The sequence below is a fragment of the Scyliorhinus canicula genome, chromosome 18, assembly GCF_902713615.1.
Source record: "Scyliorhinus canicula chromosome 18, sScyCan1.1, whole genome shotgun sequence".
Taxonomy (NCBI): domain Eukaryota; kingdom Metazoa; phylum Chordata; class Chondrichthyes; order Carcharhiniformes; family Scyliorhinidae; genus Scyliorhinus; species Scyliorhinus canicula.
Genome location: NC_052163.1, coordinates 63,197,303 through 63,269,391, shown reverse-complemented (window position 1 = coordinate 63,269,391; position 72,089 = coordinate 63,197,303).

Genomic DNA, 72,089 nt, shown 5'->3' with positions numbered 1-72,089 from the left:
CAAGGTGCCAGGATTGATGATTTACTAAGAACTCGAAGATTCTGCACGAAAAAAAATCTGAACAACTAAAGATAACTTGAAGGAAAAGGAAGAAAACGTAAGTTTACTACTAATAATAATAAACTTTGCTGGCTACTGGCACCTGATGCTCAATGCGTGGTAAAACTTCGAAGCCTGGGATAGAAGGCATCAAGGCCCTCAACAGCTTCGGATTACCGATAACATAGATGAGAATTGGAAGGTGTTTAAGCAACAGTTTAAACTCTCTGTTGCAGACCTTGGTCTGCAGGTACAGCCCAATGAGAGGCTGTGCCTGCAGACCTGCTGATGTGAGAAATTTGTGGCTGACACACTTTTCAAAGCTACCGGCAATGAGGAACCACTCCAGCTGGATGAGGACGGACAGTTCCACGTAAACATGGTGACAACAAGTCAAAAATAATTAGAGACAAAACTGCCAAGGACATTATTCTGCAGAACACACTCACGAAGGGTGGCCCAAAGGGTCCTGCTCAGGTTTTTACAATATTTGAGCAGAACTAAGTGATGTGAATGGGTTTTTGCTGCAGAATCAATGGATTGTGATTCCACAGGCACTATGGTCAATGATCCTCGTGAAGTTACATGAAGAGCACTTGGTGATGGAAAAATGCAAGAGGAGAGCCAGGGAAGCAGTCGATTGGCCTGGGATCAACCCGGACATTGAGTTGATAGTGGGGAACTGTGAAACATGCCAAAGATTTCAGAGCAGGCAGAGAAAGGAACCTATGTAGATGGGCGAGACAGTCACAACTCCGTGGCAGAAGGTTGGCATGGATTTTTTCCTTTAAAGTACCTTCTGGTGTTAAGGGTAAGATCCTGGCATGGATAGAGGATTGACTGACTGGCAGAAGGCAAAGAGTGGGGATAAAGGGGTCTTTTTCAGGATGATAGCCGGTGACTAGTGGTATGCCTCAGGGGTCTGTGCTGCGACCACAACCTTTTACAATATACAGTACCTTCTGGAAGAACGTACTGAAGGCACTGTTGCTAAGTTTGCAGATAATACAAAGATCTGTAGAGGGACAGGTAGTATTGAGGAAGCAAGGGGGCTGCAGAAGGACTTGGACAAGCTAGGAGAGTGGGCAATGAAGTGGCAAATGAAATACAATGTGGAAAAGTGTGAGGTTATCTACTGTGGAAGGAGGAATCCAGGCATAGACTATTTTCTAAATGGGGAAATACTTCGGAAAGCAGAAGCACAAAGGGACTTGGGAGTTCCTGTTCACGATTCTCTTAAGGTTAACGTGCAGGTTTAGTCGGCAGTTAGGAAGGCAAATGCAGTGTTAGCATTCATGTCAAGAGGGCTAGAATACAAGACCAGGGATGTACTTCTGAGGATGTATAAAGCTCTGGCCAGACCCCATTTGGAGTATTGTGAGCAGTTTTGGGCCCCATATCTAAGGAAGGATGTGCTGGTCGTGGAAAGGGTCCAGAGGAGGTTCACAAGAATGATCCCTGGAATGAAGAACTTGTCGTATAAGGAACGTTTGAGGACTCTGAGTCTGTACTCTTTGGTGTTTAGAAAGATGAGAGGGGATCTTATTGAAACTTACAGGATACAGTGAGGCCTGGATAGAGTGGACGTGGATAGGATGTTTCCACTTGTAGGAAAAAATAGAACCAGAGGACACCATCTCAGATTAAAGGGACGATCCTTTAAAACAGAGGTAAGGAAGAATATTTTCAGCCAGAGGGTGGTGAATCTGTGGAACTCTTTGCCGTAGAAGGCTGTGGAGGCCAATTTACAGAGTGTCTTTAAGACAGAGATAGATACGTTCTTGATTAATAAGGGGATCAGGAGTTATGGGGAGAAGGAAGGAGAATGGGGATGAGAAAATATCCGCCATAATTTAATGGCAGAGCAGACTCGATGGGCCAAGTGGCCTAATTCTGCTCCTATGTCTTATGGTCATCGACTATTTCTCTAACTACCCGGAGATAGCGGAGTTGTCGAATTCTACGGCAAGATGTGTTATCAAGCATGTCAAGGAGCTGCTTGGGGAGGGCCCAGCACAACAGGAGACTGCCCCAGAGGAGCAGGAGGCAGCCAGTGATGTTGGAGAGCCAGCCGCCCTACAGGCCGAGGAGGAGGTGGGACAGAGGCATTGCTTCAGGCCTTCTGTACGCCGATAGCGCCTGATGCTCCAGAACCGGCCGGACTGATTTTGCTGCCGCTGACTGCAGCTGAGGAGGGAGACTGTGCTGGATCATGGTGCATCTGGAGCCGTGGGGAAATGGGGGAGCTTACCTGCTCCCAGTGGCCGTCAAGGTGACAGTCGGCCTGAACCTCTTTGCAACGGGGTCCTTCCAGAAGCCAACTGGGGATCTGTCTGGGATGTCGCTGACCTCGGTGCATAGGGGAATCTGCGGCATTATGGAGTCCTGTATTCCCGAGCGGCACAATGCATCCAACTGGATAAGGACTGGGCCCACCAGGTTTCCCACATAGTGCGATTCACAGGGATGCCTCAGGTCCAGGGGTGATTGATGGGACGCATGTCGCCCTACGAGCACCACCGCATGAGGGGGTGCCCTTCACGAACCAAAAGGATTCCACTCCCTCAATGTGCAGTTGGTGTGCAACCACTGGCTGCACATCGTGCACTTCTGCTCCCAATACCCGGGCAGCGTGCATGACGCCTTCATCCTGGGGCACTCGATGGTGCCTGACATATTCGAGTGTTCCCCTGGGTGAGGCGTTGGCTCCTGGGTGTCCAGAATATCTGCTGTAGTTGTAGTTGATGACGTCTATCCAGAAGCCACAGACCAACGTGGGGAACCATTATAACGATGCTCATGCTGTGAACAGGGCCGTGATTGAGTGGTGCATCAGCGTGCTCCAGATGCGGTTCAGGTGCATGGACCGTTTTGGAGGTTTCCTCCAGTAAAGCCCCAGGAGGGTCCGCCACATTGTGGTGGCCTGTTGAGTCCTCCACAATATCATGCAGCAGAAGGGCGACATGGTGGAGGAGGAACATCTGGCCTCGTCCAATGAGGAGGATGCATAGGCAGGGCATGTGGCCCAGTCAGCCACAGGAGGCTGTACAACATGTGCCCAGGGCCGGTGCATACGGGAGAATCTGATTGTCTCCACATTCACCGACTAGGGGGCTTAGCCACCAGCAGCTCGGATGTCCCATACCACCCCCATACAACACCCCCCCACCACACCTGCACCCCCCGCCCACCCTGGGTTTGCAGTATCAGCGGGACTGGTCAATGGGATGGAGGATGATGACAACCCGCTCCATGATGAACACTGGAGGCACGATAGCACAGTGGTTAGCACTGTTGCTTCACAGCTCCAGGGTCCCAGGTTCGATTCCTGGCTTTGGTCACTGTCTGTGTGGAGTCTGCACGTTCTCCCTGTGTCTGCGTGAGTTTCCTCTGGGTAATCCAGTTTCCTCCCACAGTCCAAAGATATGCAGATTACATGGATTGGCCATGCTCAATTGCCCTTAGTGTCCAATAATGATAGGTGGGGTTGCTGGGTGATGCGACCATCAATTCACACGAAACCAGGAGTAGAAGTAATCTGTGGCTTTAATCAACTAGAACAGTGCCTGCCTGCGACTGGTCTGCTAGTTGGAGACACCTACAGGGCGACTGCTCTTTATACCTCCCCTCAAGGGGTGGAGTCAGGGGCGGAGCCCACACAGGCCCCAGAATGCTACATTATAGGCAGTGTCATACAATGGCCCATAGGTGAAGCCCACATGGACAACAGCATAATACAGATAATCATATGGTGAATTATTACAGCAATACATTCACCTCCTGTTAAAAAAATGAAGTCCGGCGGGGATGATGGGTTCATAAGTTCAGCCTGTCCGGTGCACGGATTGTGCGCTGTGAACGCTGAAGCTCTGGTGTCGCCGCTGGCCAGGGCGTCAAACTCGTCCGTGCTGGCATTGGTAGTGAATTCGCCGGTGCGGGTACAGCGTGGACTCCGGAAACGTGTCTTCTGGAGCTTCATTCCTGTGGGTTGGTGAAGGGGGAATGGGTGCGGGAGGGGGTGCGGGTGCCATGTAGGGGCGGGGGCTGTTGTTGAAAACTCACCATTATTCTTAGAAGGCCGCCTATACCAAAAAGGGCCGACATTCGAAATGGTGAACAGGGATTCTTACTCCCTAACTCCTATGCAGGCTTCGGTGGGTGCTGTTCAAGGCAAACTATATTTTCAATCCCCCAGTTATCCCCCAGTATAACCCATACCTTCACAGAAGATTTCATCTACTTGCCACTTAGTAGCATCAATCCTGGGTCCCGCATTGCTAAGTAAGTAAAGTAGACTTTTGAATAACCACTGTTTCAGGTTAAAACTTTTAAGTTATTTTATTATTATATATTTTTTTCTTTTAAAAGGTGCAATCACTGTCTTTACATAAAAGTAAAAAGATCTTGCTTCTGGATGCTTCTGGTTGGTTTAAGGGACATTCAGGCCCAACTTGACAATCAATCTTCTTTTTAAAATCTGGTCTTCTTTAGATGTATTCGCTGGTGAGCTCGGTTGCTATGTCCTATCTTTCCCATGTACCGAGCTGTGAGAGCTGGCTCTGCTGGCTGTCTCTGAGCTGACTCTGAGCTGACTCTGCCTCCTCTTTACATTCTGGTCTTACTTAGACGTATTTGCTGTTTTAGCTCGGCTGCTTTGCTCTGTCCCTTTCCCATGACCGAGCTGGCTGTAAGCTGACTCTGCTTGCTTCTCTTGTTCCTCCTCTGCCTCTCGGCCTCTCTGCTTCTCTGCCCCTTTCTCAGGGTTTATATATTTTTCTAACAGTTATTAAGTTTTTATAACTTTATTGTAAAGTAACTTTTATTTCACTTGGATTGTAAAAGGCACCTTTAGTCTAAATTTCTCTAACACGACTATGTATTCATTTTGGGCATAACCTCAGCCCATAGATCTGATTACATTCTTCCTTTGTGATGTTGAAAATGCTTTGATTTCAAAGGGGTGTTACTTTTAATTCCTGTCATTTCTATAGTTTTATTATCGAATTGTGTCCCCAGCTAATAATTTTCACTTTGATTTGGGTCTAATTTGTGTTCTTGTAGACAGGTTGTCTCCAGTTTTCTTTAATTTACCTGATTTCAGCAGAGCTTCACATCTATATATTTGTCTCCCTCGTCATTTTTTTCTATCTGCTGATTTTATTTCAATGAAGGTGTGAATCATTGCTTTTAGCGTAATGCTAAAAATCCACTTGGTTATAACTTGAAAGGTTTACATTTATCACCTAACTCAACTGAAACCCTCATCCATGCTTTTCCAGATGCTTACTAAGGTGGTTAATTTCAATGAAGGTGTGAGCCATTGTTTTTAGCTTCACACAAAATTCCTGTTTGTTTGCTAAGCCTGTTTGGGAGAAGGAATCTGCATTTTATAATCTTGCTCTTTGCAGCTGCTGTTAACCCTTCGTGGGATCTTTCCCTGTATCCTCTCATGTTTCTCTCAGACCAGGTATTGCCAGACTTCCATGTTTCAAATGACACATCTTTCCATATTTTCAATTACAGGGCGCTGGTCAGGGTAGGTTGTGCGAGGTAAGATGGGGTGGCGGTGGTAGTGGAACCTGCGGGTGCCAGGTCCCAGAGGGGGACCACATCCTGTTGGCCGTCAGGGTGTTCGATGTATGCGTACTGGGAGTTGGAGTGTAGGAGCTGGACCCTCTCGACCAGGGGGTCGGACTTATGGCTGCTGACGTGCTTGCAGAGCAGGACAGGCCCCGGTGTCTTCAGCCAGGGTGGAAGCGAGGCCCCTGAGGTGGATTTCCTGGGGAAAACAAATAGGCGGTCATGAGGGGTCTCGTTTGTGACCGTACAAAGTAGGGACCTAATAGAGTGAAGTGCGTTGGGGAGGACCTTCTGCCATTGGGAGACCGGGAGATTCCTAGACCATAGGGCCAGGAAGGCGGTCTTCCAGACCGTCGCGTTCTCCCTCTCCACCTGCCCGTTTCCCCTGGGGTTATAACTGGTAGTCCTGCTCGAGGCGATACCTTTGCTGAGCAGGTACTGACGCAGTTCATCGCTCATGAACGATGAGCCCTGGTCACTGTGGACGTATGTGGGGAAACTAAACAGGGTGAAGACACTATGTAGGGCTTTAATGACGGTGGCCGCGGTCATGTCGGCGCAGGAGATTGAAAAGGGGAAGCTGGAGAACTCGTCGATGGCGTTGAGGAAATATGTCTTGCGGTTGTTGGAGGGGAGGGGCCCTTTGAAATCGATACTAAGGCGCTCAAAGGGCCGGGATGCCTTTACCAGATGGGCCTTATCCAGTCGATAGAAGTGCGGCTTGCACTCCGCGTAGATCGCGGCTTTGGCAATATCTGCCTTGATGCAGCTGAAGGCCTGGCGGGCCTCAGCCACCAGTGGGAAGGTGGTGGCCTTGATTAGTGGGCGGGCTTTGCCCGCATAGTTGGGGACCCACTGGGCGTAATATGAAAAGAAGCCGAGGCACCTTTTCAGGGCCTTGGGGCAGTGGGGAAGGGGGAGTTGCAGGAGGGGGTGCAAACAGTCGGGGTGGGGTCCTAACACCCCATTTTCCATGACGTAGCCGAGGATGGCTACTCTGGTCATGCGGAAAATGCTTTGCTCCTTGTTGTAAGTGAGGTTAAGGGCTTGGGCGGTTTGGACAAATCTCTGGAGGTTGGTATCGTGGTCCTGCTGATCATGGCCGCAGATGGTGACGTTGTCCAAGTACGGAAATGTGGCCCGCAGCCCGTACTGGTCCGCCATTCGGTCCATCGTTCTTTGGAAAACCGAGACCCCGTTTGTGACGCCAAAGGGGATCTGGAGGAAGTGGAAGAGGCGGCCGTCTGCCTCAAACGCCGTGTAGTGGCGGTCGTCCGGGCGGATTGGGAGCTGGTGGTGCGCAGACTTCAGACCCACCGTGGAGAACACTCAGTAGTGTGTGATCTGGTTAACCATGTCTGCGATCCGGGGAAGGGGGTACGCATCAAGGTGCGTGTACCGGTTTATGGTTTGGCTGTAATCTACAACCATCCGGTTCTTTTCCCCATTCCTGATGACCACCACCTGAGCTCTCCAGGGGCTATTACTGGCCTCGATGATTCCCTCCCGCAAGAGTCGCTGGACCTCGGACCTGATAAAAGTCCTGTCCTGGATGCTGTACTGCCTGCTTCTCGTGGCGACATACGGTGAGTGGGGGTAGGGACCCCCCGAACTTCAGGGTGAGGCTCCTGAGGTTGCATTGGAAATCCAGTCCCAATAGAAGAGGAGTGCAGAGATCGGGGAGTATGTATAATTTAAAATTGGCGTACTCAGCGTCCTGTGTTGCGAGGGTTGCGGTAGTGCACCCTCAGACCTGCACCGAGTGCGACCGGAGGCGAGGGAAATGGTTTGATGCACCGGGAATATTGGGAGCGAACAGCGTCTTACCATGTCCGGATGAATGAAGCTGTCTGTGCTCCTGGAGTTGAAGAGGCTCCCGGACGGTCATTATAGAGCTCCGGGGGCGGCACGGTGGCGCAGTGGGTTATCCCTGCTGCCTCACGGCGCCGAGGTCCCAGGTACGATCCCGGCTCTGGGTCACTGTCCATGTGGAGTTTGCACATTCTCCCCGTGTTTGCGTGGGTTTCGCCCCCACAACCCAAAGATGTGCAGGCTAGGTGGATTGGCCATGCTAAATTGCCCCTTAATTGGAAAAAATGAATTGGGCACTCTAAATTTAAAAAAACCAAAAACAAATCATAGAGCTCCGGAGGTGTTTGGATCGCGACTGGTCAAGGGTGACCACGCTGAATTGCGGGTAGCCGGTGTGGTCGAAGGTGCTGGGGTGGTCCCAAGATGGAAGCCCCCATCGGTCGCATGTGTCGGGTGGTGAGGAACATAGAACATAGAACGATACAGCGCAGTACAGGCCCTTCGGCCCTCGATGTTGCACCGACATGGAAAAAAATTAAAGGCCATCTAACCTGCACTATGCCCTTATCATCCATATGCTTATCCAATAAATTTTTTAATGCCCTCAATGTTGGCGAGTTCACTACTGTTGCAGGTAGGGCATTCCACGGCCTCACCACTCTTTGCGTAAAAAACCCACCTCTGACCTCTGTCCTATATCTATTACCCCTCAATTTAAGGCTATGTCCCCTCGTGCTAGCCACCTCCATCCGCGGGAGAAGGCTCTCGCTGTCCACCCTATCTAACCCTCTGATCATTTTGTATGCCTCTATTAAGTCACCTCTTAACCTTCTTCTCTCTATTTTTTTTTTATAAATGTTTTTTTATTGAGTTTTCATATTTTATATATGACAAATTACAAGTTATTAGAGAGAGAGAAAAAAAAAGGAAAACACAAAAATTTAACATGAATATTTACAGGTAAGCATCTTCATAACAATAATTGTGGCCGCCCCCTTTAGCCAGCATACATATTTTACCTTCCCCAATATGGCCGAGGCACATGTTTATAGGCATTTATTTATAGTTTGGTTTTGGGCCTTGGCTTGCCATCAAACCCCCATACCGAGCCCGTATCCCCCCCCCCCCCCCCCCCCCCCCCTCCCCCCGGCTACCTTCCCCCGATTCCCGTCCATTTTCCCCTGGTTCTTGGCCACCCGACTATTCTTCCTCATGTACGTTGGCCACAAACAGGTCCCGGAACAGTTGCATGAATGGCTCCCACGTTCTGTGGAAGCCGTCGTCCGACCCTCGGATGGCGAATTTGATTTTCTCCATTTGGAGAGATTCCGAGAGGTCGGACAGCCAGTCTGCAGCCAAACAGGATTCTACGACGGGCAATCAGGGAGGCAAAGGCAAGGGCGTCCGCCCTCCTCCCCAGGAATAGATCTGGCTGGTCTGAAACCCCGAAGACCGCCACTATCGGGCATGGCTCCACCCTCACCCCCACCACTTTGGACATAGCCTCGAAGAAGGCTGTCCAGTACTCCACAAGTCTGGGGCAAGACCAGAACATGTGGGCGTGGTTGGCCGGGCCTCTCTGGCACCGCTCACATTTGTCCTCCACCTCCGGGAAGAACCTACTCATACGGTTTCTCGTTAAGTGGGCTCTATGTACCACTTTTAGTTGCGTCAGGCTGAGCCTTGCGCACGTGGAGGTGGAGTTGACCCTATGCAGTGCTTCGCTCCAGAGTCCCCACCCTATCTCCATCCCCAGGTCGTCCTCCCATTTCCTTCTTGTTGCGTCCAGTACGGTGTCGCCCCTATCTACCAGTCGGTCATACATGTCACTACAGTTCCCTTTCTCTAGGATACTTGCGTCCAGTAGGTCTTCCAATAGTGTCTGTCGTGGCGGTTGTGGGTACGTCCTTGTCTCCTTTCGTAGGAAGTTTTTGAGCTGCAGGTACCGTAGCTCGTTCCCCCCAGCTAGCTGAAATTTCTCTGTCAGTTCGTCCAGTGTTGCGATCCTGTCGTCCGTGTATAGGTCCCTGACTGTCAGTGTCCCCCCGTCCTGCCTCCACCTTTTGAAGGTGGCGTCGGTCAGTGCTGGTTTGAACCTATGGTTGTTGCAGATGGGAGCCTTGTCCGACATTTTGTACAGGCCAAATTGCTGCCGCAGTTGGTTCCAGGATTGGAGGGTGGCTGTCACCACTGGGCTGGTGGAGTGTTTTTTGGGTGGGGATGGGAGTGCTGCCGTGGCGAGGGCCCGGAGGGAGGTTCCCATGCAGGAGGCCTCCTCCGCACGCACCCACTCGGCTTCTGGCTCCTGGATCCATCCCCTTACTCGCTCGGCTGTTGCCGCCCAGTGGTAGAATTGTAGATTCGGGAGGGCTAGCCCCCCCCCTGGATTTTGTTTTTTGTATGACCTTCTTTGGGGTCCTAGCATTTTTACCCCCCCATACGAACGCCATGATATGTTTGTCCAGCGCATTGAAAAAGGCCTTGGGGATGTAGATCGGAATGGATCTAAACAGGAAAAGGAACCTGGGCAGTACGTTCATTTTGATCGTCTGGACTCTCCCCGCGAGGGAGAGCGGGAGTGTGTTCCATCTTTGCAGGTCCTTTTTAACTTCCTCCGTCAGGCTGGTGAGGTTCCATTTGTGGATCCCTTTCCAGTCATGGGCTATTTGGATCCCCAGGTAGCGGAATTTATTTCGGGCTTGATTGAACGGCAGCCCCTTTAGTGCTGCCCCCCCCCCCCCCCCCCCCCCTTGCGGGTGTACTGGGAAGATCTCACTTTTGCTCATGTTGAGTTTGTAGCCCGAGAAGGCTCCAAACTCTTGTAGCCCGAGAAGGCTCCAAACTCTTTCAGGAGCGCTATGATTCCGTCCATGCTGCTTTGTGGGTCCGAGATATAGAGGAGCAGATCATCCGCATAGAGTGAGACTCTGTGCTCTCTACCTCCCCTTCGGATCCCCCTCCAATTTTTTGCTGCCCTGAGCGCGATTGCTAGCGGTTCGATTGCTAGTGCGAACAGCAGCGGGGACAGTGGGCATCCTTGTCTGGTGCCCCTGTGCAGCTGGAAGTATTGGGAGTTGGTATTGTTGGTCCGTACACTCGCCATGGGAGCGTTGTATAGGAGCTTTACCCAAGCGGTGAACCCTGTTCCAAGCCCGAACCGCTCCAGTACCTCTATGAGGTATTTCCATTCGACTCTGTCGAAGGCCTTTTCTGCGTCCAGGGAGACGATCACCTCTTGTGTTCTCTCCCCGGAGGGGGTCATTATCACGTTCAGCAGGCGCCTGATGTTCGCGGTAAGCTGTCTACCTTTGACGAAGCCCGTCTGGTCCTCTGTGACCACCTCAGGTACACAGTCTTCTAGCCTTTTGGCTAGGATTTTGGCCAGTATTTTGGCGTCTGCGTTCAGCAGAGATATGGGTCTGTATGACCCACATTCCATTGGGTCTTTGTCTTTCTTAGGTATCAGCGAGATTGAGGCCTGTGCTAACGTGGGTGGCAGTGTGCCCCTAGCTAGCGAGTCTGTGAACATCTCCCGCAGGTGCGGGGCCAGCGCTGTCGCGAATTTTTTGTAGAAGTCCGCCGGGAATCCGTCTGGTCCCGGCGCCTTCCCCGTCTGCATGGAGCTAATGCTCTCCATGATCTCTCCCAGTGCTAGTGGTGCTTCCAGATCCCGTTTTCTGCCCTCTCCCACGACTGGTATGTCCAGTCCATCAAGAAACCGGTTCATCCCAGCCTTCCCCGTTGGGGGCTCCGAGGTGTATAGCTCTTGGTAGAAGGCCTTGAAGGTTTCGTTAATCCTCTCTGGTTCTGTTTCCCACGTGCCTCTGGTACCTCTGATTTGCGCAATTTCCCTGCTGGCTGCCTGCTTTCTCAGCTGGTGTGCCAACAGGCGGCTGGCTTTGTCTCCGTGTTCGTACAGGGCCCCGCGTGCCTGGCGGAGTTGGTGTACTGCTTTCCTGGTGGAGAGCAGGTCAAAGTTCCTTTGTAATTCTTTTCTCTCCGCCAGGAGCTCTACGGTCGGGGCCTCGGAGTATTTACGGTCTACCTCCAGTATGGAGTCGACCAGCTTCTGCCTAGCCACCCTTTCCTCCCTATCTCTTTGCGCTTTGTAGGCAATGATTTCCCCTCTTAGTACGGCCTTAAGCGCTTCCCAGAACGTGGAGGATGAGACCTCCCCGTTTTGGTTGTTCTCCGTGTATTCCGCTATGGCCCGCGCTATCTTTTCGCTGAAGGCCTTGTCAGCTAGTAATGCACCGTCCAGCCTCCATGTGGGGCGCTGGGCCCTTCCCGTCTCCAGCCGCACGTCCATGTAGTGTGGGGCATGGTCTGATATCACAATTGCGGAGTATTCCACCTTGTCTATCCCTGGAAGCACCGTTTTCCCCACCACAAAGAAGTCAATTCTGGTGTACACATTGTGTACTGGGGAGAAGAAAGAGAATTCTTTCTCCCCCGGGTGGGCGAATCTCCAGGGGTCCACTGCTCCCATCTGCTCCATATCGTGACTGAGTTCCCTTGCCATGTTTGAGGTTTTCCCCGTTCTGGGGTTTGATCTGTCCGTCTTTGGGTCCTGTACACAGTTGAAGTCCCCCCCCATGATTAGTCGGTGCGTCGCTATGTCCGGGATTTCTGCCATGGTCTTTTGGATGAAGCTCGTGTCGTCCCAGTTGGGCGCGTACACGTTAACTAGAACTACCGGCGCCCCATCCAGGGCCCCGCTGACCATGACATACCGTCCCCCTGGGTCCGTAACCGTCTTTGTCGCCCTAAACATTGTCCTCTTGCCAATCAGGATCGCCACTCCCCTGGCCCTTGTCCCATAGCAGGAATGGTAGGTTTGTCCCACCCAGCCCTTTCTTACCCGCAGTTGGTCCTGCTCCCTCAGGTGCGTCTCTTGGAGGAAGACTATGTCGGCCCTCATGTTTCTAAGGTGGGTGAGGACTCTAGATCTCTTCACTGGGCCGTTAAGTCCCCTTACGTTCCAGGTGACTATTCTGGTGGGGGGCTTCTGCCCCCTTGCTCCTGTGGGGTTAACCATATTTGTCCGGTGGACGCGCCCCTGCCCTCTGGGGTTTCCCTTTGTTAGGGGGCCGTCCAGGATGTCCACTATCACTGCTCTCCCCATGCGGTCGGGTCCCTGCGCTCCGGGGTTCCCCCTTGTCCCGGGGACACCCGCCATGGCCGTCCACTGTGTGGCCGCCACGCGGGTAGTCCCCTGCACTCCGGGGGGCCCCTTCACCCACAGACCGTACTGGGTGGGTGCTTGCAGCGGTTCCCTGTTTCGAGCCCTTGTCTGTGGCACTTTGTGGCCCTATTCCCTTTCTGGCCTCTTTTGTCCCTTCGTCCCTGCATTTCCCCTCCCTGGTCTCTCGCCCCCCCCAATGCCCCCCCCCCCCCCCCCCGCTCTATCCCTTTTCCCCCCTCCCCTGTATACCCCTCCATTGCCCCTCTCTCCCCCATTCCTGTCCCCATTTGCTCTCCCACCTTTGATGGGTGATCCCCCCCCTCCCCTGCCTGGCGCCTTCCCCCCTGTTGGGGGTGCGCTGCGGCCCTGCTCTGTTGCGCGCCCCCGTCGCTAGCTTTCCTGCTAGCACAGTGGCTCCCCTCTCGGAGGTTGCTGTCCCGCTTCTCCTCTCCCCTCTCCAGTACTCCCGTTCCCTCGTGCCGGGGCCTGGCCTCCCACCTGGAGCGGGCCCTTGGGCATTGGGTTGTTTTTCGTTCTGGGTGTTCCTGCCAGGGGGGAGGGGGCTGGCTTTGCCTCGCCCCTCCCCCCCCCCCCCCCCCCCCCCCCGTCGGCATGACGTTTCTCCTTGCCATGGGCCCCTCGTCCCTACTTCCCATGGCGTTTTTCCAGCCCGTGCTCCTCGACGAATCTATTCGCCTCGGCAGGGGCTGTAAAGAAATATTCCTTGTTTTGGTATGTGACCCAGAGTTTTGCTGGGTACAGCATACCAAAACGTACTTTGTTCTTGTAGAGAGCTGCTTTCGCTCTGTTGAACTCCGCCCGTCTCTTAGCTATGTCCGCTCCTAGATCCTCGTAGATTCGGATGGCGTGCCCGTTCCATTTGCAGGCTCTATTCTCCTTGGCCCAGCGCAGGATTGTCTCCCTATCCCGGTACCGGTGCAGTTTGGCTATAACTGCTCTCGGTTTTTCCCCTTCCTTGGGCTTCGGGCGCTGTGACCGATGAGCTCTGTCCATTTCCGGTGGGGTGGGAAAAGTTTCCCGCCCCACTAAGGAGCCCAGCATCGCAGCCACGAATGTTGTGGGATTTCTACCCTCGATCCCCTCTGGCAGGCCCACTATCCTAATATTTTGCCTTCTCGAGCTGTTCTCCTGGTCGTCTACCCTGCCCTTCAGGCTCCCCTGTGTTGCACTCAGTTTCGCCATTTCCCTCTCCAGGGACATGACCCGGTCGCTCACGTCAGTCGCTGCCTTCTCCAGCTCTTTAATGGTTGCCCCCTGGGCTTCCAGTATCTTCCCTTGGGCATCCACTTTCTTCTCCAATCTGGTCAGAGCCTGCTGCACCCCTGACATGGCCCTGGTCACTGCTGCCTGTGCTGCGGCCTCTGCATCTGCTTTTAACTCTGCCTTGATTGCCTGCAGCTGCTCCCTCACCACCTCGGCAAAGGCTTCCTTCCAATTCACGCCCCCCTCTAACCCCAGGGGAGAGGTTGCCCGCCCGTCCAGCTCTTTTGGATGCGGCGATACATCCTTCCCGCCGCTTCGCGTTTTGACTCGTTCGCCCAAGCTGGCTTGCCCTTTGCCCCGTCTACTTCCGGTGCCCCCTTTCTCTTGGCTCCCTTCTGCCATTTTTTTCTCCCCCTTCCCCTTCATCTTTTCTTCTCTCCTTGTTCTTCTTTTCCCCCTTTTCCGCACCCTATTTTTATTTTATTTATTATTATATATATATATATTTTTTTTTAATAAAATTTTTATTTCCCCCCTTCTTTCCTTTACCCCTTTATTTTACCCCTTTTCTCTTTACCAGTTTTCTTTTGTTTTTTTTTTAAAAAGAACAGAAATATAAGTCTCTTTTTTCTTTTGTTTTCTCTCCCCACTCACCCAGGAGAGAGAGAGAGAGAGTCCCTTTGTCCTTGCCACGTGGTGGTCACTGCAGTTGGGGGGGGGAGGGGCGAGTGGGCCGGTGGTCGCTGTCGGTAAGGGGGGGGGGGTGTCCCCGCTGCTGGTTGGGGGGGGGTCCCCGCTGCTGGTTGGGGAGGGGGGGTCCCCGCTGCTGGTTGGGGGGGGGGTGTCCCCGCTGCTGGTGGGGGGGGGGTCCCCGCTGCTGGTTGGGGGGGGGTCCCCGCTGCTGGTTGGGGGGGGGTCCCCGCTGCTGGTTGGGGGGGGTCCCCGCTGCTGGTTGGGGGGGGGGTCCCCGCTGCTGGTTGGGGGGGGTCCCCGCTGCTGGTTGGGGGGGGGGTCCCCGCTGCTGGTTGGGGGGGGGTCCCCGCTGCTGGTTGGGGGGGGGTCCCCGCTGCTGGTTGGGGGGGGTCCCCGCTGCTGGTTTGGGGGGGTCCCCGCTGCTGGTTGGGGGGGGGGAGAAAAGAGGGCCCGCCGCTGCCGCCGCTCCTGGCCCGCGTGGGGGGGGGGGAGGGAGAGGGGTTGGACCTGCCCCACTGGGCCCCCCTGTCGCCGCCGCTGCCTCTCCTCCGCCGCCGCTCCTCTGCCGCCGCTGCCGCTCCTCCTCCGCTGCCGCTGCCGCTTCTCCTCCTCCGCCGTCCGGCCTGTCGGGGGGGTTCCTTGTCTGGCGCTTGCGGGAGCCCCTCTCCCTGCGACCTCCTCGCTCGCCGCCCGGAAGTCGAATGACCTTCTTCTCTCTAACGAAAACAACCTCAAGTCCATCAGCCTTTCCTCATAAGATTTTCCCTCCATACCAGGCAACATCCTGGTAAATCTCCTCTGCACCCGTTCCAAAACTTCCACGTCCTTCCTATAATGTGGTGACCAGAACTGCACGCAATACTCCAAATGTGGCCGTACTAGAGTTTTGTACAACTGCAACATGACCTCATGGCTCCGGAACTCAATCCCTCTACCAATAAAGGCCAACACACCATAGGCCTTCTTCACAACCCTATCAACCTGGGTGGCAACTTTCAGGGATCTATGTACATGGACACCGAGATCCCTCTGCTCATCCACACTACCAAGAATTTTACCATTAGCCAAATATTCCGCATTCCTGTTATTCTTTCCAAAGTGAATCACCTCACACTTCTCCACATTAAACTCCATTTGCCACCTCTCAGCCCAGGTCTGCAGCTTATCTATGTCCCTCTGTAACCTGCAACATCCTTCCGCACTGTCTACAACTCCACCGACTTTAGTGTCGTCTGCAAATTTACTCACCCATCCTTCTGCGCCCTCCTCTAGGTCATTTATAAAAATGACAAACAGCAACGGCCCCAGAACAGATCCTTGTGGTACGCCACTCGTAACTGAACTCCATTCTGAACATTTCCCATCAACTACCACTCTCTGTCTTCTTTCAACTAGCCAATTTCTGATCCACATCTCTAAATCACCCTCAATCCCCAGCCTCCGTATTTTCTGCAATAGCCGACCGTGGGGAACCTTATCAAACGCTTTACTGAAATCCATATACACCACATCAACTGCTCTACCCTCGTCTACCTGTTCAGTCACCTTCTCAAAGAACTCGATAAGGTTTGTGAGGCATGACCTACCCTTCACAAAACCATGCTGACTATCCCTAATCATATTATTCCTATCTAGATGATTACAAATCGTATCTTTTATAATCCTCTCCAAGACCTTACCCACCACAGACGTTAGGCTCACCGGCCTATAGTTACCGGGGTTATCTCTACTCCCCTTCTTGAACAAAGGGACCACATTTGCTATCCTCCAGTCCTCTGGCACTATTCCTGTAGCCAATGATGACCTAAAAATCAAAGCCAAAGGTTCAGCAATCTCTTCCCTGGCTTCCCAGAGAATCCTAGGATAAATCCCATCCGGGCCCGGGGACTTATCTATTTTCACCTTGTCCAGAATTGCCAACACTTCTTCCCTATGCACCTCAATGCCATCTATTCTAATAGCCTGGGCCTCAGCATTCTCCTCCACAATATTATCTTTTTCTTGAGTGAATACTGACGAAAAGTATTCATTTAGTATCTCGCTTATCTCCTCAGCCTCCACACACAACTTCCCACCACTGTCCTTGACTGGCCCTACTCTTACCCTAGTCATTCTTTTATTCCTGACATACCTATAGAAAGCTTTTGGGTTTTCCTTGATCCTACCTGCCAAAGACTTCTCGTGTCCCCTCCTTGCTCGTCTCAGCTCTCTCTTTAGATCCTTCCTCGCTTCCTTGTAACTATCAAGCGCCCCAACTGAAACTTCATGCCTCATCTTCACATGTACTCGAACTATATCTTTTCCAGTCAATATTTGGAAAGTTAAAGTCTCCCATAACAACTACCCTGTTACTTTCGCTCTTTTCCAGAATCATCTTTGCCATCCTTTCCTCTACATCCCTAGAACTATTAGGTGGCCTATAGAAAACTCCCAACAGGGTGACCTCTCCTTTCCTGTTTCTAACCTCAGCCCATACTACCTCAGAAGAAGAGTCCCCATCTAGCATCCTTTCCGCCACCGTAATACTGTCCTTGACTAGCAGCGCCACACCTCCCCCTCTTTTGCCCCCTTCTCTGAGCTTACTAAAACACCTAAACCCCGGAACCTGCAACAACCATTCCTGTCCCTGCTCTATCCATGTCTCTGAAATGGCCGTCCAGGATGGTGGTGGGCCGCGTGGGCGAGGATGGCCAAGGTGGCGGCTCCCGTGGGTCGCACGTGTTGTGTGGGCTTGGAGATGGCTCCCCCACGGACACCACGAGGCCGATGATGCATCCGGGGGGGCGGACCCGGTAGACACGCTGCCACACTGCGGGATCTGCGGGCTTGAATCTGAGGGTCAGGCCTGCGATTTAGAGTTTTTCGACCTGGCAAGTCCTTTTTACCCGCAGTCACTGCAGTTCGCGTTCTGGGCCGGGCAGCGTTGCCTGGGGTGTGGAAGCTGGCCGCAGAAATAACAGGGTAGCCCCCCATGGTGGGCGGGCAGTCGCGCAGCAGAGGCCTGGGGTATTCTTTGGTCGGGGGTCCACGAGGGGGTCGCGTGATCGGACAGGAACGTGTTAAAGCTTTGGAACGTTACTTCCAGAGAGGAGGCTAATTTTACCGCCTCTTCCAGGTCTAGGGCACCTTTTTCGAGTAGGCGCTGCCTCACGTAGTTGGACCTGACTCCAGCCATGTGGTGTCCCGGATGGTGATGTCCATATGTTGAGTGGCCGTAACGGCCTGGTAACTGCAGCTTCGTGCAAGGACTTTGAGGTCGCGTAGGTACTCGTCCAGCGATTCCCCGGGACTCTGGCGGCGAGTGGTGAGGAGGAGCCGCGCGTATACCTCGTTCACGGGCCTTACATAGAGCCGCTCTAGCATTGCGAGGGCATCTGCGTCGGTGGAGGCTTCCTCGAGTTGAACAGAGATTCGATGGCTTACCCGTGCGTGGAGGAGACTCAGCTTATGTTTGTCGGAGGTGAAAGGTGAGGAGGAGGTGGTGAGGTAGGCCTTGAAACAGCAGAGACAGTGCAAAAAAATCTCTTTCGCCTCCGCGGCCTGCGGATCGAGTTCTAGCCGGTCAGGTTTGAGGGCCGATTCCATAGTGGTGTTGTAGTTGATTAAATTGATGCGACCATCAATTCACACAAAACCAGGAGTAGAAGTAAACTGTGGCTTTCATCAACTAGAACAGTGCCTGCCGGCGACTGATCTAATAGTGGAAGCCGCCTACAGGGCGACTGCTCTTTATACCTCCCCTCAAGTGGTGGAGTCGGGGCGGAGCCCACACAGGCCCCAGCATGCTACATTGTAGGCAGTACCATACAATGGCCCACAGGTGGAGCCCACATGGGCAACAGCATAATACAGATAATCATATGGTGAATTGTTACAGCAATACATTCACCTGGGTTACAGGGTGGACTTAAGTCGGGTGTTCATTCCAAGGGCTGGGACAGACTTGATGGGCCAAATGGCCTCCTTCTGCACTGTAAATTCTATGATCTATGGTGCTCATCATCGTTTGACGAGGTATGACCCTGTTCTCAGTAACACTTCCTACGAGATCTCTGCATGCGTCCTGGCCTTCCCATCTCACGGTCTGATTGAACCCCTGGAGTGGCGGGGTGGGAGTGGATCTGGGTTTGTAACGGGGTCCGGAGCAGTGTGTGATGGTGGGTCACTCAACAGGTAGGCCCTACCACATGGCGGCCCCGCATATCCGGCTCTGTTACCTGCTGCCTTGAGGATGATCCGGGGGGGTGGCCTCCGACTGCCTCGGGGGCCCTGGCCCATGTCCACCTCCAACACCTGTGCCCCACACCATCAGCCTCCCCCATATCCCTCCCCCCCCCCCCCCCCCCCCCCAATCAGCTAATCCCTGTCGTCGGGCTGCCCTCCGACTGCCCCGTCCCCTAGGGGGTTCCTAGGTGTACTGCAGCATGTGTGTGGTGCACGCCAGATAGCGTCCCAGGAGCCTCTTCACTAAAAGCCCGGACAAGGTGAGTGTCTCTGGAATGGTGGAGGGTGTCGGTGACAGCTGTGACAAGATGTCGGTGTCGTCCCCGGACATGTGCTCTGGGGTGTCGCTGGTTGCAGCAGAGGGTGCGGGGTCACAAGACAGTCCCACCTCGTCACCAGGTGAGCCTTGGGGTTGTGGCAGGGGGTTGAGGGACCCCAGGTGGACCCGCCTCGTTGCCAGGTGATCCTGCAAGACTTATGACAATAATTAGATCGCGGGTGGGGGTGGTGACAAGGTGATACACATGCCGTAGGGATTACAGTTTACTGGGGGCTCACTTGCATCTCTGATGCCGACCTCCGCCTCTGTGACTACCTGCTCTCCAACCCCGCCAACAAGATCCAACACCTTCTGTTCTGTTACGGTGAGGGACCACAGGTCTGGTGGGCCCCCTCCAGTGTTCTTCCACTGCCTGCGGTTGTGGGCCACCTTCTCCTGGAGTACCTGATAATGGACAGTGTGAGACACTCGGACGCGGGCAGTATAGAGACTCCGTGGCCTGTGTGTGCGGGGCATCCAGCCATGGCGGGCGGTAAGGCTGTTGGCATGTGGTGCAGGGTGGGATGTGAGCAGACTGCCGACCGGTGGCGTTCAATTGCCCTCTAGGGGGGTGGGGGGAGGAGGATGGGCTACGGGTGTGCAGGACGGGGGCTGATACCAGTTATATGGTGCTGGTGCCTCACCCCCTGTTAGCCTAGGGAGTTCCCTATCCTCACCCAGCTCTGCCTACCGGTCTGCCTAGGGGGAGCCGCATTGGGGGGCATGGGGAGGATGATTGGGTGTGGGGAGCGTGGGGCAGGGGTTGATGCGAGGGGCGCGGTGGTGGAGGTGACTCACCCTTGCCACCCTGAGAATGTTGTGCAGCTTCTTCCTAAACCGCTGCCCGGTCCTGGCGTTGGGTCCCATGGTGCTCACGGCCTCCGCCACCTGCGCCCAGGCCCGGTTGACATCTGCAGGTGGCTGCCTTCTTTCCACCCTAGGCAACAGGGTGTCCAGCCTCTCCTCCACAGCATCTAGCAGTGTCTCCAGCTCTGATTGGTAAATCTCGGGGCCGCACTCCGGAGTGGCACTTCTTGGCTGGAATGAGAGTGTGTGGGGAGTGGAGTGCTTACATACAGCTCCAGCTTGTCAGGCTCTCCAGTGCCAATCCCGACTGCAGCCAATCCGATGCCTGTTCAGTTGGAATCACTCCAGCTACACATGATGCCGGTGCTGGCCCATTAGCATGTCCTGAATTGCTTCGGGATCGGCACCGTTAACCGGGCCATATATCACCCACAATTCAGTCCCGGCATCAGCACTTCATCTCTCATATGGAGAATCCCGACCAAGATTCCAGGACTACTTCACAAACTAGTCTACAACTGGCCTTCATCTTTCTTCCTTTAAACAATAAAATGGGGGTGAAGAAAGCAGATGCAATGGGCTGTGCACCAGCTGCAACAGCTTAATCAGTGTTTCACCCTATGGAATTAGTTATGTTCCATTAGCCGGGTCAATCTGTATGTTAAAAAATAGTTTGCACACAATTAATGGTCATGCACACTGTTGCATCTCAATCCCACCGCTGTCCTGACTTAAACGGGGAAAATGTAGGCTGAGAGATCATGTGATGACTTAGCTACTTAAAAGGCCATATGACGGGAGTGGAGCATTGTCACCGGAGCACGGGCAGAGTGGAAACGTGTAAGAGCTGTTCAGAGTACTGAACAAACTACTGCTGTTGTAAGTCCTTGATCTTCAGTCATTCAAACCCAACAAGTCCACATGGAGTTCCGAAGAAATTTCTTTGTTCAGAATATTGTTAGCGCATGAGGTGATTTTCCACAGGGCCCATTGCATCTTGTCAGGGAAAATTGGATATAAATGGAAGATAGATGGCAATGGGAGAGAGGGAGTGGGACATGGGGTTCGTTTTGAATTACTGCGACAAGTAGCACAAATCAATGAGCTGAATGGCCTTTTTATGTGCTGTAAATTTCAATGGTGCTGTAAAACAGTAAAATGTCTGTCAGCAACAGTTTGATTATTGCGCTATTAATCTCGCAGGGCTGAAATAAGAAAATAAATGAAAATGAAACAATTTGAACACTTTGGGCCTGTACTGCCTTGCTTTTTCCCATTCTAATTGTTGAGGGAAGAAATATTTGTATTTATGAAACCCCTTATCGTGTCTCAGGAACACCCCAGGGCACTTAAGTCAGTGAATTATATTGAAGAACGGTGTCTGTTGCATAGGTAAACACAACAATTGCTTTTCTCCACAGCATGTTTCATTCAACAGCTAAAATAAGATCAACAACAAGATCATCTGTTCTTTTGATGTGTCGATTTAGAGAGAGATGTTGACCAAGCGAATTCCCGACTCGTCCTCCAGCTGTGCCATGGGATATTATGATTCCAGACAAGACGCCAACAGTTTCTAGGATACTTGACATAAAATGAAATGAAATGAAAATCGCTTATACCCCAATATTTTTATTGAATTTGTAAGACTGTGAGGAAAGGATGCCTCATTCCAGGAATGATTCTAGGGCTATGGTATATCGAAACAAATTTTATTACTAACACAGTATTAACAACTCTAGCATCATTAAGAAAATAGCTTACAATTGCCCATTAAACGATGCTTAACAATCACAATTAAATACTTAAACTAACTGCTGTCTTTTATCTCCACTCAAGCAAAACCCATCTCAGGTCATAAACCACATGTAAATACAGTTAGCCAACCCAGGAATGCTTGCTGTAAAGAGATGTCTTGGAAAACCACTTTGTGAGGGAGACATTTTGAGACTGCATGAAAGAGAGAGACCTGACACTGTCAGGATAATGCAGAATCTCACTAAGCTATACACAATGTCCCTATTTATCTACTCCCCAGGGGACCCTCTTAATATTAACAAAATTCCATTAGCCAACTTCAACAAACAATATCCTGGGCTGGAATGAATTATGTTCTTACTTTTACGATGCTTTAATTGCACCTCTGTCTTCAAAACGTGCCTGTTGCCTTGCAAACCGGGATTCTTAAAAAAGTGACTGCAGCAGTCACATACTAACCCAGGGGTTTAAGCTTTGCTGCACCACTACATATAATACAATATATCTGAAATTCCTACATTCATTACAGGGATCCTTAACACCCAGCTGAGGGAAGGCACCTCCCACACTGCTGCATTCACTCATGAATATGTTAGCCTGAGTTGTTTTTTCAAACCCAGTTTCGTTTATTTCCAACACTTTGCACTTCTTATTAAATTTGATAAAGGTTGAATGTTTAAGCACCTGATCTGCAGGGTCCCATTGACTTTTCGGCTGATAGGTGGCACCTTAATGAAACATGTTGCCTTGAAATAGGAACGTAGGAACAGGTGTGGGCCACTCAGCCCTTCAAGCCTGCCCCATCATTCAGTAAGATCATGACTGATCTGCTTGTGGTCTTAGCTCCACTTCCCTGTCTGCCGCTAATAACCCTTGACCCCCTGACCTAACAAAGATCTGTCTAACTCTACCTTGAGTAAACTCAAGAGAACCAGCCTCCACCACCTTCTGGGGAAGAGAGTTCCACACACCAACCACCCAATGAGAGAAAAGGTTTCTCCTCATCTTCCTCTTTTTTAAAAACCTATGTTCCCTAGCTTTAGTCTCCCGCACAGGAGCGGGTTTACAATGAAACACACTGTGCCTGAGCATGGGAACCCCAAAGTCAGGGGCCTCCCAAAATGCACGTTCTCTGATTCATGCCACTCACAGACAATCAGGTACAGACACATATTCACAGCTGTCATGTGGGAGGGGCTAGAATTTGAGTTTTCCTGTAAGTGCCATCACAGGGTGGGGGGGGGGGGGGGGGGACCAGGTTGGCACACGTTTTACCCTCTCTACCTCAATCCCGCATCCTTCACTCCCCATCTCCCCAGCCTCCCTCCGTCACCCCATCCCCTCTACTTCAACAACGCATCCCCCTTCCTCCAACCCTCCCATCATCCAACCATGCCACCTTCAGCCACCTATGCCTGCCATCATTTATCTTCCCTGCCACCCCCACTTTACACTTTACACCCCCTCCATTCAAAACATTGACTGTGTGGGAGTGAGTGTGTTTGTGTGTGTGTATACGTAGCCCATTTGTATCCAGGCTCCTTCAACAGTGTATTGTGATGCAGTTTGTCCTGGAAGTGTTCAAACGGCAGCCACCATCGCAGTAGGATGTGGCATACAGGAGCGTAACAGCTCACTGGGAGAGAATGATAGACTCATAGAATCCTTACAGAGCAGAAGGAGGCCATTCAGCCCATTGAGTCTGCACCAACCCTCCGAAGGAGCACTCTACCTAGGCCCACTCCCCCACCCTATCCCTGCAACCCCAGCTAATCTTTGGACGCTAAGGGGCAATTTAGCAAGGCCAATCCACCTAACCTTCACATCTTTTGACTGTGGGAGGAAACCGGAGCACCGGGAGGAAATCCGCGCACACACAGGAAGAAAGTGTAAACTCCATGCAGTCACCCAAGGCTGGAATCGAAACTGGGGTCCTGGCGCTGTTCAATGAGTCATCACATCAGACATCCCAACATTCTTTCTCCATGTGGGATAACAGTCCTCCAAGGGTTCAACAATATAGATGAGAGAGTCAATTTGTTCGTCTTTCTTGGTTCTGTAACGAAGAGTGAATTCTAAATGGCACAAGGGTGAGGTGCTTCCTCCATTACTTAATTCACTTGCTCAGGAACCTTACTGACATCTTGTGGAGGATTGAGGAAAAACATTTTAAAACTCTCCTGATTCAGCTGCCTTTGATGCTGCATAGTTGTCAAAAAAGATTCTATTGATCTCGGTCTCAAAAGCTCCAGTTGTCCTCCAGAATCCATTGCACTTTGGGAAAGAGAGTTTCAAATATCCCTCAATCAGCTCAATCCTCAATGTCCTATACTTAAGGACATCCTTACGAGCCAAATTCATGCAATCTGTATTTATAATTTAACCCTCTAATTCCCAATGTCACCTTGAATGAAATTGAAATCAGAGATGAAGTAACTTTGTTTGCGATTCTGATACAGAACTTGAATATTGCTGACAAAAGAAATATGTTGACAATTTTTTTCATCTTACATCTTTCATCAGGACAAATGCAAGAATTCTAAATTTCAAACAATTACAATAATTCACCTTCTGGGAGAAAAGGTTGCTGATTTAACCCATTGTATAAATTGTTGTGTTTTTTAAAAAAACGTTTGTTCACGTGATGTGGGCATCGCTGGTTAGGCCGGCATTTATTTCCCATCCCTAGGTGCCCTTGAGAAGCTGGTGGTGAGTTGCCTTCTTGAACCGCTGCAGCCTTGAGGTGTAGGTACACCAACTGTGCTATAGGGAGGGAGTTCTAGGATTTTGACCCAGGTACAGTGAAGGATATATTTCTAAGTCGGGATGGTGAGTGGCTTGATAGGGAACTTTCAAGTGATGGTGTTTCAAGGTATCTGCTACCCTTGTCCTAGATGGTAGTGGTCATTGGTTTGGAAGGTGTTTTCCACGGGGTCTTGGTGAGTTCCTGCAGTGCATATTGTAGATGATACACATGGCTGGTGTGTGTTGGTATTCGAGTCTGTTGGTATTGGGTCTGGTTGGTAGCGGTACATAAGAGGGACCTAATAGCATGGAGCGCGTCGGGGAGGACTTCTTACCAATGGGAGATCGGGAGATTCCTGGACCGGAGGATCAGTAGGATGGTCTTCCAGACCGTCGCATTCTCCCTCTCCACCTGCCCGTTCCCCCTGGGGTTATAGCTGGTAGTCCTGCTCGAGGCGATGCCCTTGCCGAGCAGGTACTGACGCAGCTCGTCGCTCATAAAGGACAAACCCCTGTCGCTGTGTACGTAGCTGGGGAAACCAAACAGGGTGAAGATGCTATGTAGGGCCCTAATGACTGTGTGGGAGGTCATATTGTGGCACGGGATAGCAAAGGGAAAACGGGAGAACTCGTCTATGACGTTCAGGAAGTACACATTCCTATTAATCGAGGGGAGTGGCCCTTTGAAATCGATAGCGAGGCGTTCAAAGGGCCTAGAAGCCTTGACCAGGTGGGCCCTGTCTGGTCTGTAGAAGTGCGGTTTGCACTCCACTCAGATCGGGCAATCCCTGGTGGCCTTTTCGCCCGCAGCTACTGCAGGTCGCGTTGCGGGCCGGGCAGTGCTGCCGCGGGTGCTGTGGCTGGCCACAAAAGTGGCAGGCTGGGGCAGCATGGTGGCTGGGTGGCCGCGCGGCGCAGGCCTGGGGGAGTCGCTGGTCGGGGGCCCATGACGGGGTCGCGCAGTCGGCAGGAAACGAGGGCAGGCTACGAAATGAGACCTCCATAGTTGAAGCGAGTTCAACAGTATCTTCTAAATTTAGGGCCCCCTTCTCCAGCAGTCGCTGGCGCACGTAATTCGATCTAAGGCCTGCAATAAAGACATCGCCGACAGCAAGTTCTCTATGTTCTGCAGCAGTTACAGCCTGACAATTACAGTCCCGGGATAAGGCTTTTAAGTCTCTGAGGAATTCTTCTAGCGATTCTGTAGGGCGCTGGCGGCGAGTAGTAAAAACGTGGCGTGCGTAGACCTCATTGATAGGCCTCACGTACATTCTATCGAGTAGGGCCAGGGCCTCTGTATATGAGCCAGTACAGTTTAGCTGAGTAGATATGCGATGGCTCACCCTTGCATGCAGTAGGCTGAGTTTCTGCTCCTCCGTCATTTCTGGGGTGCTTGCTTCAGCCAGGCAGGCTTAAAACATCGGAGCCAATGCGAAAGATTTATTTCGCCTCTGCATCCTGCGGGTCGAGTTCCAGTCGATTAGGTTTGAGGGCTGATTCCATGGTCATTCCTAACTGTTTCTCAAGACGATTAAATTGATGAGACCATCAATTCACGTGACACGTGGTTATAAGTGAACAGTGGTTTTAATCGTCTTACAACAGAGCCTGCCTGTGACAAGATAAACTCCAGATGAACTGGCAGGCAGGCTCTCAGCATCAACCTTTATACTTCCGGTTAGGAGGAGGAGGCGTGGGTGGAGCCAAGGGTGGAGCCCAGTACAAACTCCCGTACACTCCCAGTGCATCTCCCCCTAGTGGCAGAGCTGCGCAACTGCTCGTGTGCCGAGCTTACAGAGACATAGTACAACATGTGTAATACAGTGTGAATTACGCTACTGTGATTCACAACACATATAAGGTAACTAAATAAACCAAAGTTCTTTATTCTTACTCAGTGCAAGTGGAGAGTATTCCATCACACTCATGACTTGTCCCTTGTAGGTAGTGCTTTGGGGAGTCAGGAGGTGAATTAATCTCTGCTGAATTTCTAGTCTCCGGCCTGCTCTTGTAGCCTCTGTATTTATATAGCTAATCCAGTTACATTTCTGATGAATGATACCCCCAGGATGATAATGGAGGATTCAGTGATGGTAATGCCATTGAATATCAAGGGCTGATGGTAAGACTCTGTCATGTTGTAGATGATCATTGCCTGGTACTTGTGTCGATATTGTCCAGGTCGTGCTGCATTTGGACATTGACAAAGTCCCTCATAAGGAATGTTAGTTAACATTGAAGTATATGGAATCGTGGGCAGATTATTGACTTGATTAGCAGCACCGGACAGAGAGTAGGGACAATGGGCAGGTAGTCTAATTAACAGAATTCCCGTACCAGCCTCCCCGAACAGGCGCCAGAATGTGGTGACTAGGGGCTTTTCACAGTAACTTCATTTGAAGCCTACTTGTGACAATAAGCGATTTTCATTTCATTCAGGATGAGATTCGCGACCTGCAAAAGGAATCTATGTTGGTGCCTCATCTACCTCACGGTATTTACCACCGATTTAGATGAGGGGTTAGAAAGCCACATATTATATTCAAGTTTGCTTTCGACACAACGCTAAGCAGCAGTGTAACTTCATTGCAATGTTTTTTTAATAAATATTTTTATTGGGTTTTATACATGGTATATTTACAGATGTACACACAGAGAAACCAAAAAGAGATTTTTAAAAAACACTACAAAGCTGAAAAACCAGAGGGTGGGAAAATAAAACCAGGGGAAGTGTATATACAGAGCACCAAAAAAGAGAACATTTCATTACACATTGCGGGGGGGCTTCCTCACCCTCCTTCTTTTTCGTTTTTTAAAAAAGTACAAGACAAGCAAAACAAAACCGGGTGAGAGGGGCACCTGGGTGGTGCCCCTGATGTCACTTGCATCTTTTGGTCGGTTTTCTTTTTTGTTTTTGGGCAATTGCCTCCAATTCGGCCGTCTGTCGTTCCTTCTTCCTGTTCTTTCTTTCTCTCTTTTGCCTCGCCGTGCTTGTTGTGGTTGTTGTCGTTTCCTGTGCTCTCCCTCCAGTTTGTGTTCCCTCCTCTTTCCTCCCCTCTGGCTCCCCTCTGTTGGTCTCCCCCCCCTCGTCCTCCCTCCCTCCCTGTAGCACCCTCCCCTCTCCCTCCTTCCCTCCCCCCTTTCCGCCCTCCCCTCCCCTCCTGCCCCCTTCTTCTCTGCTGCTCCCCTTTCTTTTCAGCTGTGTTTTGCTACTCCCTCTTGCACTGCTGCACCAGTCCTCCATCCCTTCCCTCACTTCTCTCATGTCTTTGCTACTTTCCCCAGGCTCTTGGATACTTGTTTATTTATTTGTTTGTTCGTTGGCCACAAACATGTCTCAGAAGAGTTGGGTGAATAGCTCCCATGTTCTGAGGAAGCCATTTCCGACACCCGGATGGCAAATTTGATTTTATCCATTTGGAGAGACTCTGATAGGTCGGACAGCCAGTCTGCAGCTTTGGGTGTTGCTGCTGACCGCCAGCCAAGCAGCATTATACGGCGGGCGATCAGGGAGGCAAAGGCAAGGCCGTCAGCCCTCCTCCCCTTGAAGAGATCTGGCTGGTCTGATACCCTGAAGACCGTACGTTTGGGCATGTCTCCACCCTCATCCCCACCACTTTGCACATTGCCTTGAAGAAGGCTGCTCAGTACCCAGCAAGTCTGGGGCAAGACCAGAACATGTGGGTGTGGTTGGCCGGGCCTCCTTGACACCATTCTCACCTGTCTTCCACCTCCGGGAAGAACCTGTTCAATCGGGTTCTTGTTAAATGGGCTCTATGTACCACCTTTAATTGTGTTAGGTTGAGTTTTGCAAACGTGGAGGTGGAGTTGACCCTATGCAGTGCTTCGCTCCGGAGTCCCCACCCTATTTCGAGCATAAGTCTTCTTCCCATTTCCTCCTCATCGCGTCCAGTACAGTATCAACCCTCTCTATCAGTCATTTATATATATCGCTGCAGTTTCCTCTACCTAGAATGTTTGCGTCCAGTAATTCCTCTAGTTGTGTCTGTCGTGGTGGTCGCGGGTACGTCCTTGCCTCTTTCCGTAGGAGGTTTTTAAGCTGCAGATTAAGCTGTTTGTTGCCCTTAGCTCGGTGGAATCTCTCCGTCAATTCATCCAGTGTTGAGACCCTGCCATCAGTGTATAGGTCCCTGACTGTCAGTGTCCCCCCTTCCTGCCTCCATCTTTTAAAGGTGGCGTCCCTGAGTGTTGGCGCGAACCCATGGTTGTTGCAGATGGGGGCTTTTTCAGACATTTCAGTCAGGCCGAATTGTTGCCGGAAGTCGTTGCAGGTCTGGAGGGTGGCTACCACCACTGGGCTGCTGGAGTGTCTTTTCGTGTGTTGAAAAAGGCCTTGGGGTTATAGATCAGGATGGATAGGAAGAGGTACCTGGGCAGCATGTTGATTTTGATCGTCAGCACTCTCCCCGCGGGGAAGACTTCATTGCAATGTTTTTTTTTCGGTTTAAAAAAAATCTTTTTATTGGCATTTCCCATATTTATAAACAGTTGTACATATACACATCACAATTTTTCTCACCCGCACTAATTTCCTTTATTGTACAGAGAGGTTTAGTTTGTCCTCAGTTTAACTGACCCTATGTGCATTTCGTTGCCCTCTGGATCATCTATCTTGGTGTTTTAAAAAAAAATATTATTAGGTTACTCCTTGTTGCTGGCCTCGAACAGGTTTTAGAACAGACCAACAAACTGTCCCCAAGTATCCAGGAAGCCTTCCTCTGACCCTCGGATGGCGTACTTAATTTTCTCCAGATGGAGAAATTCCGAGAGGTCAGCGAGCCAGTCTGCAGCTGTGGGTGGTGCTGCCGATCGCCAGCCGAGCAGGATTCTCCGGCGTGCGATTAGGGAAGCGAAAGCGAGGGCGTTAGCCCCCTTCCCCATGTGTAGCTCTGGCTGCTCTGATACCCCGAAGATTGCCACTATTGGGCATGGCTTCACCCTCACCCCCACAACCTTGGGCATTGCCTTGGAGAAGGCTTCATTGCAATGTTAATGTAAGCCTACTGATGACACTAATAAAGATTATTATTAATTATTATTGATGTGGTTACTGCCAACCGGCTTCTAGGGTATGTGTGAGGTGGGCCGGATGGCAAATGATTGCCAGTGCCCGGGGAGACATCCCCTCATGCAGTGGTAGAATAGAAGGTATAGCAGGGCCAGGTGTCCCACATGTTGCCCTCTCTGCAAGATGGCTGTTTATACCTTAGGGACCCCCCCCCCCCCCCCCCCCCCCCCCCCCAGACAAAGGCTATGATTAGCTTATCAATCCTGGTGAAGAAGGATTTGGGTCTGTAGATCGGGAGTGATCTGAATATGAAGTAGAACCTGGGCAACACGTTTATTTCAATAATCTGTATCCTTCCCGCTAGCGAGAGCGGAAGTGAGTCTACCCCTTTGCAGGTCGATCTTCACCTCCTTCACCAGGCTGGAGAGGTTCCACTTGTGGAGCCTCGTCCAGTTGTGAGCTACCTGTATCCCCAGGTACCTGAACATGTTTTGGGTCACCTTAAACGGTAGTTCCTCCAGTTCCGCTCTTCCCCCTTGGGAGTTCACCAGGAAGATTTTGCTCTTCCCCAGGTTGAGTTGTAATCTGAGAAGGCACTGAACTCTTTAAGGAGTTCCATTATCTTTCCCATGCTAGCCAGGTAGAGGAGCAGATCAACTGCATAGAGTGAAGCTCTGTGCTCTCTGCCCCCTCTCCGAATGCCCATCCACCACTCTGCCAATCGAAGAGCGAAGGCCAGGGGCTCGATTGCCAGTGCGAACAGGAGCGGGGTAGCTGCCACCCCTGCCTCATTCCCCTGTGCAGCTGAAAGTACCTGGAGCTGATGACCGTCGTCTGCACGCTTGCCATGGGAGTGCTGTACAGGAGCTTCACCCACGCGGTGAACCCAGCTCCAAACCCAAACCGTTCAAGCAACTCCATGAGGTACTCAATCGAAGGCTTTCTCAGCTTCCAGGAGGATGATCACCTCTGGTGTCCTCTCCTCGGATGGGATCATTATTACATTCAACAGGCAGTGGGAGGGGAATGATCAGGCCTGATAGTGATATATAAATTTATTATAATGGAGTTTCCGATGTTGAACGTCAGGATTCCTGGGGGAAAGTCTCGGCCAGAGCTGAAGAACTGTCACACGGACTTGAAACATTAGCTCTGTTCCTCTCTCCACGGGTGCTGTCAGACCTGCTGAGGTTTTCTTATGCATCTGTAATACTCAAGCAAGGGATTACTATTGCTGTTTTGGAGACTGTTGCTGGCATGTGATAATCTGTTGGTCTTGCTCTGTTCTGCTGCTCAGTATTCAGCCACTAGATGGTACTCCACTCAAAGGTTCTTCACGGAGCAACTCTCATAAAAGTGGCCACGGTTAGGTCTGTTCTGTTGATGTTGCGGAACTGAGAGATTTAAGATTGAAAGGAAGATGCTGGAAACACAGTAGCTTTAGCTAGTTGCGGTTAAAATTAAACAAACGGCGAGGTCTCCTGGCCCTGCCGAGGTGGGTTTCCCGTGGTGGATGCAGCGATCCATTGGCAATCCCTGTCGGATTTGGTGGGACTGGAATATCCTGCTCGTGGGAGGGCCCAGAAAATCCCACCCAAAGTCTAGATGTGAGTCTTTCAGTCAGTAATCATTTACCTGTCATACTAAAATTACAGCAGTGGCTGCACTTCGGAAGTAAAATTTCAATGTGGCGCCGGACATGGCAACTCTCTGCGAGCTCTCTTAACCAGACCCTTTTCTTTAATCTCTTGTTAATGTACTCTGTCGATTATTCTTTTTGTCCACCATGTATGTACTGTGTACGTTTCCTTGGCCGCTGAAAAATACTTTTCACTGTACTTTGGTACATGGGACAATCAATATCAATCAATCAAGGTACTTAATTGGCCGCAAAGAGATTTGGGATGTCCTGAGATTGCGAAAGGTGCTATATAAATGCAGCTCATTATTTTCTTTAAATATATGAATGTTGCTAAAATATCGAAGCTGTGTTCAGACGTGGCAATCTTTCCATGTTCCTACTTCTCTCATTTCTCCTCTTGAGCTGTAAAAATCTTAACTTTGTATTTATCTCTTCACGGATCACCAATAGTGGGATTTAGAGAGTACAACTAAGCTAGAGGAAGAGATGGAGACTGGACTATCTCATCTACCACAGCACGAGTGAAAGCTCACGATTAACTGTGTGTCAGTGTGGCTCTATTGGTAACAGTGAGTCAAAAGGTTATAGGTTCAAGCTCTCCATAAAGAGACTGGAACACATTATCCAGACCGACAATCCAATGCGGAACTGAGGGAGTCCAAAGACATGCAGGTTAGGTGGATTGGCCATGCTAAATTTCCCCTTAGTGTCCAAAGGTTGGATGGGTTCCAGGATTACGGGGATAAGGTGCTCTTTCAGAGGGCCGGTGCAGACTCGATGGGCCAAATGGCCTCCTTCTCACTGTAGGCATTCTATGATATGATTCTATGATACTACGCTGCCAGAGCTTCTGTTTTGCAGCTGACATGTTGCATCAAGATCTTTTATAAAATAAATTTAGAATACCCAATTAATTTTTTCCAATTAAGGGGCAATTTAGCGTGGCCAATTCACCTATCCTATTTTTGATTTGTGGGGGCGAAACCCACGCAAACACGGGGAGAATGTGCAAACTCCACACGGACAGTGACCCAGAGCCGGGATTGAACCTGGGACCTCGGCGCCGTGAGGCAGCAGGGATAACCCCTGCGCCACCGTGCTGCCCTTGTATCAAGATCTTATCCGCATTCTCAAGTGCATGTGGAAGATCTCATTTGAAGAACACTAGAGTTCTCCCTGCTGTTCTGGTCAATATGGAGCCCTCAACAAACATCCCTAAAACAGACTATTTGTTATTATTACTCTGCTGTTTGTCGGAACTTGCCAGGTGCAGATTGACTGTAGATTTTCTGCATTATAATGGTGACTGCACTTCTTTTGTAAGGGGTAATGAAAGGAGTTGTAGAGAAAAACAAAGCTATTTACTTAACAAATTCACTATTATGTACTGCTCCAGTAGTTCTCTACTGGGTCTTCTATCATCGGTGCCTGGCTGGCCGACTCTATTTATACGAAGGCACATGAACTGTGTTAAAGGTGCGTTGCCTGCTCATCAGGGGAGCTCATATTCTGCAAGCTCCACTGATAGTGGATCATCCCTACCCCGTGAGACCCGTGCAGGTTATAACAACTTCAATGCCTAAGGTGCTTTGGGATTGTCTGATGTCATGAAAAGTATTGTGTTAAATTCTCTCTTTCTTTACATTAGGTAATTGTCCCAATGGTCATCGATGCTGGAATAATCCAACCTCCGTTACAGTCCCCAATACAAACAGCTTTGTTACTTGTGAAGCAGCAGCTCCCTCTGTTGCTCAGTGGGCAGATACACTAGATAACATCAGGTTAATTTGTGCAAGTCAGGAAAATTCCAGATTTATCGATCTCGGGCGGGGAGAGGTGATTTTCCTTATTTATCCTTTCACTGGATGTGGGCATCACTGGTTAGGCCAGCCTTTGTTACCCATTCCTAATTGCCCTTGAGAACATAGAACATAGAACAGTACAGCACAGAACAGGCCCTTCGGCCCTCGATGTTGTGCCGAGCCATGATCACCCTACTCGAACCCATGTATCCACCCCATACCCGTAACCCAACAACTCCCCCCCTTAACCTTACTATTAGGACACTACGGGCAATTTAGCATGGCCAATCCACCTAACCCGCACATCTTTGCACTGTGGGAGGAAACCGGAGCACCCGGAGGAAACCCACGCACATAGGGGGAGGACGTGCAGACTCCGCACAGACAGTGACCCAGCCGGGAATCGAACCTGGGACCCTGGAGCTGTGAAGCATTTATGCTAACCACCATGCTACCGTGCTGCCCTTGTATCAAGATCTTATCCGAAAAAGTGGTGGTGAGCTGCCTTCTTGGACCCGCTGCAGTCCCTGTGGTGTAGGTACATCCACAGTGCTGTTAGGGAGGGAATTCCAGGATTTTGAGCCAGCGGCAGTGAAGATATTGCCCGTATATCCCAGTCAGGATGGTGAGTGACCCTGAGGGAAACCTGCAGGCGGTGGTTTGTTCTCACTTGTGGAAGCATCAAGAATGAAAGGGCACAGAATGAAAGTTGGTAAAAGAAGCAAAAGCGACCTGGGGAAAAATGTTTTCACCCAGCGAGTGGTTAAAATCTCGGATGCGCTGCCCGAGAGTGCGGTGGAGGCAGGTTCAATAGAGGAATTCACAAGGGAATTAGACTGTTATCTGTAAAGGAAGAATGTATGGGCTTAATGGGAAAAGGCAGAAGACTGACAGCGTAGGGCAGCAGGGTAGCATGGTGGTTAGCATAAATGCTTCACAGCTCCAGGGTCCCAGGTTCGATTCCCGGCTGGGTCACTGTCTGTGTGGAGCCTGCACGTCCTCCCCCTGTGTGCGTGGGTTTCCTCCGGGTGCTCCGGTTTCCTCCCACAGTCCAAAGATGTGCGGGTTAGGTGGATTGGCCATGCTAAATTGCCCGTAGTGTCCTAATAAAAGTAAGGTTAAGGGGGGGTTGTTGGGTTACAGGTATAGGGTGGATACGTGGGTTTGAGTAGGGTGATCATGGCTCGGCACAACATTGAGGGCCGAAGGGCCTGTTCTGTGCTGTACTGTTCTATTTCTATTTCTATTTCTAATGACAGTAAGGGAATTGTTCATTTGGAGAGCCTGGAACAATTCTGTGATTCAGCGATCTGTTGCTCCTCTCCTTCGAGGTGTAGAGGTTGCTGGTTTGGAAGGTGCTGTTGAAGGAACTGATGTACCATCAATGATGACAGACGAGAGTCGGAAGAGTAAACTGTGGCTTTATTCAGCTAAAAGATACCTGCTGGCAGCCTATCCCAGAATGAGGGCAGGGCTGGAGGTTAGCCACCTTTATACTTGAACCCGAGGGGTGGAGCCAAAGGCGGAGCCAGCAGAGATAAACCCAGACATGTAACAAACAGTAAGAACAGTAAGTACAATAAGTAAGAACAGTAAGTACAATATAATACAGTGGTTTACCACATTCACCCCCTGTTAGAAAAGTTGGGGTGAAATGGACGGGTTGAATTAGAGATCGAGTCTGTCGGGGGCTTTGACCTTATGCTGTGATCGCCTCAGTCCCAGCTGTGGTGAGGACACTGGTGTTGGATGAGGTGTTGAGGCCTGCGTATCCAGGAGCGTGTCATCTTCCAGATAAGTAGCAACGGAGGGAGACGCTGTAGAGTCGTGAGTAGCAATGGAGGGAGACAGTTTAGAGTCAGGGGTAGTGGTAATGGTCACCGGGAACCTGCGGATGGCAAGTCCCGAAGGGAGACTGTGTCCTCCCGCCCGCCATGGTGTGCCACGTAAGCATATTGGGGGTTAGCATGGAGGAGAAGGAACCGTTTGACCAGGGGATCTGACTTGTGACTCCTCGCATGCTTCCAAAGGAGGACGGGCCCTGGAACTGTCAGCCAGGAGGGGAGCGAGACCCCTGAGGTGGACTTCCTGGGGAAGACTAACATTCTCGTGTGAGGTGCCGCATTGGTGGCGGTACACAGGAGCGACCGGATGGAGTGGAGTGCATCAGGAAGGACCTCCTGCCAGTGGGAGACAGGTGGAATTCTAGACCGTAGGGCATGAAGGACGGCCTTCCAGACCATCGCGTTCTCCCTCTCCACCTGTCCGTTTCCCCGGGGGTTGTAGCTGGTAGTCCTGCTTGAGGCGATGCCCTTGCTAAGCAGGAACTGACGCATCTCATCACTCATGAAGGAGGAACCCCGTTCGCTATGGATGTAAGTGGGAAAACCGAACAAGGCGAAGAGGCCATGCAGGGCCTTGATGACTGTGGCAGAGGTCATTTCAGGGCACGGGATGGCGAAAGGGAAACGTGAGTACTCATCAATGATGTTAAGAAAGTACACATTACGGTCAATGGAGGAGAGGGGCCCTTTGAAATCGACGCTGAGGCGCTTAAAGGGGCGGGAGGCCTTTACCAGGTGTGCTCTGTCCGGCTGATAGAAGTGTGGTTTGCATTCCCCGCAGACCTTGCAATCTCTGGTCATGGCCCTGACCTCCTCGTAAGGCAGGTTGCGGGCTCTAATAACATTTTTAAAACTGGTGACCCCCGGGTGACAGAAGTCATCGTGGAGGGTCCGAAGTCACATATACCGCTGGCACATGTACCGTGGGATAGGGCATCTGGGGGCTCATTGAGCTTCCCAGGTCGATACACGATATCATAATTATAGGTGGAGAGTTCGATCGTCCACCTTAGGATCTTGTCATTCTTGATCTTGCCCTGCTGTGTGTTATTGAACATGAAGGCAACCGACCGTTGGTCAGTGAGGAGAGTGAATTGCCTGCCAGCCAGGTAATGCCTCCAATGTCGCACAGCTTCCACAATGGCCTGGACTTTCTTTTTGATGGAGGAGTGTCGAATTTTGGAGCCCTGGAGGGTACAGGAGAAGAAAGCCACGGGCCTGCCCGCCTGGTTGAGGTTAGCGGCCAGAGCAAAGTCAGACGCATCGCTCTCCACCTGGAACTGGATGGACTTGTCTATTGCGTGCATCGTGGCTTTGGCGGTTGAAGGCCAGGCGTGCCTCAGCCGTCAGGGGAAAAATGGTGGATTTAATGAGTGGGCGGGCCTTGTCCGCATAATTGGGGACCCACTGGGCATAATAGGAAAAGAACCCCAGGCATCTCTGCAGGGCCTTGGCGCAGTGGGAGAGTGGAAGTTCCGGTCGGGATCGTGCCCTAGGACTCTGTTTTCCACAACGTAGCCAAGGATGGCTAGGCTATGGCAAGGATGTGCGGAAAACACATTTCTCCTTATTGTATGTGAGATTAAGGAGCTTGGTGGTGTGGAGGAAATCTTGGAGGTTAGCGTCATAGTCCTGCTGGTCATGGCCGCAGATGATGACATTATCCAGATACGGGAACATGGCCCGCAGCCCATACTGGTCAACCATTCGGTCCATCTCCCGTTGGATGACCGAGACCCCCATTGGTGACGCCGAAGGGGACCCTGAGGAAGTGGTAGAGGCGGCCATCTGCCTGGAAGGCAGTGTATTGGTGGTCCTCCGGGCAGATAGGGAGCTGGTACGTGGACTTCAAGTCAATAGTGGAGAAGACTCGGTAATCTGATTGACCATGTCAGATATGTGGGGGACAGGGTACGCATTGAGCTGCGTGTACCGGTTGATGGTCTGACTGTAGTCGATGACCATCCGGTGCTTCTCCCCAGTTTTGACGACCACCACTTGGGCTCTCCAGGGGCTAGTACTGGTTCCTGGAGTTGGCGGGTCTCTGCGCAACACAGGCTTGTGGCGCCCCTGGGTCAGGTGATGGCGGCGCCCATGACGTCCACGAGGGTGCCGCATGGTCGGAGGTGCAGGCATCCATGTTATGGAAGGCCACTTCCAACCAGTCCGAGAGCTGTACTGTGTCTTGGAGGTCAAGTATTACCCCTTCTAGTAGGCGTTGGCGGATGTAATTAGGTTTTATGCCTGTGACATAGGTGTCCTGGATCAGCAATTCGGTGTGCTTGACAGCCGATACCACCTTACAACTGCAGTTCCAGCTGAGTACCCGCAAGGCACGCAGAAATTCAGCTTGCGATTCTCCGGGGCGCTGTCGCCTCGTGGCAAGAAGATGCCTAGTGTACACCTTGTTGACTTCCTTAACATACTGCCCCTTCAACAGCATTATTGCATCCTCGTATGAGGTAGCATCCCTGATAAGAAGGAAAACTTGCGGGCTCACCCGGGAGTTGAGCATTCGCAGATTGTGGGTCTTAGGGGCGGCAGCGGAGGAATCAATGTAAGATTCGAAGCAGCTTAGCCAGTGTTCAAACGTGGCAGTGGCGTCGACTGCTTGGGGTTCCAGTTCCAGATGATTGGGCTTGAGCGATGGACCCATCTTAAAATTTTAGCTGATTAAATTGATGTACCATCAATGATGACAGACGAGAGTCGGAAGAGTAAACTGTGGCTTTATTCAGCTAAAAGATACCTGCTGGCAGCCGGTCCCAGAATGAGGGCAGGGCTGGAGGTTAGCCACCTTTATACTTGAGCCCAAGGGGCAGAGCCACAGGCGGAGCCAGCAGGGACAAACCCAGACATGTAACAAACAGCAAGAACAATAAGTACAATACTTATGGACAGTAAGTACAATATAATACAGTGGTTTGACACAGGAGCCTTGGTGAGTGGTTGCTGTGCACCTTGTGGCTGGTACACATGGCTGCCACTGTGCATCGATCGTGGAGGGGGTGAATACTGAATATTCCCAGACTATAATAATCCTTTATGCTCTCTCTACTCCCCCCTCTTTACAGTAAAATAAAATGTAATAACTTTGTCTTATTTATTTATTATCTTTTTCAAGCTGTAAAACAATTTTTATTCTCCTTTTTCACATTTTCTCCCAAATGTACACCCACCAACAATAAACAATAAGTAGGAACAAATACAATGTCAATCCCCATATCAACAGGGGCAGCAGGGTAGCATGGTGGTTAGCATAAATGCTTCACAGCTCCAGGGTCCCAGGTTCGATTCCCGGCTGGGTCACTGTCTGTGTGGAGTCTGCACGTCCTCCCCCTGTGTGCGTGGGTTTCCTCCGGGTGCTCCGGTTTCCTCCCACAGTCCAAAGATGTGCGGGTTAGGTGGATTGGCCATGCTAAATTGCCCGTAGTGTCCTAATAAAAGTAAGGTTAAGGGGGGGGTTGTTGGGTTACGGGTATAGGGTGGATACGTGAGTTTGAGTGGGGTGATCATGGCTCGGCACAACATTGAGGGCCGAAGGGCCTGTTCTGTGCTGTACTGTTCTATGTTCTATGTTCTAACAACAACTATCCCATCCTCACACCAAACCCCCAAACATTAGCCCGCATGTTAACATAAACAAATAACAAAAAGGAATCAGGAATCATCCATAGTCACCATTAACACAGACAGTCCCCCTCCCTCCAACCCTTTCAATCCCCCCCCCCCCCACCATGTTCAATGTGATCCAATTCTTGAAAGCGTGTAATGAATATCTCCCATGAATTGTAGAACGCCTCCATCTTTCCCCTCAGTTCAAACTTAACCTTCTCAAGAGTTAAGAATTCCAGCAGGTCCCCCACCACGCCAGGGCACAGGGTGGAGAGGCTGCTCTCCATCCCAACAGGATCCGCCTTCGGCTAATCAACAAAGCGAAGGCTACAACATCTGCCTCCGCACCCGTTTCCAACCCCAGCTGGTCCGACACCCCGAATATGGCCTCCCGAGGGCCCGGGTCCAATTTCACGTGCACCACTTTAGAGATTACCCTAAAAACTTAATTCCAGTAATCCTCCAGCTTTGGACAGGACCAAAACATATGAACGTGACCTGCGCCCCCTCCCCACCCCCCCCCCCCTCAATGTTCACATACATCTTCTACCCCCTCAAAGAGCTGCCGCATCCTTGCCCTAGTGAGACGCGTTCTCCACCACCTTTAGCTGTTTCAGCCCCAACCTCGCACGAGAGGTAGAGCCGTTCACTCTCCGGTGCACCTCACACCAGAATCCCTCCTCCATAAGCTCTCCCAACTCTTCCTCCCACTTTGCTTTGATCCTGCCCCATCGTGCCTTTTCTCTTCCAAAATAGCCCCATAAACCGCCGACACTATCCCCTTCTCCAGTCTCCCCATCGTCAGCACCTCCTTCAGCAATGTGGAAGCCGGCTCCTCCAGAACGCTCTGTATCTCCTTCCTGGCAAAATCTCGAACCTGCATGTAGAATGCACGGCACCCGGAGGAAACCCACGCAGACATGGGAGAATGTGCAAATTCCACACAGACAGAGGCCAGAATTGAACCCGGGTCCCTGGAGCTCTGAGGCAACAGTGCTAACCACTATGCCACCGTGCCGCCACTCCATTTCAATTGGGAGCAGATTTTCCAGATGGGCATCAGAAACCTGCATGAGGTCCTCACAAGGTTTCCGGAGGTATTCCAGAAGGGTAGGTGCAATTTAAAAGGAACCAACATTTTATTAAGGCGTTTATAATTTTATAATAATAACAGTACAAATACTGTACAAACAGTACAATAATAGTGCAAAGACCACCTCTCTCCCTCCCAAGTCCCACCTCTTTTAAACAATACTCTAACCCCCCCCCCCCCCCCCCCCCCCCCCCTCAACACTCGCATTTACATTGACCCAGAAGCCTTTCCAAGATACGTCAGTGCACGACAGTTCCCTTTCTCCTTGCCCACAAAGGTGGATACTGAGTTGCAGCACTTGGAGAGTTTGGACATCCTGGGCGGGATACTGTGATCCTGAGGCTGTGTCAACACGACCTCAGGATCAACAATTCTGGACCCTACAGAGGGTCAGCACGGCCATGGAGCGGTTCACGCTGCTCTAGCTGCTGATCCCGGCGTCAAATGGCACCGCGGGGTCTGCACATGCGCAGTGGCACTGGCGCCAACGTGGGCATGTGGAGTGGCTCCCTTCAACGCACCGGCCCCGGCACAATATGGCGCAGGGCTACAGTGGCCGGCGCGGAAGAAAGGAGGCCCCCCAGCCAGAGAGGCCGGCACGCCGATCGGTGGGGCCGATCACAGGCCAGGCCCCCCCAGTGTCGGACCCCCCCCACATGCCGCCCCCCCCCCCCCCCCCCACCGCACAGGCCGCCCCCCGACCCTCCCACGCCGAGTTCCCACCGGCTGAGAGCAGGTGTGGACGGCGACAGCGGGACTTGGCTTTTTTACGACGGCCGCTCGGCCCATCTCGGGCTGAAAATCGGCGGGGGTCCGCGTAGAGCGTCCCCCGACCGGCGCCACGGCAACCATGCCAGCGCCAATGGTGCCGTGTGCCGGCATTGGGGCGGCATGGCGTGATTCACGCTGGTCGCGGGGATTCTCCGGCATGGCCCCGGGCTGGGAGAATCCCGCCCCCTATATCCTGTGCAATTTGTGTAATGGGAGAGACAACCCAGTTCACCACTGCGGTTTTATAGACTGACTATGAACAGGGAATCCCACCTGAACCATTGCCGCATGTGGAGGATATGTCCATGAAACTGACTGAGAGTTGCTCGTTCATCAACACATGTGAGCTACACATAACTTCAGTCAGAATTGGGCACTGCATCGTTGAAGTATGTGACTATAAAATGCCCACAGGGGGCCATTCAAATACATTCACCTTCCCTTCTGGGTCTCTTCAGCCTGCCCAATTTTTCAAAGGTTGATGGAAGGCAGCCTCTGGGGCCTACCCAGTGGCAGCATCTTTAGATAATGTACATATCACGGGAGCCACAGAAAAGAACACATGGACTATACAGAAAAAGTCCTTGGATGTTTTTCCCATAGTTGGGTCATTGTGTGGATAAAGATGGCTTTCACCCTGTGGAGGATAAACGTCAGACCATAAAAGGGGCCCCAACCCCACAAAGTGCCACAGAATTGCCATCATTTCTGGGACTCATAAATCATTACTGAAAGTTTATTCCAACTTGGCCACCCTGCCGGCACCACTTCACGACTTGCCAAGCTGACTCAAAACGTTAACTCTCCCTTCTCTCTCCACAATGCTGCCGGACCTGACAATGTTTTCCCAGCATTCTATGTTCCCCTTATCTTAAATGTTTGCATCATTTATGGACAGATGTATTCAATGAAAATGCAACAAATGCACAATTTTTAAAAATTCTCCCCACTTTGCTTGCAACAAGCATTAAGAGGTTAATCTTAACTCCCAGAGGGGGCTACAAGATTGAGAAAGAGAGAGTGAGACATCGAAACCAAAACTGGGGAAGAAGTGCTGGGAGAAATTGCAAATGCCCAACCGCTTCCTCCGACAGCACCACAAGCAGAATCACTGCCCTTTGAAAGCTTGAACTAAATTTCAATTTACTTTATTAAATGGTTTCTTGCTTTCGAAAAGGGCAACAAATAAGACTGGAAAATTCAGTGCCATAAAAATGAGCCTATTTCCCTGTGAACAAAGATTCCATTTAGCTGGCATGCCTCATTCTAGCTGAGATTCGTGCTTCAACATTGCACCTGTTTTGTCGATTTTCAATTACCTAAAGAATAAAAAAAATCTCTGCCTTAATGATACAAACATTGGAGACAAAAGAAAGCCCGCAAGCTTTCTCAGCTAAATGGAAGTCTGTGATTTGCCCGTATTCCTCATAGAACAGTTCCTCACACTTGATCAGGGTAAAATCTATGATGTGCCTTTCTGTTTTTCTTTTTGTTGCAGCTGTTGCTTTGTGAAGGCAAACAGGTCAAAACCTTTTCGGCCTTTTGGTGAAGATGTTTTCGAGTGTCATTCCGTCCAGCAACCAAGGAGTGGATTTTCCATTTGGCAATTTTAATGTGTTTATCTCTTCAGTTAGTTTTACATTGCCAAGGTTCCCTTGTCCAAGCTCCTATTCTCCCAATTCAATTCTTCATTGGACTTGTTCTTAGTTTCTATTCCGTGGAGTTCAGCTTATTCCACATTGTCTCGTTAATTTCTCCTTTTTTTAAAAATTGAGAGTACCTAATTCATTTTTTCCAATTAAGGGGCAATTTAGCGTGTTCAATCCACCTACCCTGCACATCTTTGGGTTGTGGTGACGAAACCCACGCAAACACGGGGAGAATGTGCAAACTCCACACGGACAGTGACCCAGAGCCGGGATCGAACCTGGGACCTCGGCGCCGTGAGACTGCAGTGCTACCACTGCGCCACTGTGCTGCCCCGTTAATTTCTCCTTCTTAACTTTGCTTTCTAAATGATTTCATGGTCATCATTAGACTTCTCCTCTCCTTCTCCTCTCGAGCTTTAATTCTTTTTGCAGATTTCAATTTATGTTCACTAATTCCTAGTTTCTTTATGAAGTCTTTAATTTTAACATTAGACAGATACATTTCACAAATAGAACCTTCATTTCTAACTTGTGTTAATTTCAGTCAAACCCTTTTGGCTTCACTATTGATCAGGTCACTGACTGATAGATTATGGACTTATTGATTCATTGATTTATTGATGTTTTTAGGTACTGATTGAGTGGATAGCTAAAGAGTGAAATTATTCAAAATGCCATGACTGTGAAAAGATAGTTATTGTTTCAGTAATGAGTTAACTATTGAACTTTGGGGTCTTGTCTGTAGAAATTTAAACATTGTTCCAACGAATGTTTCATATAATGAATAGACCAATGTATTTCAGTGCATTTAGTAATAAGAATGTATCAAACAATTTGTTACTGCAAGGCCCTTGACCAGCAATGGCGTGGGAAACCTATTCTCATAAGGCGGCGCATGTAGACACTGAATTATTCCTGGTGGATACCAGGCAATCCTTTCTTCTATTTTAAAATTTAGAGTACCCAATTCATTTTTTCCAATTAAGGGGAAATTTAGCGTGGCCAATCCACCTACCCTGCACATCTTGGTGTTGTGGGGGTGAAACCCACGCAGACACAGGGAGAATGTGCAAATCTGGTTCGATCCTGGCTCTGGGTCACTGTCTGTGTGGAGTTGGCACATTCTCCCCGTGTCTGCATGGGTTTCACCCCCACAACCCAAAGATGTGCAGGCCAGGTGAATTGAACATGCTAAATTGCCCCTTAATTCGAAAAAATGAAATAGATACTCTAAATTTACAAAAAAAGGTTTAGTCTCTTATCATGTGACGTGGAGCACGTTGGGCTGTGACCGTGACCGGAGAGGGGGTTTCAGTTTCAGTTTGACTGCAGAAGGCGAAACAAGTGTTTTTCCTGTTTTCATTTTAAAAGCTGTTCTAGGAAAAAGCACATTGGTTGTGGTTAACTGCCTTGGTAACTTTAAAGATATAGTTGCTTTCCGGAAGGAGTTTGAAACTGCTGATTGGAACTGGATCAGAATCTCTCAGGGACAGGATGAGTCCCAGTCAAGTGGAAATTCAGTGTGCTGGCCAACACCCTTATAAAGGGGTTTTGGTTTAATTGGATTTTGTTATTGAATTGGAACAGCTAAGGGGGCGTTTATTAAGTGTTATATACATAGATTACTGTAGCTGTGTGTTGTCTTTATGTTTTGTAATTGATTTTTGCTGTGTTTTCATATATATATATATTGTATATGTTAACTTAGAATAAACCTTGTTTTGATTAAAGTATCTAGAACAGTACAGCACAGAACAGGCCCTTCGGCCCTCGATGTTGTGCCGAGCAATGATCACCCTACTTAAACCCATGTAACCCGTATACCCGTAACCCAACAATCCCCCCATTAACCTTACACTACGGGCAATTTAGCATGGCCAATCCACCTAACCCGCACATCTTTGGACTGTGGGAGGAAACCGGAGCACCCGGAGGAAACCCACGCACACACGGGGAGGACGTGCAGACTCCACACAGACAGTGACCCAGCCGGGAATCGAACCTGGGACCCTGGAGCTGTGAAGCATTGATGCTAACCACCATGCTACCGTGAGGCCCGAAGTCTCTCAGAAGTCTGAAGAATCACACCTGCAGTGAAGGATTTTGAGCTCACCCTAGCCAAATTAGACATAAAGGCTGTAGGTCAGGTGAACTTCATAATACACTTTGGAGTTTCTAAGCCCTATCCCATAACAGTCTGTCTTTCAGTTTCTTTAATCAACTGAACATCTCGGACCGCCGCCTAGTCTACAATGTTTCCAAGTGCTTTTCTGTACTTTGCTGACCTTTCTTGTGGATTCTGATCCAGGGGTCTTGCTATGTTCTCTCCATTGCTCACCCATCTTATAATTGTCCATTTTTTCCGATTCTTTATTACTCAGGGTCTTGCAATATCTCAAAGGAGTCTATTCGCCCAAAGAGAGGCATTCTGGTGAGAACTTGTTTTCAAAATTCCACGAAAACAGGATATTCGCAGGTGTCGGGCCTGAGGCAGTGTCAGGATAATTTATCTTTGTTGCCAAATGCAAAGATAATCTTTCAGAGATTACATTAGTGAACACACAAAAAAGGATCTATTAACAGGAACTGCTCAACAATTTTGTCCCTGCATGTCCCTTGACTAAGCAAACTCCACACCTTGGGGTAATACCCTGCTCTGAGTTCCCATTGGGCACCCAGATCATGTGACCATTACTCTGCTGTGTTGCCCTGAAAGGGACAGTCACCACAACCATCCTGGGCTAAGTAGCCCATTTGACTGGCTCCCCATCCACCACTCAAACATTCACTACCTCTGTACAGACTCACTACAGCAGCAGTGTGTACTTCTGTGTGATGCAATGCAGCAACTTAACAAGCCTCCTTCAACAGCACCTTCCAAACTTTTGCCACTTGGGAGTGTGGAAAGATGTGCAGCAGGTATGTGGGTTTAGCTTAATTGGCTGGGCATCTGGTTTGTGGTGCAGAATGAGGCTAACAGCGCAGGTTCTTCCTGTACTGGCTGCGGTTTTCATAAAGGCCCCAGCTTTTCAAGCGTGCCCCCTGCCTGAGGAGCAGTGATCCTCAAGTTAAATCACCATGGACTGTCTATGGACATCTAGGACTGTGGCAACTTTACTTATGGCTGATCTGATTATAGCCTCAACTCCACTTATATTACTTTATTTGAATCTTTTCTGCAAATTGCTCTTAGCACTCAGACTCCCGCCCAACACCATTAACCTGTGCCCAGAGCAGAAAGATGGTGGCATAATGTATCACTGGACTAGTAATCCAGAGGCCTAGACTGGTGCTCGGGGGACGTGGGTTCAAATCCCATTGCTCTTAGCACTCAGACTCCTGCCCAACACCATTAACCTGTGCCCAGAGCAGAAAGATGGTGGCATAATGTATCACTGGACTAGTAATCCAGAGGCCTAGACTGGTGCTCGGGGGACGTGGGTTCAAATCCCATGACCAGAGCTGGTAAAATCAGCTGGAAAAGCTAGTCTCACTAATGGTAACCGTGAAACTATCATCGATTGCTGTAAAAACTCATCTGGTTCGTTAATGATTTTGAGGGAAGGAAATTTGCCACCCTTAACTGATCTGTCTTCAGACCCACAGCAATATGGTTGACTCTGAACTGCCCTCTGAAAGTCCTATCACGCGACTTTGTTCAAAGACAATTAGCGGTGGATATTGTCAGTGATGTCCAAGTGCCACAAAAAGATGAAATAAAGCAGCAGAGTAATTTTATTAAGGATTTTAACTTTACTATGAATTGGGAAAAGCATGTCAAAAAAGTTGTGAAAGCCTTGCGTATGTCTAGGATATTTTTCTGTGACAATCTGTCCTGGAGCCAGCCAGGGAGCAGATCATATTAGATTTAATTGTGAGTAATGAGCCAGATTTAGTTAAAAGCCCAACAGTATGTGTTTGAAATTGAGAATCCTGCTACTCATCAATTGACTAGCTCACCTTAAAGCACACTCTTGTGTGATGAGAAAATTGAAAAGGCCTAACTTGGCCCTCCTCCAAACAAAATGTTGAAATCTCAGCCCATTAATTAGGGCCAAATCAAAGCCAATTAATGCATGATCCACTACACAAGAGCTATAACTGATAATTATATAATACCTTTAATGTAATGAAATAACAATAATGAAGAACAAGGCCAAGGGGGAAGGCAAGGATGAGAATTTTAAAATCAAGATGTTGCTTGACTGGGAGCCAATATAGGTCAGCAATCACAGAAGTGACAAGAAAATGGGATTTGCTATGAGTTAAGACACTGGCAGTGGAGCTTTAGGTGACCTCAGGTTTATAGTGGGTTGAATGTGGGAAACCAGCCAGGGGTGCATTGGAATAATCAAGCCTGGAGGTAAGGAAGTTAAGGAAGGAGGTAAGGAAGGAGGTAAGGAAGGAGGTAAGGAAGGAGGTAAGGAGGTAATGAACCTTTCAATAGAAGGTGAGCTGGGACATGGGAAAATTCAAGTGATGTTACAGGGGTGGTAAAGGGCGACCTTAGAGATGGCAGAAATATTGGGTTGGAAGTTGACCTCGGGAACAAATGTGACAGACTGACTAAAATTCAGAATGTTGGCAAGCTGCTGATCAGTAATGAGAAGGGTGAACCAAATGGATAATTAACAAAGTCTGAATCTGAATCGGAAGAACTTTAATTAACGGCCGATGGATTTCTGATCCAAAGTGCGATCTGAGGGCATCAAAAAATGTTATTTTGTTTGAACCTTTTCTATAAACTGATTTCTAGCACTCAGACGTCCGCCCAACACGTTTAACCTGTGCTCGGAGTAGACAAATGGTGGCGTAGTGTGATCCAGAGGCCCAGGCTATCATTCTGGGGATGCGAGTTTAAATCCCACCAAGGCAGCTGGTGGAATTTAAATTCAATTAATAAATCTGGAATTGAAAGCTAGCCTCAGCAATGGTGACCACGAAATAAACATCCATTGTTATAAAAACCCATCTGTTCACTAATGTCTTTTCGGGAAAGAAATCTGCCCTCCTTCCCTGGTCTGACCTACATGTGACTCCAGATCCACACCAATGTGGCTGACTCTTAACTGCTTCCTAAAATGGCCCAGCAAGACACTCGGTTCAAGGTCAATTAGGGATGGGCAACAAATGCTGGTCCTGCCAACGACACGCACACCCCATGAAAGAATATAAATGCAGCCTCTTCGGAATTGAACTGTGTGGTGTGAATGGCACTTTTTGCTATGCGGTAATGGGCGCTGTGCGACATGCCGTCTTGCCAACTCTGAAGATCACACTCCAGACTTTAGATTCAGGCCAAGACTAATAGTTATTTACAAGTAAAACAATTACGCGGAAGCAGAAAAGGAAGACTGATGGAGAAAACACTTGAAAATAGATAACACTGAATTAGTTCACAGTATCTTTTTCAGAATGCATTTCTAGCAGGCTGATAACCTGCAAATTTTCAGAGGAGACACAACCTTTTCCCTTACAATGATTGAGTGTGGATCAAGTGATAGTCCAATTCAGTGCTCAAAGTGTAAGCATTAATCCTGAAACCCGAAAGTAAACTAAAGAATATCAGAAAAAGTGAGCAAAGCCAAGATGGGTGTCCCGATTTGGTTATAAAACGCTCTGTGGCCTGTTTTTGGTGCCTAGTGTCCCACTAAACCATTTGAGAAGATCAGCAGGTAGGGAAGGGGCATAGTGCAGCCCTCCACTGGTTACTGGCATCATCAATTTACAGAGAAATACATGGGTATAAAGCAGCGCTCGTCAAACCTTTTTTTTCCTGGGACCCACTTTTGACAACCGACCAACCTTCCACATTCGCTTACCTTTTAATGTGAAAGGTAAGCCTGCTTTGTCCTCACAATCACACTTGAATCCAGTTCATAGGAGGATAGGCCAATGCACACATCAGATGCAGACCTCAGCCAGTTCCTTTATGCCGTCTTCATCTTTATGAAAACCTCATACACGTAGGTCATCGTGAAGAGCAATAGCAACAAAAAGCGTGTTTCACTCTGCACTGGATACTCCTGGGAGATGCTACACCAGAATGCTGAAAGCTTCATGGGCTTTTGGTGTGTTTTCAATGTGGTATCACAATTGCAGCATGGTAGCATAGTGGCTAGCACTGTGGCTTCACAGCGCCAGGGTCCCAGGTTCGATTCCCTGCTGGGTCACTGTCTGTACGGAGTCTGCACGTTCTCCCCGTGTCTGCGTGGGTTTCCTCCGGGTGCTCCCGTTTCCTCCCACAGTCCAAAAACGTGCAGGTTAGGTGGATTGGGCATGCTAAATTGCCCTTAATGACCAAAAAAGGTTAGGAGGGGTTATTGGGTGAGGGGGATAGAGTGGAAGTGAGGGCTTAAGTGGGTTGGTGCAGACTTGATGGGCCAAATGGCCTCCTTCTGCACTGTATGTTCTATGTCTATGTCAATTCAGCTACGGCAGTGTAATCTTTTGTATTGGAGTCAGCTCTAAGTTAATGACTGACTCTGGGGTCTCAACCTGAAAAATAATTTTTCACTCACCAAAGTCTGAACATAGTTTCATGTGCCAGTACTTCCCTGCATATAACATACATGGCCATTGCCTCCTTATTTGCATTGTCACAATTGATAAACCCTACCTCAAGAAATCATCTTTGTACTTTTGTTCTAAGTTAAGTTTATTGTTTCAGGGCCATTAACCAGAGGCCCTGGAGCTCGAACACTACCACTGCCCTGTCCTGCCCTGGACTCTCCTGTGAAGCTCTCTCCAGCAGATTCTGTTGTAAGATCCTTTCCAATAGGTAAGCAGCTATTTGAGTCTCTGGCCATCTCTTACTTTAAAAAAAAGTGATCTTCTTAATTCACTTGCCTTGCTTGCTGGAAGCAAGTCTGCTCCCTGCTTTGGCACCAAAAGCACGCCACTAGACGGGGCTTCATGTCAATTTTACAATTTTACGTGCATGGTATGTTATCCCTGTGGTGATATGCATCACTGTAAATACACAAGGGGTTAATGTAAATACACGTAGACTAGATAGACACTAGAGGGAGCACCAGGGACATCATGACACACAGACATTCAACCAACAGGCCAGTAAGATAGGACACAACCAAATGGGCATTCATGATACAAACAGAGGTGACACTACCACAGGGGGGCATTACACCAACCCATATATAAAGGACACCACACACATCAAGCCTGCTTTGTCCTCAAAATCTCATTGAATCCAGTTCATAGGAGGATAGGCCAATGCACACAAGCGTGATCTTCCTCTTTCCTGTGGAGACACTTAGTGAGTAGACAGGGTTGATTTGGAACACATCATACCCACCATGTGGATTGTAGCAGACTGGTTCGTCAGTCTGAGTAGCTATAGCAGGATTAACAGGAGAGTCGAATCCAAGTAGGAGAATCGTTAACAGTTTAATAAATGTGTTAAAGCTATCTCCAAGTCTGAACCTTCCTTTGTCAGAGTGCACATCAAGGATGCAGCTTATGCTACGTCAAGAGCATAACAAAACAATCCCTGCTGCCTCTTCTGGCTGGAAGACTCCATGCGGCCTAGTTTGTATCTTCATTTAAAAGGCGATAGCGGCTGCAATTAGTCTGATGTGTTTTACAAGAATTAAATGACGTGTGCCTGCCGACCTTGAGACTCCAAGGTTAATTCACTCTCTCACATCACACAGTGCTCATGCGGATCAGCGGCAGGCTTCGCAGGTTGCAGCACATTGCATTTGGGGAGGATGGGTGGGGGGGGGGGGGGGGGGGGGGAGTTCCATGGGCAAGTCTCTACATTTCGTTGTGTTGTACAGCTAGAGCTCCATTGCGGAAGGGGCCAGACGGGACTGAGGGACAGGAACGGGCTGAAGGACAAAGTCTCCACTGTGGCCAACAAGTGGTGAAGGTTACATTGGGGCTCATGCCTGGGGATGGAGTGGGGAGGGGGGGGGGGGGGGGGGCAAAGGTACCAAAGAGCCACCCAACTGAAATGGTAGTTCGGACAGAGGCACAAATTAGATACATTAGCAGTTGTTCGATAGATATGCAGGGAGTCAGGGAAGTGAAGCAATAATGCGCATTCGCACAGCACTGATCCTGCAAAGTGGCAACAATTGTCCCCCTGGTGTTAACACCTTGCTTGCAGCCTTCAAATTCTAATTTTCAGGATCCCTATGATGTGTCTCACAAAGACTGGGTTGCAGCATGAGCCTCGTTATACCATCTTGCAGCAGGGGTCTGAGGGTGGCCTATGGGTGTCATTAGCCACGTCCTTTGCAGGTAACCCTTGTCATTCAAGGCATCCAATATGGTCCCTCAATGATGTCACAGATCTGACACCGCCTGAGGGTGTACGAGTCATGGACATTTGCTAGGTATCTAGGATCTCCTGCAACATTGTGGCTTGCTGCGTGGTACATAATCTGGTGCTGCAAAAGTGGGCATGACATGGCAGATGATGGGATGGAGGAGCTGCTATCCTGATGAAGAGAATGCCAAAAGGTTGGATGGTCATGAGGTTGTGGCAGCCAATGATGCAGGTTAAAAGTCCAATACACGGGCCAGATGAGGCAGGAGTGTTTGTGATGCCCTCATTGCCAGCAGATTGCAGGAGGAGGATGAGAGATGCAGTGAGTACCTTCCTGGACAAGTCTCCTCCATTATGGGCTGGCACCAACACCAGCATTGGATTCCTCTCATTTCACCCTTGACTTTCCAGATGACAGAGCATCGTTGCACAGCACGCTCACATCACCCTGGTTCTGTGAAGGAAGACCATGCCTCAAGGGCCTGGTGTCTGTGCTGAGAGATGGTGTTACGTGGAGGAGGACATCCAGACATTGGAAAGTGCTGTCTCTTCACATATATCTCCAGCATTCCAGTCACAACAGCAGCCTGCAAGAGGCAGGGGCACTTGCACGATCCTCAGTGAGCTGGTGGCTGTCTGTCTTCAAAGTGACAAGACTCCTCAAGGCGATCCATCAGGGCCGATGCAGCAACCCACTTTGTTGCATCGATAGTGAAACAGAAACATAACACTTGGGACAAGGCAGCCGATGAAATTCAGCTGCTATGACTGCACTTACAGATGACTCAATCGGCTGTGGTACACTCCCCGAAATGACAGTGACATCCAGCAGTTTAAGTTTGGGGTTTTTAAACAGCATTTTCCCAATCAGAGCATGTTCAAAGGCTGTTTCGGCTTTCAGAAATCACCATTTGGAAGTAGCCTCGTCCATTGTCACGGCAATGCGGTGCACAGCGCTGCCGACCAACTTTATGATGAGACCTTACTCCCTACTCACAACTACAGGGTGGGAGGCACATAAGGTTGGATGCCTCAGCGCCTCTGCAAAAATGTGACAAATCTTTGACCTCGAGGAGAAAAGAGTCTCCCACATTTTCCTCAGCTCAACAGATTGACACCAGAGATGTTGGAAAGGTTTTTGGCCGAGGACTACTCTGATATCGGCTCATACCATTAAAACCTTGCTGAGAGATAGAGAGCAGGTGGCGTTAGGACAGTACATGGGGCGGCACGTTGGCACTGCTGCCTCACAGCGCCAGGGACCCGGGTTTGATTCTGACCTTGGGTCACTGTCTGTGTGGAGTTTCCACGCTCGCCCCGTGTCTGATTGGGTTTCCTCCGGGTGCTCCGGTTTCTTCCCACTACCCAGAGATGTGCGGATGAGTTGGATTGGCAGTGCTAAATTCTATGATTCTGTGTGAGCATGCCTCTCCTTAAACACCTTTGTTGATTGCAAATGAGAGAGGGACACAGCTCAGCCTCAAACATACAAGGCCAATAATGCACATGACAAGACCCTACAAAGCATGGGAACGAGGTTTATTCCACAAACATACTTAACGTGGAGGTGGAGGCATTGTTGATGTGGAGAATTATGTTGAAAGGGACGCTGAAAAGGGACACACCTCTCGCTGCACAAGATAGCAGGTGCAGAAGCCAAAGCATCACACATAATTGACAGTAACGCAGCTCATCATAAGTAGAAGGCGTAGACAAGAGGAGATATGAAATGATTGGCACGCCTGTTTAAATTTGTGAACATTATATACATGTGGTTAATGCCCATGCCAACATTGTGCATTGTGGTGGTATGATTAGCATAGCTGCCTGCCATTGGTGCAGAACACCGGCTTACCATTGGCCCAGAGGCTGAGTTAACCCCGCCACCATCCGCGCGAGTGACCGTAAGTACACCGCGTTCGAGGCAGATGGTCGCCTCTACCACTTCCTCAGGGTTCCATTCAGTGTCACAAATGGGGTCTCGGTCTTCCAACGGGAGATGGACTGAATAGTCGACAAGTACGGATTACGGGCTACCTTCCCATACCTCGATAATGTCAACATCTGCGGCCACGACCAGCAGGACCATGACATCAACCTCCGTAAATTCCTCCAAACCACAAAACTCCTTAACCTAACTTACAATAAGGATAAGTGCGTGTTTAGCACCGACCATCTAGCCATCCTCGGCTACGTAGTGCGTAACAGAGTGATAGGCCCCGACCCCGAACGCATGCACCCCCTGATGGAACGCCCTCTCCCCAATACCCTCAAATCCCTTAAACGCTGCCTGGGTTTCTTCGCTTACTACGCCCAATGGGTTCTCTCATTACTACTCACACCACTAGTTCTCCCCCCCCCCAGCTCTCATTGACACACCCCCCCCGGCTTCTTTCTCCGCAAGGGGTGAATGTGGTGGTATGATTAGCATAGCTGCCTGCCATTGGTGCAGAACACCGGCTTACCATTGGCCCTGGTCGGTCATGTGCCTCTCGACTGGTTGGTTGAGACCAGTCATGTGACGGCTCCCCGATTGGTCGAGAGGCTGAGTTAACCCCGCCTCCAGGGCGGGGTATAAATACCCAGTACTCCCGGCGGTCGTCCTTATACTGTAATCGACCGCAGGGCTAACATCTAGCTGATTAAAGCCATACATTTGTCCAGCAACTTGTCTCGCGTTCAATTGATGGTACATCAATCACACATAATTGACAGTAACGCAGCTCATCATAAGTAGAAGGCGTAGACAAGAGGAGATATGAAATGATTGGCACGCCTGTTTACATTTGTGAACATTATATACATGTGGCTAACACCCATGCCAACATTGTGCATCTACATCTTTTTCAGCTTCCTAACCTGCTGATGTGTCTTGGTGCCCCCCCGTCATCCACAGTGAAGGTGGAGGTAACCTGCTGACTGCTACACCATGTTATCTCCGATGATTTTGGCAGGCACCCTCTGGATGGCCAAGACCTAAAAGGCCCCGGCCTGTTTCGGGTGTCCTGCTGTGGGACAGGTGCACCCTCCTCAGTCTGCACAGCTGATAGGGTCACAGGTGGAGGGGATTTGGATCAGCCAGAGGGCCCCGGAGTTACCTGAATGGATGGCTCTGGGTGTCCAGCTAGCTGCTGGTCCTCCTCCCTGGAGGTACCTGAGGGCCCCTGGCTTATTCCTTGAGGTGAAAGGGCAGCTAGAGTGAGATCGAGATGCCTCACCACCCTTTCACTTGAAACTGATGGATGCCAGCAAGTGCCTCAGCGATGGAGTGCAGCTCTAATCATGGAGTCTAGTCATCCTGGATCAAGATCTCCATGGCAGCCAGCATCTTGGCAGTGTGGACCTCGGTGAATTGGCATGCCGACGCTATCACCTCAGGGTGAAGGCGGATGGCCTCCTCCACTGTACGTTGCAATCTGAGGTGTGCAGCAAACATCCCTCCCTGATGTTCCAGAGCTTGTCTCTGCAACTGCAGCAACCAAGGCATGACTAAGTTCAGAGACTCCTCATCTGACTCAAACTCAGCAGATTTCTGATCTCCTGCAGTCCTCCGAGTGCCGGCACCCTGGGATATCCCTGCCTCCACCTGCTGTGGATCAGATGGCACGATGTGCTCACCAGATTGTGATCTTGAGGCTAAGCTAGGTCTGCACTGTTGGAGTGTGGCCACTATGATACATCTTCAAAGATTCTGTCCTCAGGTTCCTCGTCCAAAGTGTCATTGGGACCAATGTAGAGGACCTGGTCTGTAGTTGCCCTCTCAATTTCCAGGAGAGACATGGTAGGTTACTCTGAAACAGGAGAAATCACTTACTGTATGGTAATCTGACAGAGGTTTGAGGGCAGGATGTGTGTCGTTGCCCTCACCCTAAAGTGTAGGCGATGTCTACGTCCTCTCTGGCCAGCTCTATGGCTCTGTTCTCAAAGTCCGGGAGAACCTTGATCTGGGAACTCAGTCCTCGGTCTGGGATCCCTCCTTATTTTGAGCCATCTTGTCATGAAGACAGATGGAGAGGATATGAAAAAAAAAACATGCGAGTGCAGATGATGAAGATGTCTGAGATGTGTGGGTGGTGATTGGAGCCCTGGACAAGATAAAGATACAAACTGCAGGAGACATGAGGCCGGATGGAGATGTGAGGGCGTGGGAGAGAGAGTGGCAATGTCCCTTGAGGCAGCAGCGAATGAGATCCTTGTGAATGTGTGGTGGGTTTGAAAGCCTGTGAGTTGAGAGCGATGAGATGGTTGAATTATACTGGCGGAACAGAGGAGATTGTTCATCCTCTTCCTGCTTCTTGGTGGCTGACCTCTTCCGCAAACAGTGTGAATTTTCCAGCATTGATTAATTAATCAGGTCGACGCTGTGAAAACTAGCCATTGCCGCCAGCAGGTGCAGCACTGATTCTCACACCTGCTAACGCATTTGGTACATATCAAGGAAAATCCTAGTCATAGGCTGAGAACTTTCTCTTCTGTTACCGTGGCAGATTTTCCCCTTCTGCGCCTGGCGGAAGTGGGAGCAATCTGAAAATAACATCAGGCAAAATCAGAGAACGTATTGTTGCCTCAAAATCTCCAATTGCATCCTAAACAAGTCATACTTAAAGCTGACCCATTCCTGTTTCACATTAATTAGTCAAATTGGACGTGTCTGGAGCCCAACAGCGGAGTGGAAATAACAGATAGCAAGAGATTCTATTGATACTTAAAAAGGAAAAGAGTGAACAAAGTGAGCATTGGTCCTATAGAAAGTAAGTCTGGGCAGTATGGTGGCACAATGGTTAACACTACTGCCTTACAGAGCCAGGGACCCGGGGTCCCGGCTTCGATTCCGACCTCAGGTGACTATCCGAGTGGAGTTTGCACATTCTCCCCATGTCTGCCTGGGTTTCCTCCGGGTGCTCCGGTTTCTTCCCACAGTTCAAAGATGTGCAGGTTAGGTGGATGTACCAAACGGAATAGCATGGGGGATTGGACCGAGGGAGGGTTCTCTTTCAGAGGGTCGGTGCACACCCGATGGGCCAACCGGCCTCCATCTGCACTGTAGGGATTCTATGATTCTATAATTACTAATGTAAAATAAGACACGGGAGATGAATCGAACAGGCGTTTTGTTTCATTATTCAAGGGATGTGGCAGTCACTGGCGAGGCCAACATTTGTTGCCAATCCATAATTTCCTTGAAAATACGGTAGTGATTTGCCTTCTTCAATCACTGCAGTCCCCATGGTGTATGTACACCTAGAGTGATGTTAGGGCGATAGTTCCAGAACTTTGACTAAGCGACAGTGAAGAAACGGTAATATGTTTCCAAATCAGGATGGTGAATGGTGTCAAGCTTCCTGAGTATTGTTGGAGCTGCACTCATCCAGGCAAGTGGAGAGTATTCCATCAGACTCCTGACTCGTGCCCTGTAGATGGTGGACAGGCTTTGGGGAATCAGGAGGTGAGTTACTCCCTGCAGGGTCCCTCGCTTCTTACCTGCTCTTGTAGCCACAGTGTTTAGATGGCTGGTCCAGTTCAGTTTCTGGTCAATGGTAACTCCAAGGATGTTGATAATGGGGGATTCAGCAATGGTAATGTCATTGAATGTCAAGAGAAGATGGCTAGATCCTTGCTGGTTGGAGATGGCCATTGCCTGGTCCTTGTGTGGCATGTATGTTATTGGCCACTGTCAGCCCAAGCCCGGATATTGCCCCAGTCTTGCTGCATTTGGACATGGACTGCTTCAGTATCTGAGGAGTCGCAAATGGTGCTGAACATTGTGCAGTCATCAGGAACATTCCCACTTCTGACCTATGCTACCTTGGGCAGCACGGTAGCATAGTGGTTAGCACTATGGCTTCACAGGGTCCCAGGTTCGATTCCCAGCTTGGGTCACTGTCTGCAGACTCTGCACGCTCTCCCCGTGTCTGCGAGGGTTTCCTCTGGGTGCTCCGGTTTCCTCCCACAAGTCCCGAAAGACGTGCTTGTTAGGTGAATTGGACATTCTGAATTCTTATGATGGAAGGGAAGGTGAAGATGAAGCAGCTGAAGATGGTTGGGCTCAACGCACAACTCCTGAGTAACTCCTTCAGTCATGTCCTGGAACTGTGATGATTAACCTCCAACAACCACAAATATCTTCCTTTATGTAGGTAAGACTCTGACCAGTGGGAATCTTTCCCTTGATTCCCATTGATTCCAGTTTTGTTAAGGATCCTTGATGCAATACTCAATCAAGTGCTGCCTTTATTTCAAGGACTCTCACCCCACTCTGGATTTCAGCTCCTTTTGTACATATTTGAACCAAGGTTGTAATGCGGCCCTGAGGGAACCAAACTGAGTGTCAAGAAGCAGGTTAGTGGTGAGCAAGTACCACTTGATAGCATTCCTAATGGCTCCTTCCATCACTTTACTGATGATTGTAAAGAGTAGATTGATGGGGCAGTAATAGGCTGGGATGGAGGATACAGATAACATCCCAGGAATAGCTGTAAATCAGGAATTGGAAGGGTGGGAGGAACTCAAGAAAATTACAATCACCAGAGAAGTGGTACTGAGCAAATTGTTGTGTCTGCGGGCTGACAAGTGTCTGGGTCCTGGTGGACTTCAACCTCGGGTCTTAACAGCAGTGGCTATGTGGTACTTAAAGCATTGGTTTTAATTTTCCAAAATCCTCGAGATTCAGAAAAGGTTCAATTAGATTGGAAGACACAAATGTAACTTCTTTATTTGAAAAGGGAGGGAGACAGAAAGCAGCAAACTACAGGCCAGTTAGCTTAATATTTGTCACAGGAAACATGTTAGAAGCTACCATTGAGGACGCTATAGCATTGCACTTCGATTTATTCAAGGTGATCAGGCAGAGTCAACATGGCTTTGTGGGAGGGAAACTAGGTTTAGCCAATGTATTGGAGTTCTTTGAAGATGTAACAGGTGGGCAGCACGGTGGCCTAGTGGTTAGCACAACCGCCTCACGGCGCTGAGGTCCCAGGTTCGATCCCGGCTCTGGGTCACTGTCCGTGTGGAGTTTGCGTGTCTGCGTGGGTTTCGCCCCCACAACACAAAAATGTGCAGAGTAGGTGGATTGGCCATGCTAAATTGCCCCTTAATTGGAAAAAATAATCTAAATTTAAAAAAAAAGATGTAACAGGTGCTGTCGATAAAGGGGAACCTGTGGATGTACTGTCCTTGAATTTCCAGAAGGCATTTGATAAGCTGCCACATCAAAGGCTATTGTGAAATTAAAAAAAAAAAAAATTTAGATTACCCAATTATTTTTTCCAATTAAGGGGCAATTTAGCGTGGTCAATCCACCTACTCTGCACATTTTTTTTGGGTTGTGGGGGCGAAACCCACGCAGACACGGGGAGAATGTGCAAACTCCACACGGACAGTGACCCAGAGCCGGGATCGAACCTGGGACCTCAGCGCCCTGAGGCGGTTATGCTAACCACTAGGCCACCGTGCTGCCCTTCTATTGTGAAAAATAAAAGCTCTTGGTGTAAGGGATAACATATTATAAAAATATTTATTAGTGTCACAAGTAGGGTTACATTAACACTGTAATGAAGCCACTGTGAAAATTCCCTAGTCACCACACTACGGCACCTGTTCGGGTACACTGAGGGAGAATTCAGAATGTCCAATTTATTTAACAAGCACTGTCATGGATAGAAAATTGGCTGGGTAACAGGAAACAGAGAGTAGGCATAAATGGGTCTTTTTCTGGTTGGCGCCATATGATGAGTGGTGTGTCACAGAGATCTGTGCTGGGACCTCAACTGTTTACAATTTGTATAAATTGATTCAATGTGTGGTTAGCACAGTTGCTTCACAGCTCCAGAATCCCAGGTTCGAATCCCGGCTGGGTCACTATCTGTGCGGAATCTGCACATTCTCCCCTTGTTTGTGTGGGTTTCCTCCGGGTGCTCCGGTTTCCTCCCACAGTCCACAGATGTGCTTGTTAGGTGGATTGGCCATGCTAAATTGCCCTTAGTATCCAAAAAATGTTCAGTGGGGTTACTGGGTTATGGGGATAAGTTAGATACGTGGGCTTCAGTAGGGTGCTCTTTCCAAGGGCCGATGCAGACTCGATGGGCCGAATGGCTTCCTTCTGTACTGTAAATTCTATGATTCTATGAAATGTCTTGGATAAAGACTTCATTTGGAGACTTGGGCAGAGAGATGGCAGATGGAGGTTAATCCGGACAAATGTAAGGTAATGCATTTTGGAAGGTCTAATGCAGGTAGGGAATATACAGTGAATGGTAGAATCCTCAAGAGTATTGACAGTCAGAGAGATCTCGATGTACAGGTCCACAGGTCACTGAAAGGGGCAACATAGGTGGAGAAGGTAGTCAAGAAGGCATACGGCATGCTTGCCTTCATTGGCCAGGACATTGAGTATAAAAATTGGCAAGTCATGTTGCAGCTGTATAGAACCTTAGTTAGGCCACACTTGGAGGATAGTGTTCAATTCTGGTCGCCACAGTACCAGATGGATGTGGAGGCTTTAGAGAGGGTGCAGAAGAGATTTACCAGGATGTTTCCTGGTATGGAGGGCATTAGCTATGAGGAGAGGTTGAATAAACTCGTTTGTTCTCACTGGAACGACGGAGATTGAGGGGCAACCTGATAGAGGTCTACAAAATTATGAGGGGCATAGACAGAGTGGATAGTCAGAGGCTTTTTTCCAGGGCAGAGGGGTCAATTACTAGGGGGCATAGGTTTAAGGTGAGAGGGGCAAGGTTTAGAGGAGATGTACGAGGCACGTTTTTTACACAGAGGGTAGTGGGTGACTGGAACTCGCTGCCGGAGGAGGTGGTGGAAGCAGGGACGATAGTGACATTTAAGGGGCATCTTGACAAATACATGCATAGAATGAGAATAGAGGGATATGGACCCCGGAAGTGTAGAAGATTTTAGTTTAGACGGGCAGCATGGTCGGCGCAGGCTTGGGAGGGCCGAAGGGCCTGTTCCTGTGCTGTACTTTTCTTTGTTCTATGAAGGGACCGAATATATGGTTGCTAAGTTTGCTGATGACACAAAGTTAAGTAGGAAAGCAAATTTTGAAGGGGACATAATGAAGTATGATGAGGGGAAATGTGAAACTGTCCATTTGGCAGGAAGAATAAAAAAGAAGCATATTATCTAAATGGTGAGAGATTGCAGAGCGCTGAGATGCAGAGGGATCTGGCTGTCCTAGTGTATGAATCACAAAAGGTGAGTATGCAGGTGCAGCAAGTAATTAGGAAAGCAAATAGAATGTTATTATTTATTGCGAGGGGAATTGAATAGAAAAGTAGGGAGGTTGTAGTTATATATCCTTCAGTTAAACCGGGCATTGGTAAGACCACATCTGGAGAAGAGCATGCAGTATTCGTCTCCTTACTTAATGAAGGATTTAAGTGCATTGGAAGCGGTTCAAAGAAGGGTTATGAGATTAATGTCTGGAATGGCTGGGTTGTCTTATGAGGAAAGATTGGACAGGCTGGGCTTGTATCCGTTGGAGTTGAGAAAAGTAAGAGGCGACTTGATTGAAATATATCAGGCACCTCAGGTTAAATCTACCCTCGTGTTGTGCATCCCTGGGATATGGGATGAAATCACCTCAGTCTGATGGGGTGAAGGCTTCTTATCTTTGTGGGTTGCCAAGGGCGCGATATAGGATGGGTTAGGGCCAGACTGAAGTACAGGATGACCCATTCTTCCAACTCACCTTCTCCACCTTGAGAGGAACAAGATTGACAGACAAAAATAAAGTCATCGCACCCAATTAGTTTCCTGCACAATGCAATGCTCAGACGTTGCTCAAAGTATTACGCATTTCTTGTGTCACTCAAGTGCCATGCACTTTATCACTGATGTTTCATCAATATGCGGCAAATTATTTTTCAGACCACTTGAGATAGGAGGAGCAGCTCCATGCTGCAATCCATTGTCTTTCTACTGATATAACAGGTCTTGGCTTTCAAAAAGTATATATAGCTGACAGGAAAGGACACGAAACCCATCACTTGTGATGCAAGATTGAAAGTCCATTTCATAAATTGATATTCATTGTGACTCTTCTTCAGAATATCAAGCTTCCACACATAAAGTAGAATTAAAAGGAGCTACTCTCCAGTAAAAAAAGCTATATGATTTTGACGCCCCAACAGATGCAGAACTTTACAACTAAATGCTTTCAAGGAGGGTAATGGAAGTGACACAGTGATTTAGGCTCTGCTCTTTTTTTTCATTGCCAGTATCTAGCAGCCCAGAGATGTAAAGAAAATGGGGCTTTTCCTCAAAGGTGTCTTGTGTGCAATGAGTTCAGGGGTCTCAGTCCCAGTGCGCACAATCCCTGACTGAGCAGGACGTCTCCCGAATGGAGCACTCAGTGTCAAATGATGGCTGGTGTGAGAATTGGAAATATCACCTTGGTACAACAGTATGGCATGTTCTGTATTGGTATGGAAGCAGAGTTTGGCTTGTTACAGACAGGATCAGGAGATAACGGAAACTTTTGTATCCTTCCTCTTACTGACTGTAATCAGTGTGGTTTTTGAAAGGAAGGTACGTGTGTTTTATAGCCCTCGGGGCCTGTGGTCAATTTAAATACAATGCACAAAAGGACAGTAAAATATTAACAGTGGCTTCTCCACTATGTAAAGACAATTTCTCCCTGGTTAGCTCCATCTGCTTTGTTTCATTATACTTTGGTGCTTGTAATTCCTGCTTAAGTATCCGCCCACTGGATTTCTCCTGCCTTACCTGTTCCTCTTTTCGTGCATGAAATTCTAACTCCAGCCTTCATTGTTTTCAGTGAATTTTGGTTAGGATAACCAATCTGTTTCAGGTTCTATGGGTGGGATTCTCCGGCCTCTCAGCAACGTGTCTCTCGGCAGCGGGAGGCAACGCACCTTCGCTGGCGACGGGATTCTCGGCTCTCGCCGCTTGTCAATAGGATTTCCATTGAAGCCACCACATGCCACTGGGAAACCCGTGGGCGGGGTGCGTAGCTGGAGGGATCAGAGAATCCCGCCGCCAGCGAACAGCTGGACAATTCCACTCTATGGGCGGAATTCTCCGCTATCCAAGTGGCGTGGGAGAATCATGGGAGGGCCTCCCGACATTTTTTACGCCCCCCTGGCACCCCCAGCGATTCTCCCCCCCCCCCCACCCCTGCTCAGAAAAATCGCTGCTCGCCGTTTTTCACGGCGATTCTCCGAGCCTGATGGGCCGAGCGGCCAGCCCTTCACGCCCGTTTCACCACGGCAGCAACCACACCTGGTCGCTGCATTCGTGAAACAGGCGGCAGGTGCCTGTTTGGGGCATCCAGGGGCCCAATTTGGACGGGAGCACCGTGACTGTGCTCCGGAGGGGACAGGCCCCGATCGGTGCCCACCGATCGTCGGGCCTGCGTCCAAAACGGGCGCACTCTTTCCCCTCCGCCGCCCGGCAAGATCAAGCCGCCACGTCTTGCCGGGCGACGGTGGAGAAAGACGGCACCGCGCATGCGCGGGTCCGTGCTGTCTGCGTGCTGATGTCATCCGCGCATGCGCAGGTTGGAACCGGCAACCCGCGCATGCGCGGATGACATCAGAGATGCGTCGTTCGGGCGTCATTTCCGGCGCGACAAGGTTGCGGCCGGGAATGACGGGGGCCCGCTCCTAGCCCCCCGGGTGGGGGTGAATTAGGTGCGGGGAGCAGGCCCCAAGGCCGTCATGAACCTCGGCCGAGTTCACAACGGTCTCCACGATTTTTGGACCCAGCGGAGAATTCCGCCCTATATCTTCTACTTGTTCCAATATGGGGTTGAAGTTAGCATTTTTAGCAGTTCGAGCTTTGATGCCCATTTTTTCACAGTAAGTCCCACTTGGTCAACTATTACTTTCAGCTGTTCAATGTTTAAGGCTGATAACCTTTGCCCAGTTAAAGTTTTGGGCGGCACGGTAGCATGGTAGCATGGCGGTTAGCATCAATGCTTCACAGCTCCAGGGTCCCAGGTTCGATTCCTGGCTGGGTCACTGTCTGTGTGGAGTCTGCACGTCCTCCCCGTGTGTGCGTGGGTTTCCTCCCGGTGCTCCGGTTTCCACCCACAGTCCAAAGATGTGCGGGTTAGGTGGATTGGCCATGCTAAATTGCCCTTAGTGTCCTAATAGTAAGGTTAAGGGGGGGAGTTGTTGGGTTACAGGTATAGGGTGGATGCGTGGATTTGAGTGGGGTGATCATTGCTCGGCACAACATCGAGGGCCGAAGGGCCTGTTCTGTGCTGTACTGTTCTATGTTCTATAGTGGTTAGCACCATTGCTTCACAGCTGCAGGTCCCATGTTCGATTCCCGGCTGGGTCACTGTCTGTGCGGAGTCTGCACGTTCCCCCCATGTCTGCGTGGGTTTCCTCCGGGTGCTCCGATTTCTTCCCACAGTCCAAAGATGTGCAGGTTAGGTGGATTGGCCATGATAAATTGCCCTTCGTGTCCAAAAGGTTGGGTGGGGTTACTGGGATAGGGTGGAGGTGTGGGTTTGGGTGGGATTCTCTTTCCAAGGGCTGGTGCAGACTCAATGGGCCGGATGGCCTCCTACTGCACTGTAAATTCTATGATTAAATCCTTGTGTTCCACAAATGGTTTCACATTACAGTTGCCGATTCTACTGTCTGATATTAATAAACAAAACCTGCAGCTGCAGTTCTTCTGTTTTAAAGAAACAACTTCAAATATCGAGCTTCATTTTTTTCTTCCAGTTTATTCTTTTAATGTCTGGTCTAAAATGAGCTGATTCAATCAGTTCACAATCCGAATACAGAATCCAATTCTATTACTGACAGGTTCAGAAAAGAACTGAAGCCCTTGTACCCTTTCACTTATTGTCCACAATTAGTGTGGTTACGTAAAGAAAGATGTGTGTGTTACTTAGCACCCAGAGAGTGTGGTCAATTGAAATAACATTAGCAAGCTTTTGTGTGTTCAAATTTCTTTTTAAATTTATAAATGTTTTTGGGTTTTTGAACAAAGTATATTTACCGTTATGTACACAGGATAAGAAACATATATATATACACATATATAGAAAAGAAGGGCACACCCAAACATACCAAAGAAAGGAAAATAGTAAATAGTAAAAAAAAATTCAATAAAAAATAAAATAGAATAACTGGTAGGGTATTGTACACCAGCTCAGCAGCAGCAACTCTGTACACCTGGCAAAATTATTTACAACACATAAGTGGCGACTGTTTGCGGGGGGAAGGGAGGGGGTGGTTGGGGACTGGGGAGGTAAATATATATTAGGGTGCCGGAGAAACAATTACAGTGGGCAATACTCGAATGGGTTGGTGTTGTCGCTTGCTTCTCCCGGACGGATCTCGCTGCCGCCTCGCGCTCACCTCCGCTTCTGCCGTTCCTCCCGTCTTTCTTCTTTATTCTGCTTGTTCCCTGCTCCTGGAGTTGCCATGTTCATTACTGTATCCCGTGCCTTCCTTCCGTCTCTCATTTCCCAGCCTCCCCCCCCCCCCCCCCCCCCCCACCTCCCTGTCTTGTTTCCTATCTCTTCCCTCTCCCCCCCTCCTCCTCCCCCTCCCGTGGTTCACCTTTCTTTCTTCTTAGGTTTAGCTGGTCTCTCCCCCCCACTCCCCACCCCGGTCTGTCTCTCCCTCTCATGCTTTGGCTACTTTTCCCTGATTCCTGGCTACCTGGCTATTCTTCCGCTTGTTTGTTGGCCACAAACAGGTCCCGGAACAATTGCGTGAATGGCTCCCACGTTCTGTGGAAGCTGTCGTCTGACCCTCGGATGGCGAATTAGATTTTCTCCATTTGGAGAGATTCCGAGAGGTCGGACAGCCAGTTTGCAGCTCTGGGCGGTGCTGCTGACAGCCAGCCAAACAGGATTCTACGGTGGACGATCAGGGAAGCAAAGGCAAGGGCGTCCGCCCTCCTCCCTTGGAATAGATCTGGCTGGTCCGAGACCCCGAAGACCGCCACTATCGGGCATGGCTCCATCCTCACCACTTTGGACATTGCCTCAAAGAAGGCTGTCCAGTACTCCACAAGTCTGGGGCAAGACCAGAACATGTGGGCGTGGTTAGCCGGGCCTCCTTGGCACCGTTCACATCTATCCTCCACCTCCGGGAAGAACCTACTCATATGGGTTCTTGTTAAGTGGGCTCTATGTACCACTTTTAGCTGCATCAGGCTGAGCCTTGCGTACGTGGCGGTGGAGTTGACCCTATGCAGTGCTTCGCTCCAGAGTCCCCACCCTATCTCAATCCCCAAGTCATCCTCCCATTTCTTTCTTGTTGCGTCCAGTACATAGAACATAGAACAGTACAGCACAGAACAGGCCCTTCGGCCCTCAATGTTGTGCCGAGTCATGATCACCCTACTCAAACCCACCCTATACCTGTAACCCAACAACCCCCCCCCCCCCTCCTAACCTTACTTTTATTAGGACACTACGGGCAATTTAGCATGGCCAATCCACCTAACCCGCACATCTTTGGACTGTGGGAGGAAACCGGAGCACCCGGAGGAAACCCACGCACACAGGGGGAGGACGTGCAGACTCAACACAGACAGTGACCCAGCCGGGAATCGAACCTGGGACCCTGGAGCTGTGAAGCATTTATGCTAACCACCATGCTACCCTGCTGCCCTGCTGCCCACAGTACAGTGTCGGCCCTTTCTATCAGTCGGTCATACATGTCACTACAGTTTCCTTTGTCTAGTATGCTTGCATCCAATAGTTCTTCCAGTAGTGTCTGTCGTGGCGGTTGTGGGTACGTCCTTGTCTCCTTTCGTAGGAGGTTTTTGAGTCTCAGGTATCTTAGCTCGTTACCCCTGGCTAGCCGGAATTTCTCTGTCATTTCGTCCAGTATAGCGATCCTGCCGTCCGTGTATAGGTCCCTGACTGTCAGTGTCCCTCCGTCCTGCCCCCACCTTTTGAAAGTGGCATCAGTCAGTGCTGGTGTGAACCTATGGTTGTTGCAGATGGGAGCTTTGTCTGACATTTTGCTCAGGCCAAATTGCTGCCATAGTTGGTTCCAGGATTGGTGGGTGGCTGTCACCGCCAGGCTGCTGGAGTGTTTTTTGGGTGGGGATGGGAGTGCTGACATGGCTGGGGCCCGGAGTCAGATCCCCATGCAGGAGGCCTCCTCCGCGCGCACCCACTCGGCTTCTGGCTCCTTGATCCATCCCCTTGTTCGCTCGGCTGTCGTCGCCCAGTGGTAGAATTGTAGATTCGGGAGGGCTAGCCCCCCCGGATTTTGTTTTTTGTAGGAACTTCTTTGGGATCCTAGCATTCCCCCCCCCCCCCCCCCCCCCCATACAAACGCCATGAATAGTTTGTCCAGCGCTTTGGAAAAGGCCTTGGAGATGTAGATCGGAATGGATCTAAGTTGGAAGAGGTACCTGGGCAGTACGTTCATTTTGATCGTCTGGACTCTCCCCGCGAGGGAGAGTGGGAGTGTGTTCCATCTTTGCAGGTCCTTTTTTACTTCCTCTGTCAGACTGGTGAGGTTCCATTTGTGGATCCCTTTCCAGTCATGGGCTATTTGGATCCCCAGGTAGGGGAATTTGTGTTGGGCTTGTTTAAACAGCAGACCCGTTAGTGCTGCCCCCCCCCCCCCCATACTTGTGGGTGTACTGGGAAGAACTCGCTTTTGCTCATGTTGAGTTTGTAGCCCGAGAAGGCGGCAAATTCTTTCAGGAGCGCGATGATTCCGTCCATGCTGCTCTGTGAGGTGGAAATGTAGAGGAGCAGGTCATCTGCACAGAGTGAGACTCTGTGCTCTCTGCCTCCCCTTCAGATCCCCCTCCAGCTTTTTGCTGCTCTGAGCACGATTGCTAGTGGTTTGATCGCTAGAGCGATCAGCAGCGGGGACAGTGGGCATCCTTGTCTGGTGCCCCTGTGCAGCTGGAAGTATCGGGAGTTGGTATTGTTGGTCTGTACGTTCACCATGGGAGTGTTTTATAGGAGCTTTATCCAGGAGGCGAACCCTGTTCCAAGCCCAAACCGCTCCAGTACCTCTATGAGGTATTTCCATTTGACTCTGTCAAAGGCCTTTTCTGCGTCCAGGGAGACAATCACCTCTGGTATTCTTTCCCCGGATGGGGTCATTAACATGTTCAGCAGGCATCTGATGTTCGAGGTTAGCTGTCTACCTTTGACAAAACCTGTCTAGTCTTCTGTGACCACCTCAGGTACACAGTCTTCTAGCCTTTTGGCTAGGATTTTGGCCAGTATTTTGGCATCCGCGTTCAGCAGTGAGATGGATTTGTATGACCCATATTCCGTTGGGTCTTTGTCTTTCTTAGGTATCAGCGAGATTGAGGCCTGTGCTAACGTGGGTGGCAGTGTGCCCCTAGCTAGCGAGTCTGTGAACATCTCCCGCAGGTGCGGGGCCAGTGCTGTCCCAAATGTTTTGTAGAAGTCCGCCGGGAATCCGTCTGGTCCCTGCGCCTTCCCCGTCTGCATGGAGCTAATGCTGTCCATGATCTCTCCCAGTGCTAGTGGTGCTTCCAGATCCCGTTTTCTGCCCTCCCCCACGACTGGAATGTCCAGTCCATCAAGGAACCGTTTCATCCCGGACTCCCCCATTGGGGGCTCTGAGGTGTACAGCCATTGGTAGAAGGCCTTGATGGTTTTGTTAATCTTTTCTGGTTCTGTTTCTAACGTGCCTCTGGTACCCCTGATTTGTGCAATTTCTCTGGTGGCTGCCTACTCGCTCAGCCGGTGTGCCAACAGGTGGCTGGCTTTGTCTCCGTGTTCGTACAGGGTCCCACGTGCCTAGCGGAGTTGGTGCACTGCTTTCCTGGCTGAGAGCAGGTCAAAGTTCCTTTGTTGCTCTTTCCTCGCCGCCAGGAGCTCTACGGTCGGGGCCTCGGAGTATTTACGGTCTACCTCCAGTATGGAATCGACCAGCTGCTGCCTAGCCACCCTTTCCTCCCTATCTCTTTGCGCTTTGAAAGCAATGGTTTCCCCTCTTAGTACGGCCTTTAGCGCTTCCCAGAACGTGGAGGGTGAGACCTCACCGTTCTGGTTGTTCTCTGCGTACTCTGGTATGGCCCACGATATCCTTTCGTTGAAGTCCTTGTAAGCTAGTAAGGCACCGTCTAACCTCCATGTGGGGCGCTGGGCCCTGCCCGTCTCTAGCCGCACGTCCATGTAATGTGAAGCATGGTCTGATATCACAATTGCGGAATATTCCACTTTGTCTATCCCTGGAAGCACCATTTTTCCCATCACAAAGAAGTTAATTCTGGTGTATACGTTGTGTACTGGGGAGAAGGATAATCCTTCTCCCCCGGCTGGGCGAACCTCCAGGGGTCCACCGCTCCCATCTGCTCCATAAAGTGACTGAGTTCCCTTGCCATGCTTGAGGTTTTCCCCGTTTTGGGGTTTGATCTGGCCATCTTTGGATCCTGTACACAGTTGAAGCCCCCCCCCGCCTATTATTAGTTGATGCGTCGCTATGTCAGGGATTTCTGCCATGGTCTTCTTGATGAAGCTCGTGTCGTCCCAGTTGGGCGCGTACACGTTAACAAGTACTACCGGTGCCCCATCCAGGACGTACCATCCCCCCGGGTCTGTGACCGTCTTTGTCGCCCGAAACATCGTCCTCTTGCCGATCAATATCGCCACCCCCCTGGCCCTTGTCCCATAGCAGGAATGGTAGGTTTGTCCCACCCAGCCCTTTCTTACCCGCAGTTGGTCCTGCTCCCTCAGGTGCGTCTCGTGGAGGAAAAATGTCGGCCCTCATATTTCTTAGATGGGTGAGGACTCTGGATCTCTTCACTGGGCCGTTAAGTCCCCTTACGTTTCAGGTGACTATCCTGGTGGGGGGCTTCTGCCCCCTTGTTCCTGTGGGATTAACCATACTTACCTGGTGGACGCGTCCCTGCCCTCTGGGGGTTCCCTTTGTTAGGGGGCCGTCCAGGATGGCCGCTGTCGCTGCTCTTTCCATGCGGTCGGGTCCCTACCCTCCGGGGTTTCCCTTTGTCCCGGGGGCACCCGACATGGCCGCCCACTGTGCATTCACCACGCGGGTAGTCCCCTGCGCTCTGGGGTCTCCCTTCGCCCAGAGACCGTACTGGGTGGGTGCTTGCAGCGATTCCTTGTTTCGAGCCCTTGGGTGTCGCACTCTGTAGCCCTGTTCCTTTTCTAGCCTTGTTTGTCCCTCCTTCCCTGCATCCCCCCTCCCCGGTCTCTCCCTCCCTTTGTACCTCCTCCCCGGTCTCTCCCTTTCCCCCCCTCTCACGTATAGCCCTCCTTTGTCCCTCTTTCCCCTGTTCCTGTCCCCGTTTGCTCTCCCGTCTCTGTTGGGTGGTCCCCCCCACCCCCTGCTTGGTGCCTTCCCCCCTGTTGGGGGCACGCTGCGGCCCTGCTTTGTTGCATGCCCCCGGCGCTAGCTTTCCTGCTAGTATGGTGCCCCCCCCCCCCCCCCCCCCCCCTTCGGGAGTTACTGTCTCGCTTCTCCCCGGCTTCTGCGGTTTTTTGCCCGCTCTTTCCCTATCCTACCCTGCACTCCTCTTGCTTGCTCTCCCTTCTCTGCTACTCTCGTTCCCTCGTGCTGGGGCCTGGCCTCCCACCTGAAGCGGTCCCTCGGGCAGTGGTTTGCTCTTTGTTCAGGGTGCGCTCGCAGTGGCGGGGGCGGGGGCGGGGGGGGGGGGGGTGGAGGGGGGGCTGCCATTGCCTGACCCCCCCCCCCCCCCCCCGTCCCCACCAGCCCTTCGCTAGTGGTTTTCCAGCCCGTGTTCCTCGACAAACTTGTTTGCTTCGGCGGGGGCTGTAAAGATGTATTCTCTTTCTTGGTATGTGACCCAGAGTCTCGCTGGGTACAGCAATCCAAAACCCACGTTGCTCTTGTGAAGAGCTGCTTTTGCTCTATTGAACTCTGCCCATCTCCTGGCTAGATCTGCCCAATGTCCTCGTAAATTCTAATGGCGTGTCCTTCCCATTTGCAGGCTCTATTTTTCTTGGTCCAGCGCAGGATTGTTTCCCTATCTTGGTACCGGTGCAGTTTAGCTATGACTGCTCTCGGGTGGTCTCCAGCCTTGGGCTTCGGGCGCAGTGACCGGTGTGCTCTGTCCATTTCTGGTGGGTTGAGAAAGGTTTTCCTCCCCACTAAGTTGCCCAGCATCTTGGCCACATATGACGTGGGGTTTCTACATTCGATCCCCTCTGGCAGGCCCAGTATCCTGACATTTTGCCTTCTCGAGCGGTTTTCCTGGTCGTCCACTCTGCCCTTCAGGCTTCCCTGTGTTGTGCCCAGTCTCGCCACCTCGCTCTCCAGGGCTGTGATCCGGTCTCTCATGTCTGTCGCTGCTTTCTCCAGCTCCTTAATGGTCATCTCTTGGGCGTCCAATTTCTCCACTGCTCTGCCCAGGGCATGCTGCACCTCCGTCAGGGCCTTGTTCATTGCTGCCTGCGCTGCGGCCTCTATGTCTGCCCTAGCCTCTGCCTTGTTTACCTGCTGATGTTGCCTCAGCGCCTCGGCAAAGGCTGCCTTCCAGTTCCAGTTCCCCCCTGGCCTCGGGGAAGAATGCACCTGTCTGCCCAACTCTTTTTGATGCGGCAATACTTCCATTCGGCCGCTTCGTGCACTGATTAGCTCATCTGAGCTGGCTCGCCCATTGCCACGTCTGCCTTTGGTGCCCCTTCTCCCTCTCCTTTGGCTCCCTTCTGGCATTTTTCCCTTCCTTTCCATTCTTATTTTTCCCTTTTTTTTCCCCCTTTTCCGCCCCCCATTGTTTTTTGTTTCTTCCCTGTTTCTTCTCTTCTCCCTTCTCTCCTTTACCACTTTATTTTTCTTCTTTTATAAAACTCTTCTCAGGTGAACTTGTTTTGGGTGAGAAAAAAAAAGTGCAAAGAGAAAATTCCCCCCCCCCCCCCCCTTTAAAAGTTTTCTTTTCAGAGTGTTTTTTTGCAAAAGTTCATTTGTCCTTCCTTTTCCCTCACTCACCCAGGGCCGAGAGAGAGAGGCCTCTTTGTTCTTGCCTCGTGGTGGTCACCGTCGGTTGGGGGGGGGTCGGTCGGTCCCCGCTTGTGTTCCCGCTTCGGTCCGGGCCGCCACTCCGATCCTGCCCTGCGCTCTACTGCCGTGGGGGAGGGGGGGGGGGGGAGGGTTTGCCGCTGCCACTGCCGCTGGATCGCTCCGCTCCCGAGGGCCCAGTTCCCCAGCTCCAGATTTCGTGGGACTTTGAATTTTTTTTTCCCCTTACGGAGACCCCCTGAAAATCCTGGACCTGCAGGAACCCTTTTTTTTGTGATCACTCCGTTCACGAACCGGAAGAGGACTTGTGTGTTCAAATAAAAAGGATTATTTATTCACACATTCACCCCAAAAGTCTAAATACACATCACTAATTAACACTCATGAAAGAGATATAGTTGAAGAGAATTGTGCATTTTGCAAATTGTAACAAAAGAGTAGTTCATAGTTCACATGTTGTTTGTCACTTGTAATTTTCTCTAATGGGAGGGGTCAAGTTTCTTTACAAGTGGACATGGAACACAAATCAGGCTGGACAATTTTAGATGTGACAGTCTCCAGGTGTAAACAAGTATGGGTCCACTACCTTTTCTGATGCTAAAGTTCTGGAGCTGGTGGTCTCTGTCATCTGACTGAATTTTTCTCAGGCTCTTGAGTTAAGCATAAATTGTTATCCAAAGACAGTTTTGGTCACAGGATCAACTTATTTGTCCGCACAGAAGGATCTGATGAGTTATTCACACTTACTCAGGATGACTTGGTTTCTGCCCAACTCCCATTGTTAAGATGAGACACAGAGTGTATTTGGTAAACACACAAACAGTTGCAGGTGTAAATGAAACAGATTATATTCACCTTGGTCTGCCCATTCAGGCGGGAGCACTTCACTCAAAGGCATTCAAGGGGAAACCCTTGGAATCTTGAGGTGGTCTGTGCAGAATCACCTGACACTTCCCGGGGTGGAGCTCAGCAACAACTTTCTGTTAGAAAGAGTGAATGTTTTTGAAGAGCTGCCCACTCTGCAGGTTTAACAAGTAGGACTGGCATTTCACTAAATACTCTTCATTCCAATTTGAAAGATAACAAGGCTGAAACTGAAGATAACTAAAACCGTGGTTCAAAGGTACAGACTTTAGTTTGCTTAAAAACACATTAAAGTCTCATCAGAGATATCCAAATGTAGGAGGAGATTGCTCATAAACCTAGACACCATGCAGCGTTCTTGGGCAGAAAGGTAGGCATTCAGAGAGCTTCCAGTGACTCCTTCAACTAATTATTTTTGCACAACATTTATGCATGGGCAAAATGGCAGCTGTGATATGGCACGGTGGCTCAGTGGTTATCACTGCTGCCTCACAGGACCAGGGACCTGGGTTAGCTTCCGACCTTGGATGACTGACTGGGTGGAGTTTGCACATTTTCCCCGTGTCTGCGTGGGTTTCCTTTGGGTGCTCCGATTTCCTCCCACATTCCAAAGATGTGTAGGGTCAGTGGATCAGTCGCGATCAATGCGTGGGGTTATGCGGATAGGGCAAGGGTTTGGGCCTAGGTTGGGGTTCTGTTTTGGAGGGTCAGTGCAGGCTCGATGGGCCAATTGGCCTCCTTCTGCATTGTCGGGATTCTATGAAAGAGACCTTGGAGTTTTAGTAGGCTTGACACTCAGGTATCCAATCATTGGAGAGCTGTGATCAATAAAACAAATGAAATGTGAAAAAATGCAACCAAAACCAGTTGAGCAGAAGTCAAGCATCAATCTCTATTCTGTTATCTGGTCAGGTAGCATCCTAACTATTGTTCTCAGATGTGGTCAGCAAAAATTTAAACTCTCGTCATTGTGTTAGAAGATTGATTTTGTTGAATTTTAGCAACAAAATCAAACATATGGGTAAGATGTTTAAATTTAAATAATCTGAATGCAGGCACCAGCCCTCATCCAACCGGCCCAACTCCAGATCTTCCAGAGATGGGGCAAGGATCGTGCAACCAACCTGATCCCAGGAAGAAGAT